Source organism: Capra hircus, chromosome 7 (genome assembly GCF_001704415.2).
Source record: "Capra hircus breed San Clemente chromosome 7, ASM170441v1, whole genome shotgun sequence".
Classification (NCBI taxonomy): Eukaryota; Metazoa; Chordata; class Mammalia; order Artiodactyla; family Bovidae; genus Capra; species Capra hircus.
Genome location: NC_030814.1, coordinates 48,914,654 through 48,985,780, shown reverse-complemented (window position 1 = coordinate 48,985,780; position 71,127 = coordinate 48,914,654). Strand labels below are relative to the sequence as shown.

General features: G+C 50.6%; 1 protein-coding gene across 2 annotated transcripts; it reads right to left on the bottom strand.

Moving 5' to 3' along the window:
• PDGFRB (platelet derived growth factor receptor beta) lies at positions 33,056 to 70,781 on the bottom strand. Of its 2 annotated transcripts, none has more exons than XM_018050163.1 (23): positions 70,346 to 70,781; positions 54,581 to 54,626; positions 53,157 to 53,480; positions 52,365 to 52,631; positions 51,527 to 51,654; positions 51,240 to 51,411; positions 50,252 to 50,444; positions 49,446 to 49,561; positions 47,980 to 48,103; positions 47,334 to 47,545; positions 44,970 to 45,064; positions 43,924 to 44,056; positions 43,293 to 43,397; positions 42,845 to 42,955; positions 41,678 to 41,837; positions 40,501 to 40,661; positions 39,850 to 39,968; positions 39,491 to 39,613; positions 38,660 to 38,771; positions 38,154 to 38,253; positions 37,495 to 37,600; positions 36,396 to 36,628; positions 33,056 to 35,095 (listed from the first exon to the last, which is right to left on the bottom strand). In XM_018050163.1, exons 2-23 carry the CDS (start codon positions 54,618 to 54,620, stop codon positions 34,918 to 34,920), a joined length of 3,312 nt encoding a protein of 1,103 aa, XP_017905652.1. In that variant the 5' UTR covers positions 54,621 to 54,626; positions 70,346 to 70,781; the 3' UTR covers positions 33,056 to 34,917. The 2 variants fall into 2 exon arrangements, with proteins under 2 accessions (XP_017905652.1, XP_017905651.1); XM_018050162.1 differs by lacking the exon at positions 70,346 to 70,781 and adding an exon at positions 65,201 to 65,225.

Genomic DNA, 71,127 nt, shown 5'->3' with positions numbered 1-71,127 from the left:
TGGGACACTGTCGGAAACCAGATTTTACTTATGAAGGATTCTAACTTTGTAAAGCACGCTGGTGGCAACATTTCCATTCTTTGAGTTTCACAGACTAAATACTCTTGGTTCTGGGGTTACCCTGAAGGCATGGGTTCCCATTTTGCACACGTGCAGGGCTGTGTTGTCTCCGTAAAATAAAGGTTTGATTCATCAACAACATATTTAAGGAGGCAAAACCAGCTTAACAAGGTGCTATTTTAATTTTCCCCTTTTTCTCTAAGCATGCCAAAGAGAGTTAAAATTTTCAGTAAGGAAAAACTAAAATGTGTCCAGTTGTATAAACTTCCTTTAGGCCAGAACCAGAGTATGTCCTTCTAGGGTAGAGAGTTTTCCTGCTTTATGCATCCTCTCTCCTTTACCTGCTTGTCCCAACAAGGTGATCCCGGTTGGTATACCTGTATTTGTATGTGTGTGTGTGTTTGAATATATAACTCAGTCATAAAAAAGAACAACCTGGCAGCAACCTGGATGGACCTAGTGATTATCATAGTAAGTCTAGTCAGACAGAGACAAATACCACATGGTATCACTTATATGTGAAAGCCGCAAAAATTAAGTAAATGAACTTATTTACAAAAGATAAACAGAATCATAGGGTTACCAAAGGGGGAAGGGGGGCATAAATTATGAGTTTGGGATTAATAAACACACTACCCAAAATATATGAACAAAAAGGATCTACTTTATAGCACAGGAATTACATTTAATATCTTATATAACCTATCATGGAAAAGAGTATGAAAAAATATATATACACACACACATACATATGCATATATCTGAATCACTTTGCTGTACACCTGAAATTAACACATTTTAAATCAACTACACATCAGTAATAATTTAAAAAAGAAAGCCACTTTAAATATAAAGACATAGGTAGGATAAAAGTGTTAGGAGAAGGCTGAACTCACAGCCAACACCTAAAACTTCCATTTTGGGGCTTCACTCATAGCTCAGTCGGTAAAGAATCTGCCTGCAAAGCAGGAGACCGAGGTTCAGTTCCTGGGTCAGGAAGATCCGTTGGAGAAGGAAATGGCAATCCACTCCAGCATTCTTGCCTGGAGAATCCCGTGGACAGAGGAGCCTGGCAGGCTACATTCCATGGGGTCACAAAAGTCAGACACGACTTAATGACTATACCACCACCAGGATAAAAGTTAAAAAAATGGAAAAACGTATTTCATGTAAACAGTAATAAAAAAAAAGCTAGAGTACTGAATTAATATAAGAAAAAGTAGACATCAGAACAAAGTATTTCTGGGGATACTAAAGGATATCATATAATGACAAAAAAGTCAATTATCCAAGCAGATAATAAGTCTAAATGTATACATACTTTAGAACATTCAAAATACATGAAACAAAAATGATAGATCTGAAAGAAGAGACAAAAAAATCTGTGCTGACAATTCTCTCCCAGTAACAGGCAGTACAAGTACAAAGTCAGTAAGAATACAGAAAACCAGACTCAAACTATACAACTACCTGACCTAGCTGATGTTAATAGAATTCTCCACTTAACAGCAGAATACACATTTTAGAGACACGTGGAACATTCACATAGATGTACCATACCTTATCTACATGAAAAACCATTAAAAAAAATTTTTAAGCATACGAAGTCTAAATATCTAAACAATACAAAATATTTATTGCACAATAACAGAATTAAACTTGGAATTATTAACAGGAAGACAACTGGAAAATTGAAATATGTGGAAACTGAACAACACACTTATAAGCAACCCATGAGTTAAAGAAGAAATCACCACATGGGAAATTAGAAATTATTTGTAATGAAAAGAAAAAATAATCATGCTCTGAGCTTCTAGTTTAAGAAACTAGAAACTAGAGAAAGAACACATTAAATTCATAGTAACTATAAGGAATGAAAGAGGATAACAACAGAAATAAATGAAATTCAGAAAATGTTAAAGAAAGATCAGTAAAGTCAAAGCTGTTTCATTCAGACAAATTGATAAAGTATCCAAGAAAAATTAAAAAAACAAAGATACAAATGACAAACGTCAAGAATCAAAGAGTGGTCATTACCATCAACCCTACAAACACTAAATAAATAATAAAGGAATACTGTAATGCACTCTAGGCATGTAATTTCAACAAGATAGAGAAAATGGACAAATCTCTGGCAAGACAAGACGATGCTTCTAGCATCACTGAGCTGACTGGTTGCTCCTTAGGGGAGGAATAAAACATGTAAAGCAGGGCTGTACCACCTAAGGTCTCTCTGCCAAGCCCAGCCTGGAGCAGAACCTCCAGTTGTCCTGTAGATCCATGAGTGATGCCTACTAAGATCACAGGATCAGCTGCGCAAGGTGTAGCTGAGAGAGAAATAACTGTCTCATTATTATTACGGATTTGTGGGGTATTGTTTGTTTGAATGCTATGCAAGAAAAGCTGGAGAGGTTTGGGTTTTGCCAGGCAGAGGCAGGGAAGAAAAAAGGGCATTTAGAAAGAAACGAACAACAAAGGCAATTAGCAGACCTGCTAGTCAACCACCAGCAGTTACAGGAGCAGGCAGAGGGCAGCAGAGCCAGGAATCGCTTCCCACCACTGTGCTATAGTCCTCTTTGCTCCCACAGCGCTCACTGTAACATAGTCTCACAGAAAGAGGGATCTACTCTCCCCAGAATGGAAGCACCCCCACACCCTTCTCCCAACCAAGCCTCTTTCCCAGCAACAGCCACTGGTTTGAATCGCGCACAAGGTACCCCCTTCCTGATGTTGGTCTGTGCAGATGCAGGCTCATCCATGTGTCCATTCATCCGTACATTCATCCAGAGTTTGTGATTTTAAAAAAATAGTCTCATATGCTATTTATTAGGCTGGGGCTTAGGTTTTACCACTTGTTCACACATCTCAGAAGTCTTTGCATGTCAGTACATAGAGATCTATACTTCCTTATTTTTAAAATTGCTGTATTGTACTCACGGGATGAATATTTTGTAGTTTTTTTTTTTTTTCACCATTCCTCTACTGGACACTTTAGCTACCTGATTTTTCTCCAGACAGTGCTGCAGTGAATATCAGAGTACCTGAATCACCGTGCATGTGTGACATCATCTGAGCGGGATCCATTCCTAGAGGCAGGATTGCTGGGTCCCAGCGTAAAGTACAGTAAAGTGTGGAGGTGGTGTTCAGCTGCCCTCCAAAAAAGGCGGTGTGAATGTGCATTCCCGCCAACAGTGTGTGGGGAAACCCAGCTTCACTACTTTCTTGCTGACATTGGCCATTACTGATCTTTAAAAAATGTTCCCAGTCTGATAGAAAAATGTTATTTCATTAATATTTTAATGTGCATTTCTGAGGTTGATGGTGAAATGAAGAAAAAAAATTTTTTTGAAATGTACATTGGCTATATGGATTTCTTCTATATTGGTCCATTTTCCCATCGGCTGCCTGTCTTTTACTGATTTGTTGGTATTATTTATATTCTGAATTATGTCTATGAACCCTATCAGACATGAACTGAAAAAGATACACATACCCCAATGTTCACTGCAGCACTATTTACAATAGCAAAGGCATGGAAGCAACCTGGATGTCTGTCGGCAGATGAATGGATAAAGAAGCTGTGGTACATGTATACAATGCAGTACTCAGTTCAGTTCAGTCGCTCAGTCGTGTCTGACTCTTTGTGACCCCATGAGTCGCAGCACGCCAGGCCTCCCTGTCCATCACCAACTCCCGGAGTTCACTCAGACTCACGTCCATCGAGTCAGTGATGCCATCCAGCCATCTCATCCTCTGTCATCCCCTTCTCCTCCTGCCCCCAATCCCTCCCAGCATCAGAGTCTTTTCCAATGAGTCAGCTCTTTGCATGAGGTGGCCAAAGTACTGGAGTTTCAGCCTCAGCATCAGTCCTTCCAATGAACACCCAGGACTGATCTCCTTCAGGATGGACTGGTTGGATCTCCCCGCAGTCCAAGGGACTCTCAAGAGTCTTCAACACCACAGTTCAAAAGCATCAATTCTTCAGTGCTCAGCTTTCTTCATAGTCCAACTCTCACATCCATACATGACCACAGGAAAAACCATAGCCTTGACTAGACAGACCTTTATTGGCAAAGTAATGTCTCTGCTTTTGAATATGCTATCTAGGTTGTTCATAACTTTCCTTCCAAGGAGTAAGCATCTTTTAATTTCATGGCTGCAGTCACCATCTGCAGTGATTTTGGAGCCCCAAAAAATAAAGTCTGACACTGTTTCCACTGTTTCCCCATCTATTTGCCATGAAGTGATGGGACCAGATGCCATGATCTTAGTTGCAATGGAATACTACTCAGTCATAAAAAATAACACATTTGAGTCAGTTCTAATGAGGTCGATGAACCTAGAGCCCATTCCACAGAGTGAAGTCAGAAAAAGAAAAACAAATATCGTATATTAACACATATATATAAGTCTAAAGGAATGGTACTGCTGAACCTGTTCATAGAGCAGCAGTGGAGATGCAGACAGAGAACAGACTTACGGACAAGGATGGGGGAGAAGAGGGAGAGGGTGAGATGAACGGAGAGAGCATCATGGATGCAGATACATTAACATACATAAATATATAGCCAGTGGGAATTTACTCTATGACTCAGGGAACTCGAACTGGGGTTCTGTGATAACCTAGAGGGGTGGGAATGGGCTAGAGGTGGGAGGGAGATTCTAGAGGGAGGGGATATATGTACACTTATGGTTAACTCATGTTGATGTATGACAGAAATCAAACCAATATTGTAAAGCAATCATCAATCAATTAAAAATAAATATAAAAAAAAGAAAAAATTATTGACCAACCTATACGACATCTCATTGAACTTTCTTTTTTGCTATCTCTATTTACACAAAAGTTTTACTTTACATGTCGTCAAATCAGTTGATCCTTTCATTTCTGGTTTCTGGGTTTTATATCTTGCTGAGAAGGACTGAGCCACTATTGTTTACAGGGCACTTTCATTTCTGTTTTCTCATGCAGGCCTGGGCCACAGGGACTCAGGGAAGTGCATAGGATCTCCACCAGAGACAAGAGAAAGGGTCAGAGAGGGTAAGTGACTTATCTCAGGTCACACAGCAACTTTGGGAAGATTGAAACCAGAATTGGGGTTCTCAGGGGTCTGGCCCAGATTATCTCTACCAGCTGCCCAGGTCAATTGCCAATATCACTCCCTACACACTCAGTTTTCCTAGCAGCTCACCTGCGTGCCTTTTGTTAGAAAGCTGTAGCCCATGCTTCACCACCAGGGAACAGATTTGCCTCCCTGGGGCACGCAGCAGTCACTGCACTCAGGACCCCAGGCACCTCTGTTCCCTGTCCCCTGACAGGCCTCCAGTGCTGTGGAATAGCCTTTTAGCAGTCCTCCTGGGACCTGGTCTCCCAGCACATCTGGTCATCCTCAATATCATCAGATCCTCAACAACATGCAGGGTCAACAATGTGACACTAACCACTCCTCAAGTCCACCCAGTTGGAGGGACCCTTCATGTGGTGGCAGGGGCTCAATCAGATGCCTCCCAGGGTGAAGAGTCAGAGTTCTCCGTGGCTAGCCAGAGGAAAGGGGCAGAGGCAGAGGGAGGAACAGGCAACATCCAACTGCAAAAGGGTTCTGACCACATGGCTGGAAGCTAATGCTTTATACTACCAGTCAGAGTTCCTCGTGGAGCTGGCAGAGGCAGGGACCTCCAAGTACAATCCAGGAGCCCCAGCCTCTGAGTCACGGGGCACCTGTTGAAATACAGATCAGGGCCATCCCAGGCCCAAAGTGGGAGCCTGCACAAGAAACAGGCTCTCTAGGGGATTTTAATGCTTACTTGTGTCTAAGGCCACTGCCCTCCAAGGCTTTCAGACAGTCTTGAGGAAACCTGAGAATCTCTTAAGATGTAGGAGAGATTTGTATCTGGTCTCAGGACAGAGTGCTCAGCTCCATGTAATTCAAAGTCCCTGACCTGGATTGGCAGGGACTCCTCCCTGGTGAAGGGTGTTGAGGTGGAGAGGGATATGGCTGGTCACAGTGGTCCCATGGGGTAGCCTCGGCCACCTCAGCAGAACTTGTCCCTGTCCCAGAGATCAGAGGAAGCTGTTTGCCCTAATATTTTCTATCTGGACATTCTTTCCATCTCCTTAGATATACAAATTTTATAACCCTAAACTTTATGTTTCAGCAAAGTGTTCTGAACATTTCATAATCATGAATACCAACAAAAATTGATCAAGAATTAAAAACTCTGACCAGAACCATAATTAACAAAGAGATAAAATCAATCATAAAGAAATTCCCAACAAAGAAAAGCCCAGGAACAGTTTCACTGGTGAGTTCCATCAAACATTTAAGGAATTAACCCAGAGCCATCTCGAATTCATTCAAAAAACAGATGAGGGGATATTTCTCAACTCATTCTCAGAGGCCAGCATTATCTTAATACCAACATCAAATAAGGACATCACAAGAAAAGGAAACAAGAGAGATGCAAACATACTCAACAAAACACTAACAAACCAAATCTGAGAGCACATTGAAATGATTGTACACCATGACCAAGGGAGCTTTATCTCAGAAATGCAAAGATGGTTCAACCCATGAACATCAACTGACCACACCACATCAATAGAACAATAGAATCTCACATGATTAACTCAAATGATGCCAAAAAAGCCCTTAACAAATCTAGCATCCTTTCGTAATAAAACATCCAGAAGGCTAGGAATTAAAATGAACATCCTCCACATAAGTAAAGGCATATATAAAAAACTCACAGCTAACTCAATGAAAACACCTTCCCTTACTAACACCCTTACATCAGGAACAAGGCAACGATGCTTGCTCTCACAGCTTCTACAATATTGTACTGGAGGTTCTAGTCATGAAGAAAAAGGAATAAAAAGAACCCAAATTTCAAGGAAGAAGTAAAACTGTCTCTATTCACAAATGACATAATCCAATATACAAAAAACTCCGAAAAGACCATAACCCCCCAAAATATATTAGAGCTAATAAATATATTTAGCAAAGTCACAATACAAGTTCATCATACAAAAGTCAAGTGTATTTTTATACACGAGCAGTGAACAACCTAAAAAGAAAGTTGTTAAAATAATTTTGTATTTACCATAGCATTAAAATGAATAAAATATTTCGGAACCAATTTAAAGAAGGCGATTCTGATGTAAACACTGAAAACCACAACACACTGCTGAAAGTATTTAAGACTAAATACATTTAAAGACATTGTGTTCACAGATTGGAAAATTTAATATTAAGATGATAATACCCCAAGGTGAACAATAAATTCAGTCTCTGTTAAAACCGCAATGGCCTTTATGATAGAAAAGATGACTCTCAAATTCATATGGAATTTCAAGAGATGCTGAATAGCCAAATCAATCTTGAAAAAAAAGCTAAACAGAAAAAGGAAACTGGAGTCACACTTCTCAATTTCACAACTTACTACAGAGCTAAAGAAACGAAAACAGCGTGGTACTGGCCTAATAGACTCAGAGGTCAACAGAATTAACTTGAGAGTTCACAAAGAAACCTTCACTTCTACAGTCAAGTGATTTCCAACAAAATGCCAAGACTTAGAAAAAGAAAAAAGGCCTTTTCATCAAATGCTGTTAAGACAACTAAATATCCACATCCAAAAGAATGAAGTCAGACCCATACTTCATAACATGAACAAAAGTTGACTCAAACTGATCAAAGACCTAAATATAAAGGGGAAAATTATAAAACTCCTGGAAGAAAGCATATGACCTGGACTTGTAAATGCTTTCATAGCTCTGTCATCAAAAACACAAGCAACCAAAAAATGAATTGGATTTCATCAAAATTAAACACTTTGATATGAAGAATCCCATCAAGAAACTAAAAACATGGCAGTAAACATGTGCAAGCCACATACACAAGGGCTAAGTACTTAGAGTATATCTGTATCTCTCTCCATTAATTATAGAAGAACAGAACTATAAACCAACAGAAGTCTCCAGGTATAAGCAAAGTGTAAGGATTTGGCAGGACCAGATGCATATCCTCTATGATTGTGTTAATGACTCTCAAATACTGTACAAAACAATAATTTCTGGCTCCAGATTTCTGTATCAGTAGAACTGGAGTGTTCTACGGGGATTCACAGGGTCATATTAACAGGCAATTAAGAGAGGCGGTTATTAGAGGCTTTGTATCTTCCTTCCCACGACTTTTCAAACGGTATGGCTTTCCATTTGGAGCCTTGGCAGCTGCAGAGTTTAACTTCTCCTGGGTCAGCCCTCTTGGCCCTTCCTGGCCTCCCGTCAGCCCATACAGCCACTACCTTTTGTAGAATCTGTTCATGGACTTCTGGTTGAGGCTTGTCTCCTGTTTCTAATAGCACAGTATTCAGGGCATAGCATGGGTCTGGGTGTTCTTCAATGCCTACTCTCTCCCGTTAGAAAATCATATAATTCTCTTAGTGGAGCTCTTCCTCAAAAGGGAATATTCAGGCCTATACAGGCATATAGAGAGCGCTGCCCTTTAAGTGTGGATTTTTTCCTCTCAATTATGTAGATCAGAGGTAGAAACTGGGAAGGGCACACAAACACCCTGGGTGGATCTTGATGTTGCCTTGCCTGAGGCACAGTAGGCCCTGGGGCAAATTGGGTATAGGATATAGTTTTACATTGCTTCTTCAAGTTGATTTTGCAAAATAACTTGGAAAAACCAGTCAAACATTGTACCTATCTATTCTGTTTACTGGGGCTTCCCTGGTGGCTCAGAGGTTAAAGCGTCTGCCTGCAGTGCGGGAGACCTGGGTTTGATCCCTGGGTCGGGAAGATCCCCTGGAGAAGGCAATGGCAGCCCACTCCAGTACTCTTGCCTGGAGAATTCCATGAACGGAGGATCCTGGTAGGCTACAGTCCAAGTGGTCGCAAAGAGTCCGACACGACTGGTTTAATCCACATCAAATGTAGGTTATGAAGGGAAAGGGCAAGTACCTTTGTGTAGAACACACAGACACAGCATCACACCATGGGGCCCACAAGCAGGGCGGGGGAGACCATGCTTTTGCCTGGGAGCAGCAGCTAGAAACCCAGGAAGGTCACCACAGAAGGCTGGGGAGCCAGGCGCACCCTCACCCAGCCCAGTTTCAGCCCCTGCTTCAGCTCAGTTCCCATTTCCTGTGCCTCCCCCTCCCCCAGCTCCTTATGAAGAGCTCCAGGAGCTAAGACTAAGGACAGGATCCTGTCCCTCGGGGCATGTGCCCCGCATCTGGGAGAAGAAATATACACCACTGAACAGCGGGCACATGGGAAGGGGAAGGGACGCCAGGGAGAGGCACGCACCCCAAGAAGTGGATGGGCTGAGCCCCCAGCCAGGCCTCAAGCAGGCACTGCTTTAACAAAAGAAGAGAATCATACAGCCAAAGGGAGGCTAAGGGGTAGAGGGCGAAGTCATCCCCTGTGTATGCAGGAGCCTTCCCTCTGCCCTTCATCTTGCCTCCTCCATTTCTTTTTCCCAGTCTGAGTATCCAGTTTCCTCCCTTCCACCTACTCCCCTGCTCTGACATTCCCTCCAAACTCTTGGCACATCCACTGGGAGCTGCTCTAGAGGGACCCTGGGGTCCTACCTGGTGCTGCCTCAGCGTAGCCCTCTGGTGCTCTGGCTGCCAGCCAGGGCTGTGGTGGGCTGATTCCCTCCCCCAAGCTCGCCTCCTCTCACTCCCCAACCCCCACCCCACCCTCTGGGTGGCAGCGCTTCAGCTCCAAGGATAGGCCTGCACCGACCTACTCTTGAGCTGATAAAGGAAGGACAGAAGTTTATCCACAGAAGAAAATTGAGTCCTTAGAGAGGCTGGGCTCTGCAGCTGGCTGACCGGGTTTCTTCCGCTGTAGTGCTCAAAAGAGTTTACTCCTCAGCCAGCAAAACCCTAGAAGAGCCTGAACAACTACCTTCAACAAATGCCTGATTGGACCTTATCTCAACCAGCAGTGTTCTCAGAGACTGCAGGCAGGTCCGCAAGACTCTGCAAAGTTGGCTGCACCTGGGAAACCTGTGCGTTCACGGGAGGGAAAGGGAAGCCCCAGGGCTTGACACATCTGTGGCTCTGAGCACTCTGTTCCTTTATGGGCAGCACCTGGGCAAGCTGGCCACTTGCCCCTCAACTGCTCTTCACCTTAGTGCTGCTCCTGAGGGGTTAGCTGGCCCCTGAGAATGCATGTTTACAGAGCATGATAAGAACAAGCAACCCCTAAGTCAAAGGCTTAGTCAATATCCCAGGTTTCAAATCTGAGAGCTGAGAACAGTCTGTGGGTTTCAAGTCTCTAGGCTTGAAATGGCCTTCCCTCACTCTCCCATAAAAGCAGAGGGAACTCAGACAGCCTCAAGAAGTGTGAGAGAGAAAACAAGAACTTGAGGATTTTAGATCCAGTTCCATCTCCTAGCATGCTTTCTGGAAAGCAGCAAGCAAATGTAGTAGTGAAAAGAAAGTGAAGACGCTCAGTCGGGTCCGGCTCTTTGTGACCCCATGGACTGTAGTCTACCAGGCTTCTGGTAGAATCCTGGTAATATCCATGGGATTTTCCAGGCAACAATACTGGAGTGGGTTGCCATTTCCTTCTCCTTCCTGACCCAGGGATTCAAGCTGGGTCTCCTGCACTTGTAGGCAGACGCTTTACCCTCTGAGCCACCAGGAAAGTCCAACTTGGCTGTAAGAATTCCCTGAAGAAGCCACAGAGGAGAATGGGCAGTCTCAAAGATGACCAGATTGCATTTGAAGGTTCTTTTAAGGAGGAGGGCTGTCAGAACTGTAGCTTCAAATCATGGGTGCTGCCTGGCCACCAGTGAATCTGTCCTGGCAGTTCTGAGACTGTAGCCAGTGTGGTCAGAGGCTCCTAAGAGTTTCCCTGAGTGCTGAGGGCAGGCTTCCCATTGCAGGGGAGCCTAGGAGAGTCCAGACTATCTCACTACCTGGAAAACTTTCCCCATGACGAGGCAGGTGATGGAGGTGGCTGTATCGCCTTGAAGAAACCAAAGTGAGGAAGGAGCTGTCTGAGATTCAGTCAGGGCTGACTTTGAGAGGGGAATTCAGGAGCATACAGTTTGAAATACCCAAGCCCTCCCTCTCTTTCTGAGCATGTAAGGGCTTAATCTTCCTGGTGACAAGTGACATTGCTCAGTCATGCCCGACTCTTTGTGACCCCGTGGGCTGTAGTTTACAAGGTTCCTTTGTCCATGGAATTTTCCAGGCAAGAGTACTGGAGTGGGTTGCCATTTCCTTCTCCAGGGGATCTTCCTCACCCAGGGATCAAACCCAGGTCTCCCGCTATAGTCCTCTTTGCTCCCGCAGCGCTCACTGTAACATAGTCTCACAGAAAGAGGGATCTACTCTCCCCAGAATGGAAGCACCCCCACACCCTTCTCCCAACCAAGCCTCTTTCCCAGCAACAGCCACTGGTTTGAATCGCGCACACAGTACCCGCTACCTGATGTTGGTCTGTGCAGATGCAGGCTCATCCATGTGTCCATTCATCCGTCCATTCATCCAGAGTTTGTGATTTTAAAAAAATAGTCTCATGTGTTATTTATTAGGCTAGGGGCTAGGTTTTATCACTTAACCATATATCTCAGAAGTCTTTCCATGTCAGTACCTAGAGACCTACCTCCTTGTGTTTTAAATTGCCTTATCATATTCATGATGTGAATATTCCTTTTTTTTCACCATTCCTCTACTGGACGGACACTTTAGTTAACTGATTTTTCTCCAAACAATGCTGCAGTGAACATCAGAGTGCCTGAATCACTTTGCATGTGTGACATCATCTGAGCAGGATCAACTCCTAGAGGTGGGATTGCTGGGTCCCAGGGTTAAGTACAGTAAATGTGGAGGTGGTGTTCAACTGCCCTCCAAAAAAGGCGGTGTATATGTGCATTCCCGCCAACAGTGTGTGGGGAAACCCAGCTTCACTACTTTCTTGCTGATGTTGGCTATTACTGATCTTTAAAAATGTTCCCTGTCTGATAGAAAAATGTTATTTCATTGAGATTTTAATGTGTGTTTCTTGGTTGATGGAGAAACGAGAAAAAAATTTTTTGACATGTATATTGGTTGTTCGGATTTCTTCTGTAGATATTCTTGGCCAATATTCCCATTTGTTACTTGTCTTTTATTGATTTGTCGACACTATTTATATTCTGTATTATGTCTATTAACCCTATCATCATATATGTTGAATATTCTCTACCAGTCTACCCTCTTTCAACTTTCTTTTTTGCTATGTCTATTTACACCAATGTTTTACTTTTTATGTTGTCAAGTGTGTTGGTGTTTTCATTTCTGGTTTCTGGGTTTTGCATCTTGCTGAGGAAGGTTGAGCCACTAACTGTCTACAGGGCACTTTCATTTCTATTTTCTCATGCAGCCCTGGGCCACAGGGACTCAGCGTGGTACTTAGCATCTCCACCAGAGATAAGAAAAAGAAGGGTCAGAGACGGCAAGTGACTTATCTCAGGTCACACAGCGACTTTGGGGAAAACTTAGAGCTGGAATTAGGATTCTCAGAGTCTCAGGGCCAGGCTACCACTCCTGACAGCTGGGGTCAATGGGTAATGCCACTCCCCACACACTCCCAGCATTCCTGGTAGGTCACCTGCATATCTATCGTTGGAAAGTTATAGTATGCGCTTCCCTCAGGGCACCCATCAGTCGTGACAAGCATCTGTCATGACCCCCAGATGCCTCTGTTCCTTGTGCTCTGACAGGCCTCCAGGGATGTGACAGGCCTCCAGGGATGTGGCACCGCCCCTGGGCCCCCAGAGGCACTGTGTCTCCAGGTCAACCTCTTCGGTCCCTTAGCAGTCCTCCTGGGACCTGGTCTCCCAGCACAGCTGGTCAGCCTCACCCTCATCAGATCTTCAACAATACACAGGGTCACCAATGTGACGTTAATATTTTCACGTCCCACCGAGTTGGAGAGAGCCCCGTCATGCGATGACAGGGGCAGAGTCAGATGTCATGAGGGGACAGGACGGAGTCTTTGAGGGCTTCAGGAGCAGTGGCTTTGGAGCTGGTCCTTGGAGGAGTCATTCAGGCAGAAAGGAAATCCAGAAGACTGACTGGAATGAGGACGGAGGGGACAAAAAGTCCGAGTTCCTCATGGCAGGCCAGAGGAGGGCTGCAGAAGTAGAGGTAGGAAGGGGTGACGTCCAAGAGCAAAGAGTCCCTGAGCAGGTGGCCGGGAGTTTAGGCTTTATGCTACAGGCCACAGTTCCTGAGAGCCACAGACAGGGGACCTCTAACTACATACAGTCCAGGAGCCCCAGCCTCTGAGTCACAGGGCAACTTGTTGAAATGCAAATCAGGGCCATTCCAGACCCAAAGTACGAACCTGCACAGGAAATAGGCTTTCCAGGAGATTCTGATGCTTACTTATGTCTGAGGCCACTGCCCTCCAAGGCTTACAGACGGTCTTGAGGAAACCCGAGAATCTCTAAGATGTAGGAGCAGTTTGTGTCTGGTCTCAGGACAGGGTGCTCAGCTCCATGTAATTCAAAGTCCCTGACTTGGACCTCAACACCCTAGTGGAGGGTATTGAGGTAGAGAAGGGATGTGGCTGGTCAGGGAGTTGGAGGTCACAGTGGCCCTGAGGGGTGGCCTAGGCTACTTCAGCTGACTGTGTCCCTGTCCCAGAGATCAGAGGAAGCTGTTTGCCCTGTTATTTCTGTCTATCCAGACGTTCTTTCCATCCACCTAGATATACAGATTTTATAACCTGGCTGCAATGCAGGAGACCTGTGTTCAATCCCTGGGTCAGGAAGATCCCCTGAAGAAGGAAATGGCAATCCAGTATTCTTCCCTGGAGAATTCCATGGACAAAGGAGCCTGGCAGGCGACAGTCTATGGGGTTGCAAAGAGTTGGACATGACTAAGTGACTGTCACTCACTCACCCAATCTTATGTTTTAGCAAAGTGCTTTGTGCCTTTTGCAATCATGGATACCAACTGAAACTGATTAAGAACTAGAAATTCTGACCAGAACCATACTAGCAAAGAGATTGAATCAATTATCAAATACCTACCAACAAGGACAAGTCCAGGACCAGATGGTTTCACTGGTGAGTTCCTTCAAACATTTAAGGAATTAACCTGGATCCTTCTTGAACTCATTAAAAAAAATATATAGAAGATGAGGGAACACTTCTCAACTCATTCGAGGAGGCCAGCATTATCTTGATACCAACATTAGACAAGAACATCACAAGAAAACTACAGACCAGTATACCTTAGAAAAAGAGATGCAAACATACTCAACAAAACACTAGCAAACCAAATTCGACAGCATATTAAAATGATGACAGTATATTAAAATAAAGAGCCACACTATGACCAAGTGGGCTTCATCTCAGAAATTCGTTCAACACATGAAAATCAATTGATCACACCACATCAACAGAACAACAGAATCTCACATGATTAACTCAACTGATGCAGAAAAAAAGCCCTTAACAAATCTAGCATGCTTTCATAATAAAACATCCAAAAGTCTAGGAATTAAAATGAACATCCTCCACATAACTAGGGAATATATATATTTAAAAAACACAGCTAATTCAATGATAAAAGACTGAAAACTCCCTCTCCCACCACACCCTTACATCAGGAACAAGGCAAGGACACCCGCTCATACCTCTTCTATTCAACATTGTATTAGGGGTCCTAGTCGAGCGATCATGAAAAAAAAAATAAAAGGTGCCCAAATTAAAAGGAAGAAGTAAAACTTTCTCTATTCACAGATGACATAATCTTATATATAGAAAAACCCTAAAGGATCTACTATCCCACAGAGCTAATAAATATATTCACCAAAGTCACAGGATACAAGATCAACACAAAAAACTCAAGTGTATTTCTACACACAAGCAGTGAACAACCTGAAAAAAAATTTAAGAATAATTGTTTTTCAATAGCATCAAAATGAGTAACATATTTGGGAACCAATTTAACCAAAGAGATGCAAGACATAAACACCGAAAACCACATAACACGGCTGAAAGAAATTAAGAACACTAAATGAATTTAAAGACATCTGGGTTCACATAAGGGAAGATTTAATACTGTTAAGACGACAATACCTCCAAGTGATCCATTAAATTCAGTATCAAAACCCCAGTGTCCTTTATTACAGAAGTGGAAAAGATGATTCTCAAATTCATATGGAATCTCAAGGGATGCTGAATAGCCAAATCAATCTTGAAAAAATGAAATTGGAGTCACAATTTTAAATTTTACAACTTACCTCAAAGCTAATGAAATGAAAACAGTGTGGTACTGGCATGAGAACAGATTCAGAGATCAATAGAATAAACTTTATAATTCAGAAAAAAAATCCTTCACATCTACAGCCAGCTGATTATCAACAAGGATGTCAAGACCATTCAATGGGGGAAAACAGTCTTTTCAACAAGTGGTGTTAAGAGACTTGAATATCCACATACAAAAGAATGAAGTCAGATCCTTATGTCATACCATATACAAAAATTAACTCAACATGGATCGAAGGCAAAGCTATAAAACTCTTAGAAGAAAGCATATGACTAAGTGATTTCATAACTATACAATCAAAAACACAAGCAACCAAAAAATGAATTAGACATCATCACAAATTAAATATTTTGGTGCAAAGAACACCATCAAGAGAATGAAAACATAACATGGCAGAAATCATTTGCAAAATATATGTGAGTGTTAAGCATCTAGAATATATCTATCTCCGTAGATATATCTCCTATAATTCAACAAGCACAGAAATATAAGCCAGCAAAAGTTTCCAGATAAAGTTGTAAGTAAGTGTAAGGATTTGACAGAACCAGATACACATCCTCTACAGTTTCAAATCCTGTGCTAAACAATAATTTCTGGCTCCAGGTTTTTGTATCAGTAGAATTGGAGTGTTCTATGGGGATTCACAGGGTCATATTAACAGACATTTAAGAAAGGTTATCAGAGGCTTTGTATCTTCCTTCCCACGCCAATTGGTGGCTCAGACAATAAAGCGTCTGCCTACAGTGCGGAAGACCTGGGTTCGATCCCTGAGTCAGGAAGATCCTCTGGAGAAGGAAATGGCAACCCACTCCAGTACTCTTGCCTGGAAAATCCCATGGTCGGAGGAGTGTAGTAGGCTCCATGAGGTCGCAAAGAGCCGGACATGACTGAGTGACTTCACTTCACTTCATTGCTTTCCATTTGGAGCCTTGGCAGCTGCAGAGTTTAACTTCTCCTGGGTCAGCCCTCTTGGCCCTTCCTGGCCTCCCGTCAGCCCATACAGCCACCCTTAACCATTTGTAGAATTTGTTCAGGGACTTCTGGTTGAGGCTTGTCTCCTGATTCTAACAGCACAGAGTACAGCATATAGCATGGACCTGGAAGTTCTTTAATGCCTACTTTCTCCTGAAAAGTAGAAAATCTTTTAATTCTCTTAATAGATCTCTTCCCCAAAAGTGAATATATAGGCATACGGAGAGAGCTGCCCTTTAAGTGTGAGTTTTTTCCTTCAATTATACAGATCAGAGGTAAAAAAGTGGGGAGGGCACACAAACACCCTGGGTGGATCTTGATCTTCTAGCCCTGAGGGAATTTGTCTTAATGGATGCTGCCTTGCCTGAGGCACAGTAGGCCCTGAGACAAACTGGGTGTGTGCTGAGTTGCTTCAATCATTTCAGACTCTTTTGACCCTATGGACTGTAGCCCTCCAGGCTCCTCTGCCAAAGGGATTCTCCAGGCAGGAACACTGGAGTGGGTTGTCATGCCCTTCTCCAGGGGATCTTCCCCACCCGGGGATCAAACCCAAGTCTTCTATAGGCCCTGCATGCAGGAGGCCACTAGGGAGGTCCTTATGCTGGCTTAGTGAACATCAAATGTAGGTTACGAAGGGACAGGGCAAGTACCTTTGTGTAGAACACACAGACACAGCATCACACCATGGGGCCCACAAGCAGGGCAGGGGAGACCATGCTTTTGCCTGGGAGCAGCAGCTAGAACCCGAAGAAGGCTGGGGAGCGAGGCGCACCCTCACCCAGCCCAGTTTCAGCCCTGCTTCAGCTCAGTTCCCATTTCCTGTGCCTCCCGCTCCCCCAGCTCCTTATGAAGAGCTCCAGGAGCTAAGACTAAGGACAGGATCCTGTCCCTTGGGGCATGTGCCCCGCATCTGGGAGAAGAAATATACACCACTGAACAGCGGGCACATGGGAAGGGGAAGGGACGCCAGGGAGAGGCACGCACCCCAAGAAGTGGATGGGCTGAGCCCCCAGCCAGGCCTCAAGCAGGCACTGCTTTCACAAAAGAAGAAAATCATACAGCCAAAGGGAGGCTAAGGGGTAGAGGGCGAAGTCATCCCCTGTGTATGCAGGAGCCTTCCCTCTGCCCTTCATCTTGCCTCCTCCATTTCTTTTTCCCAGTCCAGAGTATTCAGCTGGGTCACACTTGCAAAGTTTCCTCCCTTCTGCCTACCCTCCTGCTCTGCCAGTCACTTGGCACAGCCACTGGGGACTCCGTGACTGCCACTTGGTACTGCCCCAGCCTCTGGTGCTTTCTGACCACCAGCTAGGGCTGCAAGGTGGGCTTATCTCCCTCCTCTGAACCACCGCACCCCCACCCACAGAACCCCACTTCCCGCCGCATCAGCACCTCAGCTCCAAGCAGAGGCCCATACCTACCTACTCTTGGGCTGATAGAGAACAGCCAGGCTTTTATCCACTGAAGAAAACCAAGCCCTTAGAGAGACTGGGCTCTGCAGTTGGGTGACCAGGTTTCCTCCACTGCGGTGCTCAAGATAATTTACTTCTTGGCCAGCAAAACCCCAGAAGAGCCTGTAACAACTATCTTCACCAAATGCCTGCTGCTTCTCCCCACTGTTTACGGATTGGGCCCACTGTGATGCTGCAAGACCCTGCAAAGTTGGCTGCACCTAGGAAACCCCTGCGTTCATGGGAGGGGAAGGGAAGCCCCAGGACTTGCCAACTGAGGCTCTGTGCATACTTGCTTCTTTATAGGCAGCACCTGGGCCCACTTACCTACAGGTCATGGGTGCTGCCCAGCTGCCCAGGAATCCGTCCTGGCAGTTCTGAGACTGTAGCCAGTGTGGTCAGAGGCTCCTAAGAATTTCCCTGAGTGCTGAGGGCAGGCTTCCCATTGCAGGGGAGCCTAGGAGAGTCCAGACTCTGTCTCACTACCTGGAAAAACTCCCCCATGACTAGGCAGGTGAAGGAGGTGGCTGTATCCCCTTGAAGAAACCAAAGTGAGGAGGGGATTGTCTAAGACTCAGTCAGGGCTGACTTTGAGAGGGGAATTCAGGAGCATACAGTTTGAAATACTCAAGCCCTCCTTCCCTTTCTGAGCATGGAGGGGCTTAATCTTCCTGGTAGATGACCACAACATTTTACCTCCCCAGCAGACGTCAAAAACAAGCTCATCTTGGCATCTGGGAAATTTCCAAGTGAAAACATTCAGTCTAGACCTCACATGGCACGTGGCCTTAGCACCACCACAATCTTTGTTCCTCATGGCAAACTTTCCTTCATAGACACAGACATACTTAAAAGCCATTCGATGCTAATGCCCTGCTGGTTTGGCTAACGCAAAAGAGGGTTAAAATTCTCGGTGAGGAAGAATCAAAATGTGTCCAGCTGTATGAACTTCCTATAGGCCAGATGCAGGGATGCTCTGGGGTGAATTTTCCTGTTTTCTGCTCCCTTGTCTCTCCTTTACCCATCCATTCCAAAAGGTGATCAGGACTGGTTTCGTTAAGAATACACACCTATCTATCTATCTATCTATCTATATGTGTATATGTAACTCAGCCATAAAAAGGAATGAAATAATGTCATCGGCAGCAACATGGATGGCCCTAGGGATTATCATTCTATGTGAAGTCAGAAAGAGAAAGACAAATACCACATGACATCACTTACATATAAAATCTGCCAAAGTTACATAAATGAACTTAATTATAAAAGGAAACAGATTCATAGACATAGAAAGCAAATTTATGGTTACCAAAGGGGAAAGGGGGGGATAAATTAGGAATTTTGCATTAACATAAACCCACTACTATATACAAAATATTCAAATAAAAAGGACCTACTGTTTAGCACAGGGAACTACAATTAATATCTTATAATAACCTATAGTGAAAAGGATCTGAAAAAGAATACATATATGTATACATACATACATATATCTGAATCACTTTGCTGAACACCCGAAACTAAGACAACACTGTAAATCAACTATACATCAATAATATTTAAAAAAAGAAAACCACTTTAAATAAAAAGACGAGGGTAGGATAAAAGTAAAAGAATGCAAAAAGATATTCCATGTAAGCAGTAGTCAAAAAAAAAAAAAAAGCTGGAGTGCTGTATTAACATCAGACAAATAGACATCAGAACAAGGTATATTTCTAGGAATACTGAAGAATACCACAAATGAAAAGTCAATTATTAAAGCAGACAATAATTCTAAATGTATATGCACCTTAGAATAGACATTCAAAATACGTGAAACAAAACTGATAGAACTGGAAGAGACAGAAAATCTGTGGTGACATTTCTCTCTCACTAACAGACCGTACAAGTATTAACAGAAGTCAGTAAGAATACAGAAAGCCTGACCCAAACGATGCTCCAACTTGACCTAATTGATATTAATAGAATTCTCCACTTAACAGCAGAATACACATTGTTACAGACACATGGAACATTCACCTAGATGTACCATACCTCATCTATATGGAAAACCATTAAAAATTGAAAAAGCATACAAATTTAAGTATCTAAATCATACAGATATTGCACAGTAACTTGCACAATTCTTGAGCAAGGTTAATAATTTGAACTTGAAATCATTAACAGGAAGATAACTGGAAAATTGAAATATGTGGAAATTAAACAACACACTTACAAGCTAGCCTTGAGTCAAAGAAGAAATCACATGGGAAATTAGAAAATTATTTTAATGGAATGAAACATAATCAGTGATCTGAGTTTCTACGTAAGAAACTAGAGAAAGAATACTTAAATTCATAGTAACTATAAGGAAGGAAAGATAACAACAGAAATGAATGAAACCCAGAAAATGTTAGAGAAAATTCAGTAAAGCCAAAAGCTATCTCATTGCAAAAAAAAAAAAAAAGGATAAAATATCCAAGAAAAAGAAGACACAAATTACAAATGTCAAGAATGAAAGCGTGGACATCTCCACCAATCCTACAGACACTTGAAGCATTACAAAGCTGGAGCAGCAAGCGGTGCCTGCGTGGCACTGGAGTGTCTGAGAGGAGATAGCCCATGTCCAAGGTCAGAGAAACCACAGTAAGACGGTAGGTGCTGGGAGAGGGCGTCGGAGGACAGGCAGACGGAAACCACAATCACACAAAAGTAATCAATCTACCACATGGACCACAGCCTTGTCTAACTCAATGAAACTACGAGTCGTGCCATGTAGGGCCACCCGAGACAGACTGGTCATGGTGGAGAGTTCTGACAAAATGAGGTCCACTGGAGAAGGGAATGGCAAACCACTTCAGTTTTCTTGCCTTGAGAAGCCCATGAACAGTATGAAAAGGCAAAAAGATAGGACACCGAAAGATGAACTCCCCAGGTCGTTAGGTGCCCAATATGCTACTGGAGATCAGTGGAGAAATAATTCCAGAAAGAATGAAGGGATGGAACCAAAGCAAAAACAACATTCATTTGTGGGTGTGACCGGTGATGGAAGCAAGGTCCAATGCTGTAAAGAGCAATAATGCTTAGGAACTTGGAGTGTTAGGTCCATGAATCAAAGTAAATTGGAAGTGGTCAAACAGGAGATGGCAAGAGTGAACATCTACATTTTAGGAATCAGCGAACTAAAATGGACTGGAATGGGTGAATTTAACTCTGATGACCATTATATCTACTACTATGGGCAAGAATCCCTTAGAAGAAATGGAGTAGCTGTCATAGTCAACAAAAGAGTCTAAAATGCAGTACTTAGATACCATCTCAATAATGACAGAATGATCTCTGTTGTTTCCAAGGCAAACCATTCAATATCACAGTAATCTAAGGTTATGCCCCTACCAGTAATGTTGAAGAAGCTGAAGTTGAACGGTTCTATGAAGACCTACAAGACCTTTTAGAACTAACACCCAAAAAAGATGTCTTTCTCATTATAGGGGACTGGAATGCAAAAGTAGGAAGTCAAGAAACACCTGGAGTAACAGGCAAATTTGGCCTTAGAGTACAGAATGAAGCAGGATAAATGCTAAGAGTTTTGCCAAGAGAACGCACTGGTCACAGCAAACACTCTCTTCCAACAACACAAGAGAAGACTCTACACATGGACATCACCAGATGGTCAACACCGAAATCAGATTGATTATATTCTATGCAGCCAAAGATGGAGAAGCTCTATACAGTCAGCAAAAACAAGACCGGGAGCTGACTGTGGCTTAGGTCATGAACTCCTTATTGCCAAATTCAGATTTAAACTGAAGAAAGTAGGGAGAACCACTAGACCATTCAAGTATGACCTAAATCAAATCCCTTATGATTATACAGTGGAAGTGAGAAATAGATTTAAGGGCCTAGATCTAATGACAGAGTGCCTGATGAACTATGGATAGAGGTTCATGACGCTGTACAGGAGAGAGTGTTCAAGACCATCCCCAAGAAATAGAAATGTAAAAAAGCAAAATGGCTGTCTGAGGAGGCCTTACAAATAGCTGAAAAAAGAAGAGAGGCTAAAGGCAAAGGAGAAAAGGAAAGATATACCCATTTGAATGCAGAGTTCCAAAGAATAGCAAAGAGAGATAAGAAAGCCTTCCTCAGTGATCAATGCAAAGAAATAGAGGAAAACAATAGAATGGGAAAGACTAGAGATCTCTTGAAGAAAATTAGAGCTACCAAGGGAACATTTCATGCAAAGACGGGCTCAATAAAGGACAGAAATGGTATGAACTTAACAGAAGCAGAAGATATTAAGAGAAGGTAGCAAGAATACACAGAACTGTACAAAAAAGATCTTCACGACCCACATAATCACAATAGTGTGGTCACTCACCTAGAGGCAGACATCCTTGGAATGTGAAGTCAAACAGGCCTTAGGAAGCATCATTGTGAACAAAGCTAATGGAGGATGGAAAAGCTAGGTGATGGAATTCCATCACCGTTGAGCTATTTCAAATCCTAAAAGATGCTGCTGTGAAAGTGCTGCACTCAATATGTCAGCAAATTTGGAAAACTCAGCAGTGGCCACAGGACTGGGAAAGGTCAATTTTCATTCCAATCCCAAAGAGGGGCAATGCCAAAGAATGTTCAAACTACCACACAATTGCACTCATCTCACACGGTAGTAAAGTAATGCTCAAAATTCTCCAAGCCAGGCTTCAATAATACGTGAACCGTGAACTTCCAGGTGTTCAAGCTGGTTTTAGAAAAGGCAGAGGAACCAGAGATCAAATTGCCAACATTTGCTGGATCATCGAAAAAGCAAGAAAATTTCTGAAAAACATCTATTTCTGCTTTATTGGTGGCTCAGACAGAAAAGCGTCTGTCTACAATGCGGGAGACCTGGGTTCAATCCCTGGGTCAGGAAGATCAGCTGGAAAAGGAAATGGCAATCCACTCCAGTACTATTGCCTGGAAAATCCCATGGACAGAGGAGCCTGGTAGGCTACAGTCCGTGGGGCCGCAAAGAGTCGGACACGGCTGAGCGACGTTCCTTCCTTCCTTCCTTCCTGCTTTATTGACCATGCCAAAGCCTTTGACTGTGTGGATCACAACAAACTGTGGAAAATCCTTCAAGAGATGGGAATACCAGACCACCTGACCTGCCTTCTGAGAAATCTGTATGCAGGTCAAGAAGCAACAGTGAGAAACAGACATGGAACAATGGACTGGTTCCAAATAGGAAAAGGAGTACGTCAAGGCTGTATATTGTCACCCTGCTTATTTAACTTATATGCAGGGTACATAGACACCTACCTCCTTGGTTTTTAAATTGCTTCTTGTATTCATGATGTGAATATCCCATAATTTTTTTACCATTCCTTTACTGAATGGACACTTTACTTACTTGATTTTTCTCCATCGAAGTGATCATCTGAGCACGTGAATCATTGTACATGTGTGACATCACTTTAGCGGAATCCATTCCTAGAGGATGGATTGCTGGGTCTGAAAGTAGGTACAGTTAAATGTGCAGGTACTGTTCAATTGCCCTCCAAAAGAGGCTGTATAAATGTGCATTCCCACCAAAAGTGTGCGGGGAAATCCAGCTTCACTACATTCTTGCTGACATTGGCTATTACTGATCTTTAAAAATGTTCCCAACATGATAGGAAAAGTAAAATGTTATTTCACTGAGATTTTAATATACATTTTCATGGGTGATTGTGAAATGAACTTTTTTGACATGTATTTTGGCTTTTTTCTTCTGCACATATCCATGATCCATGTCCTGTTTCTTATTATTTATTGATTTGTTGACACTATTTACATTCTGTATTATGTCTATTAACCCTATTATCAGATATGTTGAAAATATTCTCTACCAGTCCACCACATCTCTCAGCTTTCTATTTTGCTCTCTATTTACACAGAAGTTTACACAGAAGCTTTGTATGTTGTCAAATTTGTTGGTGTTTTCATTTCTGGTTTCTGGGTTTTGTACCTTGCAGAGGAAGGCTTGGAAGAAAAGTTATGACCAACCTAGATAGCATATTCAAAAACAGAGACATTACTTTGCCAACTAAGGTCCGTCTTAGTCAAGGCTATGGTTTTTCCTGTGGTCATGTATGGATGTGAGAGTTGGACTGTGAAGAGGGCTGAGCGCCAAAGAATTGATGTTTTTGAACTGTGGTGTTGGAGAAGACTCTTGAGAGTCCCTTGGACTGCAAGGAGATCCAACCAGTCCATTCTGAAGGAGATCAACCCTGGGATTTCTTTGGAAGGAATGATGCTAAAGCTGAAACTCCAGTACTTTGGCCACCTCATGAGAAGAGTTGACTCATTGGAAAAGACTCTGATGCTGGGAGGGATTAGGGGCAGGAGGAGAAGGGGACGACCGAGGATGAGATGGCTGGATGGCATCACTGACTCGATGGACGTGAGTCTGAGTGAACTCTGAGAGTTGGTGATGGACAGGGAGGCCTGGCGTGCTGCAATTCATGGGGTCGCAAAGAGCTAGACACGACTGAGCGACTGAACTGAACTGAGGAAGGCTGAGCCACTCTTTGTCTACAAGGCACTTTCATTTCCGTTTTCTCATACACGCCTGGGCCACAGGGACTCACTGTGTTGCATAGTATCTCCACCAAATGAGAAAAAGAAGGGTCAGAGAGGGTAAGTGACTTATCTCAGGACACACAGACTTTGGGAAACAGATGGTCTTCCCTGGTGGCTCAGACAGTAAAGCGTCTGTCTACAATGCGGGAGACCTGGGTTCGATCCCTGGGTCGGAAAGATCCGCTGGAGAAGGAAATGGCAATCCACTCCAGTGCTATTGCCTGGAAAAATCCCATGGACAGAGGAGCCTGATAGGTTACAGTCCATGGGGTCGCAAAGAGTCGGACATGACTGAGCGACTTCACTTTCACTTTCACTTTGGAGAGAGAATTGGGATTCTCAGAGTCTCAGGCCCAGACTCCTGCTCCCTGCTATCAAGTTAATCCACTCATACCACTCCCCTGGTGGCTCAGACGGTAAAGCGTCTGCTCGCAGTGTGGGAGACCCAGGTTCGATCCCTGGGTTGGGAAGGTCCCCTGGAGAAGGAAATGGCAACCCACTCCAGTACTCTTGCCTAGAAAATTCCATGGATGGAAGAGCCTGATCGGCTACAGTCCATGGGGTCACAAAGAGTCAGACATGACTGAGTGACTTTACTACTTATTACTTACCACTCCCCATACAATCATAGCATTCCTGGCAGGTCACCTGCACGCCTCTAGTCCTTAGAAAACTGCAGTATGTCCTTCCTATCAGGGAACAGAACTGTCTCCTTGGGGCACCCACTGCCCCAAGGTTCTGCACTCAGGACCCCCAAGTACCTCTGTTCCCTGTCCCCTGACAGGCCTCCAGGAACATGGGACCTCCCCTGGGCCCCTGGACGCACCATGTCTCTAAGTCAAGCACTTTGGTCCCTTAGCTGTCCTCCTGGGACCTGGTCTCCCAGCACATCTGGTCAGCCTCACCCTCGTCAGATCTTCAACAATATGCAGGGTCGCCAATGTGATTAACTTTTTCACGTCCCACCCAGTTGGAGGGAGCCCCTTTGTGTGGTGACAGGAGCACAGTCAGATGTCATGGGGGACAGGATGGAGAGTCTTTGAGGGCTTCAAGACCAGTGGCTTTGGAGGCGGTCCTTGGAGGAGTCATTCAGGCCAAAAGGAAATTCAGGAGACTGACTGGCATGAGGACAGAGGGGACAAAAAGTCCAAGTTCCCCAGGGCAGGCCAGAGGAGGGGTGCAGAGGTAGAGGTAGGAAGGGGTGACGTCCAAATGCAGAGTCCCTGACCACATGGCCAGGAGCTTAGGCTTTATCCCAAAGGCCACGGTTCTTCCTGGGAGCAGGCAGACAGAGTACCTCCAGCTACAGTCCAGGAACCCTAGCCTCAGAATCACAAGGGGACCTGTTAAAAAGCAGATTCCAGGGCCATCCCAAGCCTGCAGAATTAGAAATGGAGGCACCTGTACAGGAAACAGACTCTCTAGGGAATTCTGATGCTTACTAACGTCTGAGGCCACCGCCCTTGAAAGCTCACGAATGGCATTGTGGAAACCTGAGAATCTCTAAGATGTAGGAGAAGTTTGTCTCTGGTCTTGGAGTAGGATGCTCGGCTTTCATGCAGTTCTCACAGTCCCTGACTCGGGTTGGCAGAGGCCCGTCCCTGGTGGAGGGTGTAGAGGTGGAGAAGAGATGGGTCTAGCCCAGGTGGGTAGTGGAAGTCAACAGTGGACCTGAGGGGTGGCCTCAGCAGAGCGTGTCCCTGTCCCAGAGATCAGAGGAAGCTTCTCAGCTGCGTGTCCTATTACTTCTGTCCACCCGGAAAATCCGACAGCTTGGACTAACTCGAAGGGGCCTCCCTGCCCTTCCTATGCATCGCAAGCCTTCTGGACTCATCCCCGTTTCAGTTCTTTCCTCACTTGCAGGCCATACTTACAGGTAGGTGTGGCTTTTACCCCAAGACTCAGTGTAGTTAAGTCACTTTCTTGAGATCACACAGGTGGTTAGGGTATTTCTGCCTCCTGAGCCTGTGGTATACCTGAACATTCTGATCCACTGAGTTTAGATGTTTGAGGGATGTATGAATCTGTGAATGAAGGCCGTGTTCCAAAGCTTGACGAGTAGGAAGGCACTCTGCCCTCCTAGAAATATGGCATTTGGAGGCCTAACATTGTTCACGTGTTGTTTACATGCCAGGTACCACACTGGGCTCTTGGCATATTTATCTCATTTAATCCTCTCAACCAGGAGGCTGGTTCTATTAATTATCCCTATTTTGCAGATGAGGAGGGCAAAGCTCAGAAAGGTTGGCACTTGCCCCAGGTCTCAGAGCCAGCAGGTGACCGGATGGCTGCAGAGACTTTGCTAATGACCACCACAAAACACAATGTGACCCTGGGTCTTTCCCTACGGTGAGGGTGCTGACCACCCATGAATGTGGGTGCAAGTGCCCTGGGCTCACTGTAGGGCACAGTGGGGGTGTTGTAGGGGAGACCCCTGGCTGGGGAAGCCTCAGTGATGCTGCTAGGAGGATGATGAACAGGGATTCCAGACCGACATCATTGCTTCCTGGTGGCAGAGGAACTTTGCAAAGGATTTGCATGTCAGCCCAAATGTTAGGAAATCCTGAAGCAACTGTGTGGGCCTGTCACACTCCTGCACATGCTAAGGGTCTCTCCCTGGCTCTGGGGTCCTGGCACCTCTAGGCTCCATGGCAGGGAGAGCTCAGCCTCCACATTCCTGACTACTCAACCCCAGCCCCAGTCCATGCAGGCAGTTTCCCCACCAGGGAGAGGGGGGCCCAAGCCAGGACACAGGGACCATCATCAGGACACTTGACTCCCGTCAGGACTGAGGATGGGAAGAGTTCTAGCGTCTGCCTTAGGCTACCAAGGGTATTTGTTCCCATCTACTGTTCCAGCCCAGAGGTGCAGGTCAGGCCCATGCTCTAGCAGGGCTTACAGTGGCCTTTGCTACCTGCCCACAGCTGGCCTTAGTGCCTCTGCCCTCTCTACCCGCTCTCTCTGCAGGATTGAAGCCCGAGTTCCCAGCTCCCGAACTCACCCTGCTCTCTTACTGCTCGATGTGGTCCTTCCTGTCTGGTCTGTACTCACCCCTCCTCCCTTTGTCTGCCTTACACTGGCCCCCTGAGGTCACAGCACTTCTCAGTGAAGGGCTGTTCTCAGTGGGGGACATTATTGATGTAACGTCCTGCTGACTGACCCCCTCCACCCCCAGCACAGCCCTGGTTCCTCCTCACCCTCTGCTCTTGGCCCATGCCTGGCAGGTGGCGGCAGCTCAGTCAGTGCTGGACGCACAAATAAGTGATTGAACATGCGGACAGTGAACGAACAGAGAGTGAAAGGAGTCCTCCGCTCTCAGAAACCAGCAGTGACTTGTTCTGGGCCTATACAGTCCATGGAATTCTCCAGGCCAGAATACTGGGGTGGGTAGCCTTTCCATTCTCCAAGGGATCTTCCCAACCCAGGAGTTGAACCAGGGTCTCCTGCATTGCAGGCAGTGAAGTGAAAGTTACTAAGTCATGTCCGACTCTTTGTGACCCCATGGACTATAACAGTCTGCAGAATTCTCCAGGCCAGAATACTGGAGTGGGTAGCCTTTCCCTTCTCCAGGGGATCTTCCCAACCTAGGGATCGAACCCAGGTCTCCCAAATTGCAAGCAGATTCTTTACCAGCTGAGGAAGCTATCAGGGAAGCCCGTAAATGAATGAGAAGAGAGTGAACGGAGTCCTCCACTCTCAGAAACCAGCCATGCCCTGTTCTGGGCCCAGGAAGGAAAGGCTCAGGGCTGCTTCCTACCTGCAGGTCCCTCCCTGTCCCCAGTAGTGGTACTATAATGCAGGTGCTCACTCTGACATCAATCTTTGTTGCTCGATTTGTTATCCAAACATGAACCTTTGAGACCAAAAGGGGTGCCATTAACAATTACAGTAAAGCAGTTACGCAAAGAGGGGCTATCTTGAGTCCTCTGTTCATTAGACCCTTCCTTTGTGAGAATCTCCAGACTAGACTCTCTGTACAAGTCATCTCATCTGATCCTCATAATCATCTAAGGGGATAGGTTTAATTCTTCCATGTTATAGATGAGGAAAAACAGGCTCAGAGATGTTAAGTGTTCTGCTCAGGGTCACACAGCTGACATGTGGCAGAGCTGGATTTGAACTGAGGAACTCAGCCCCAGAGCCCATGTGTTTAACTACCTGCTTCAGCAACGGCTGGGGCTCTCAGAAAGGTCAAGGGTAGAGGGGGACTGGCCTGGTTTTCGGAGCCAGACAGACTGGGAATCACATTCCCCACTCATAGCTGTGTGACCACAGCCAGGTCCTGGCCTCTAAGGTTGTTTTTTTGTTTGTTTGTTTGTTTTTCTTCTGTAAAACAAGGGAAGTGTTACTAATTCAGATTCAGTGAGACAGTAATGGCAGGTGAAGTGCATCCAACAAATATTTATCAAGCACCGACTCTCTGCTTGGCCCTGGGAACGGTGCTAAGTGTGGCAGGCATAGTTCCTCCCCTTTGGAGCTCACGGCCGAGTGGTGAAGATGAACCAGGACAGCAGTGGAGTTTAAGACATCCTGGGAGCACTGCAGAAGGGACAAGAAAGAGTCTGCCTAAACTGAGAAGGAGCTGGGGAGAGATGCAGAGAGGAGTGGGAGTTTTCCAGGGAGGAGAGACAGCATGATAAAGGCCTGGAGATGAGAGCGCATAGGACATTAGTGGACTGCTGAGGGCCCATCGGAGGCACAAGCAAAGGACTGGGCAAAGAAACCACTTCTAGCTGGGTGTTGGGAAGGCTTCTTGGAGGAGGTGGCTTTGCACTGGGCTGAAAGTTAGAGCAAGGCTTTTCCTTTCAGTCATAGAGAGCTGGGTGTCCTAGGTGGTGAGGGCAGCACCCAGAGAGATGCAGAGGCAGGACTTCTGCACAGCACAAGAAACAGGCAACAGGATGAATAGGCAACCTGTGAAGTGGGAGAAAATCTTTGCAAATTATATGTATTGGCTAAGGAGTTAATATCCAAACGTAAGGAACTCATTCAACTCAACAGCAAAATAATCCAATTAAAACACGGACAGAGGAATGGACATTTTTGCAAATTACCAACAGGCCTATGAAAAGATGTACAACATCACTAATCATCAGGGAAATCAAATCAAAACCACAGTGAGAAATCACCTCGCAGCTGTTAGAATGGCTACTGTCAGAAAGACAAGCAATAGCAAGTGTTGGCGAGGATATGGAGAGAAGGGAGCTCTTGTGCACTGTTGGAAGGTTGGACAGCTTGGGGCCCACACAGGGACAGACAGGCCTTGGAGCACAGACATGGGAGAGGCGAGAGACGCTGAAGCCAGGTCAGGAGGGAACTTCACGACCACATGAGGATGTCTGGACTTTGCTGGGCCATGGGGAGCCAGCGAAGGTGTCTGAGCAAATAGAGACAAGATCATAGTATGCTTCAAGAAGATCAGTAATGGAGAAGAAAAATTTTCAGACATGGAAGTTGCCATCTTGTGCCTTCAGAAGGGGAACAACAACTCTTGAGAATTCTGTGATTTTCCAGAAGCTTTGTTACTTCCCTGTGTTTGTGACTTTCTAGTTCCTCGCAGTGATTACCCACAAAACCCTAAACCAGAAAGAGACTGGAACTGCCCCAACCCTGTCAGGTGGAAAGAAGCCATTGGAAAGAGCAGACACACAGGCCATAATGTGCCCAGAGAGAAGGGCAGAGGCTGAGCCAGTTGGAGGGGACCACAGGGAGATAGTCTGGTTTCTGTGATGTCCCCAAGTCCCTGCTGGATCCTGAGAAGGCCCAACTCCCTGCCCCAGGCCTAGGCCCCTTCATCAGGCTCCAAAGCAGTCATGGCTAATGGTATTCTGAGCTGTGGGAACCAATCACAGCCCAGAAAAAGCCCCAGAAGCTCCCTTTAAAGAGGAGCCTACTCAGGGAATTCCAAGACCCTCACCCTGAATGGGCGGCTGGCAACCTGATCCAATGGCTTCTCAGCCTGCTATCCTCTCTGCATCCAGAAACTGGACTCCAAATCTCCCTGAGGAAGGCAGTAGCAAAGACACCAGACTGGCAGGAATGAGCCTCCCAATGTGACCTTGGACCAGCACTTCATGGCTCTGAGCCTTAGCTTTTTCATCTGGGTCTTCCCTTGGCTTGTTGCCTAGCTTTATTGTGAACATCACATTGGCTTACAGAGAGGAACCCACTCTAAATGATGAGGGACCGAGACAGCCAGGGTCTCATGGGTCTCTTTCTGTCATACATCTGCTAATGGATACTTGTTAATGCAGGCATATATTATATAATTGTGTCTATGAAAGCAATTTTAAATGTTTATGAAGCTGAATGAGAAATTGAAATAGAAGAGAGCTTGTGGAGACAGGGCTCTAATTCAAAGAGGGAGCATTAATGGGTGCTGTGGGGCCCCTTGTCAGCTGAGGGTCAGGGCCCTGGAAGCAAAAGCTTTCAGTCTTTCTCTCTTTTTCCAGGAACAAGGACCCTGGCTGTGAATAGGGTGGTGGAAGAATTGTACAGTCAAGTGGCTCATCGTCTGGGAGGAAAATTCCAGCTCACCAGTTCCCATGGGCCCGTCTGAGTGGTGGGGATGGGAGAGCCACAGGAGCTACAGTTTCCCCCATCCTCCCACTCCCACATCCCCTCTGCACAGGGGTGTGTGGGCTCCCAGCCCATCAGATGCTTGTTTATTATATCCACCTAGCCCTCAGAGTCTCTTAGCTCCTTTCTTCCCCCCAGCACTTTCTCTTGGGGACCCACAGCCCCAGAGGTCTGGAGTCAGGAGACAGGGGCTGGGACCCAGGCCTCCCTTTGCCCCCCTGAGAGCTGACCCGGGGTTCGGCCAGGCCCAGGCGCCCATCACCTCCCTGCTGTACCAACCTGACAACCGTGGGCAAGTCACCACAACCTCTCCTGAACTGGTATCCCCTTTGTAATATGGGGACAGAAGCAGCCCTAGGTTCACAGGGTGGATGTGAAGGCAAACGGGAAGATGTGTGCAGCAACAGGATATCCCTGGCACAGAGGAACGCTTCAGTAAGCGGCACCAGCACTGTCTTCCTCCCTTCTCTCTGTGGTGTCTTAGCTGCATCTACTTCTGGTCTAACCCACCCAAGACCCCATAAGGAGCAGGCCTGAGGTGAAGGGATCAAGGTCCCCTGACCAGATGGAGGCTTTCCCAAAGACAAGGATAATCCTCATCTGGAATGTGGCTGATTATTCTCTTTACAGGGCAGATCCTGGTGTGGCTTATTCATCTCCTACCACAGCCAGGGAAGATGGGGTCATGGGCTCCGAGGCCAGGACCCCCAGGCCCTGCAGCAGGGGAGGTGAGGCAGGGGGGTTTCCCTGGGGGTAGCTCAGCTGCCCCTGAGTTGGCGGCTGGGCTGGTGAGTCAGAGCTGCCTCATGTCTCTGTTCCTCTCCCCACTGGCAGCCACGGCCCCAGACTTCTGGAGGCAGTCCAGGCCTCCCTGGAGGCCTGCACCCCTCTCCCAGCCTGGCAGACTCTGCTCTCGGAGCCACAGCTAGGCCCCGGCTTCCCTCCCCTGGCCGTGCTATGGCCACACTCACCCACATCTTCCTTGCTTCTTCTTCTCCTCTTTCCTTCCTCCTCTCTGCCCTCTCGGGCACACTGTCTGTCTCCCTGCCCGTACCTGAGACCTGACCACCAGTCACCAGGGCCTGGGATCTGGGCTGTAGCGAATGCTTCTTATGAGCCACACCAGCTTGTATCTGGGTCACAGGTTGCAGGGAGGCCTGTGGTTCCAAAAGAATGTGCTAGTCCCCAGAAGCAAACTGAGATGCCCCATCCCCAGCTCAGAGAGAGCAAGGAATGGCCAAGGCCACACAGTGAGGTGTGACAGGTCTCAGGCAGAACCCTGCTGCCCCTCAGGTGACCCGTCCCAAAGGACCCAGGCAGGAGGGCCAGGATCTGTGTGCTCTGCCCTCTGCCCTGGCAGCTCTATTGCCCTGTCCCCATTCTGCTGCCACGTCTCCCAGACAGGGCTGGACCTGGGCTCTGCTTAGAGCCTACAGCCAGTACTGAGCTGGCCAGTGGACACCAAGACGCCTGGCTCACGACAGCCCCACACACCACTAAGCTGCCACAGCCATGAGGGGTGAGTCTGCACCCCTCTCCCAGCCTGGCAGACTCTGCTCTCGGAGCCACAGCTAGGCCCCTGCTTCCCTCCCCTGGCCGTGCTGTGGCCACACTCACCCACATCTTCCTTGCTGATTCTTCTCCTCCTTCCTTCCTCCTCTCTGCCCTCTCGGGCACACTGTCTGTCTCCCTGCCCGTACCTGAGACCTGACCACCAGTCACCAGGGCCTGGGATCTGGGCTGTAGCGAATGCTTCTTATGAGCCACACCAGCTTGGATCTGGGCCACAGGTTGCAGGGAGGGTGGCTGGCTTAATGGCCAAAGCCAAAGCACATGGCGGGGTAGGGTGGGGGTGGCAGTGGGGCTCAGGGCCCCCACCCAGAACCAAGCACTACGGCACCAGAAAGCCTTCTTCTTCCACAACTTGGAAAACCAAAGCCTGAGGTCCAGGTCCCCCAGCTACCAGGGAGGGGTGGGTGGGAGTGTGAAAAACCCCATCTCACAAATGGGAGTGGGCTTGAGCTGAGGGGTCATGTGGGGATCCTACGGCTGGGTGAGCCCAGCTGCCCCACCCCACTCCTGCCTCCTCCTGGGCCCAGGGACCCACACCTGTGGGATACCACAAAGTCTGTGAGTGAGAAGCACCAGGTTTAATATTAAAATCTTTCTCTTAAAAAAGTACACAGGGAGGAAAATTTGATGGCGTACAAAATAGCACTTCTGTCATATAAATGTGTGTTAATGTGAGTCCTAAAAATACTTGTAAACCTAGGTGATTACATCTTTGGTACCGTAGTGAGAACCCATACCCTCTCCTTGACCAGGCTTTGGGGGTCCCAGGGCAGGGAGGTGCCAACCGACACAGGGGGCTGGTTCCCAGAGTCACTGACCTTCCCTCACCCACCCACCCCCACCCCATCCAGCCCTTCCCCTGCCAGTGGTCCTGGCCACAGCCCTCACTGCCCAGGCCCCACCACTGCCCACTGGGCTGACAGAGGCATGAGGTGAGCACCCCTGGGCAGACAAAGCCATCTTCACGGTTCCTTCCTCAGGCTGGGGCAGCTGGAAGGCGGGAAGGCAACCCCCAAGTACCTACCCCTTGCACCCCCTCCTCGGGTCCCCCCTCCAAGGTGTCTTGTCCTCTCACTGCCCGTCAGGTCTGCGGCACAGCCCTGGACAGCAGGTGCTGGAGTGGCGGGCTGCGCCAGGCGCTCTGATTTGCTGCCTGCTTCCTTGGCCCAGGACAGCTCCAGCCAGAGGCCATGTGGGTCACGAAAGGGATCCCATGGTCTCCCCCCCGTCCCTTCTGGGCAGCTTCTGGGGGCTTTCCAGGACCATGGCTATCACTCAGAGCCAAGGCCTGGGCAGCTGGCCTCTGGGACCTGCCGGGGGACTGGGGAAGGGGCCCAGTTCCTGAATGCCCGGAAGTGTGCGATGTGTGATTGGAGCCTCTCCAGGTCCCAGCTGATCCCAGGATAGAGGTGTGGAGTGTTTATCTTTGCTTCATCTGGGCAAGTGTACAACCCCTGGAATACTCTAGAATGTTAGTGCTGGCAGGGTACCAGAAGTCAGTGAGTCCAACTGCTCATTTTTCAACAGGGAAAACAGCCCCAGAGAGGGTGAAGGAATACTCCAAGGTCTCTTAGCAGGTCCAGTGCCATACTGGTCCACACGTGCAGGCACCTGTTGCAAGCATGTCAACACATGCATCAGAGATGTGGGGCTCATCTGGCCCTGGAGACTCTGGTGAGTGGAGTAAGACTGGCAGTGATAAGAAAGGAGATCCCTGGACCCATGGGGCCAGGAAGACATGGACATGGCATGTTATGGGGAGGTGCACCCTAAGTGCCTGGGCCTGGGGCTACAGGCCAGGGTATCCTGTACTTGGCTCAGCCCCCAGCATTAATTAAGCACAGAAGGCCCCAGACCAGCTTGGGCCCGGGAAAGCAAAGACTGGCACTGAGGGCAGGTGGCTTCTGGATGAGGCAACTTTGTCCAAGGCCAGGCCCTAGCTTGGCCAGGAGCCGGAGATGCTAGGGTCCCTTCCCCAGCTCTTGGACAAAAAAGTGCAAGGAGAGAGCTGCAGCTCCTTGAGGGGCAGCTGGCTGAACAGAAAAGAGTTAATCCACCACTTCGCGAAACTTGAGAGTTCCATCCACCACATCTGTCAGGCAGGGTGAGAATCCCAGACTATGGGTTGCCAAGCCCATCATTCCCATCTTACAGATGGGGAAACAGAGTCCCCTGGGAGAACCCCGGCTCAGAGTCACATGGGTGCTCCAGAGGCAGAGGACTGGTCACGGCTCCTCCAGTTCTCTTGCCTCCTAAGCCAGCCCCAGGGATTGGGTATGATGTGCCAGGGGCAGAAGCCTTCTGGAAAGGGACAGCTGACGGGAGCAGCCTGGCTGACGGGAGGCCAGGCCCGGCCAGGCGGTGCAGGGTGCTGGGAGGTAGAGGGGAGCTTCGGGTAGGGCAGGGTGGGGGCCAGCCCCTACAGGAAGCTGTCCTCCGCCTCGGCCCGAGGCCCGGGGCAGCTGGAATCCGGTGGCCACTTGGGCTCTGGCTCCACGTGGGAGGTGGGCTGCAGCTGTGGCTCTGGTTCCTCTTGGGGTTCCAGAGGGCTGTCACAGGAGATGGTAGAGGAGGTGTTGACTTCATTCAGGGTGGAGCTAGAGGCGGGGAGGGCGAGTGAGTGAGAGGCTGGAGGGAACCTCAGAGAAAGAACAGCATTAACATAGAGGCTTCTATCTACCTGAGCTGGCTGCATGTGCCTTACACACTTTAGCTCACTAAAATTCTTGTAGAGATTACGTGAGGCAGGCGTCGTGAAGAAAGTGCAGCTCAGAGAGGTTATGTCATTGCCCTGCATCACACAGTGGCTAAGTATAGGAGTGGGGACTTAGAGCAGATCTAGCTGACTCCAAAGTCCATTGCTCACTCATCAGCTCCATCTCCCACATGCCTGAACGCATAATGACCTCATTCAGTCCCCATAACAACCTCCAAATTGAAGTATTCCTACTGTTTTCATTTTGCAGACGAGGCATTTGAGGTTCAGAGAGGAGAAGCAGCTGGTCTGAAGGCTCACAGCAGCCCCAGCATTTACACTCCAAGCTGTCTGAACTCAGCTGAACTCCTCTGTACACTGGCTGCTTGGAGCCTTGGAATATTAGCTTCTCAAACAGGGTGGGGAGGGCCTTCTAAGTCCTGTGTGTGCTCCTAGTACATGTAGAGAGATGGGCTCACAGCAAAGGTACCTGGCCGGGTCTCATTGCAGCGAGTGGCAGAGATACAGCTGGAACCCAGTTTGCAGCCCCAGCCATTTCGCCACAGGGTGGATCTTGTTTTGGGTGTAGGTCTGGCCACATGCGGAACATCTAGTCCAGGCGATAGCTGGCCTTCCTCCAAAACCCTCCCCTCATGCTGTAACTTCACATCGCAAGGCAAAAGAAAAGCATGAACCTTCTCCCCAGTGTGAATTTTGGCCTGAACTTCTGTAGACACCTCTGCCTCCCTGTTCCATGCTCCCTGGGGTCCTCAGGGCATGGTGCTGAAGGCCAGATCACAGGGTTGGGGATCACCACAGAATAATACATGTGGTATTAGGGATGCCAATTAGATTTTCCTTTTCTCTCCTTAGGGCTAAGTCACAGCTGAGAGAGGGGACAGTGTAGATGGCTGTGGAGGTTCCTTTAAATGAAACAGATACTTTGCAAATGTGTCCCAGGTCATTCTTTCTCTTACCAGCCTGCCATTTCTACCTAAGGTCATCAAAGGTCAAATGAGTTCCATTCTTTTTGCTGTTCAATTGGCAGGAATAAGTACTCAGCTGAGGTAACTCACTGCTAAGCCAAGTCTGATGGCATGAAGATACAGACTGACACACACACACATACAAAGACACACACACACGTGTGCACACACACAGTATGTACACTACTGCTTTGGGCTGCAAGTAGGAATAGCTACCTGGCAAGGCTGGGGGAACCCTCCAGTGGGCCCTCATCAGCAACCTCGGGTTTGGGGTCAGGCAGGGGGATGATGTAGTCATTGTCCCCCTCGTTGGGCTGCACAGCAGTATAGAGGACGGAGCTGGTGTCCAGAGGAGATCGGAGGCCACTGAAGCCAGGCAAGCGGGCTTGGGACCGAAGGATGGCTGGGTGGTCGCTCCTCAGAAACTCCTCATCCACCTGCTGGTACTTCTGCTCAGCGGGCAGGAAGAATCCGAGACAGAGGGAGGGTCAGACCAGAAATGACTTCAGGGATCATCTAACAGGTAGATTCTGAGCCAGCCCCTCCAGCATTATGTAAATAAGGTCCCTGGTGCTCAGAAAGGAAGGAGAGTTGCCCAAAGCCACTAATTTACCCTCCTCCCTGGCCTCTCACCAGACAAGGTGAGCTGAGGGTCACCTGGGGAGGGGTCAGTACTCAGACCAGCACCCGTGACCCTAACTCTCCCCTGCTTCAGGGGACAGGCGTGGGCTCTCTGCCTGCCACGGCCTCCTTTGCTGGGGCCTATTTCCCTCACCTCTGGTCCTGGACACATAACCAGATGTGGCTCGGAGTGGGCTGAGGAATGGACTGAGAGAAAGGGCTGTGTCTGGACAAAGGGTACATGCATCCCCCTCGCACTAGCTTTGCAGTGGGGCAGGGGAGGGTTTTAAGGCCCCGCTGGCAACAGCTGCCGTGTACAAGCCTGCCACGGGGTCTAGGCAGTCAGGCCCTTAGTAGCCATTGCACCTGGGGTTGTTCAGACTTGGGACGGAGGCCCAGGGTTTGGTCTGGGTGCAAAGGCAAGTGGAAGGATGCAGGATGAGGGGGCTATAGGCTCCCTGCCTCCAGTTTAAATTAATCAGCTTCCAAGTAGGATTTCACTTTAAGAAATTCTGTACTGCTAAAATAAACTACACTCACATCCCTTATTGGCACCAACAGGGAAACAGGCCCAGAGAGGGGAAAGGATTGTCCCCAAACACCAGTGCGTCACAGTGAGCCTTGTACCCTGTCTATTTCTGGACTGGTGCTCTCCAGTCCCCACCCCACCCCCACCCCCCCAGTCTCAGCATACCTTTTTGTAGCCCTCACCCAGCAGTCTCTCGAGAAGCAGCACCAGCTGGGAGAAGGGGGGCCGGATCTCGAACTTCTCTTCCCAGCACTTCTGCATGATCTCGTAGCTGGGGAAAGGGGCAGAGGGGTCAGGGCCTCTGGCTCAGGGCCTGCCACCTCCCAGGACAAAGTGAGGAATAAATAAAAAGAGGTGGGAGGGGAGGAGGGAAGGGGTCTCCCCTTTACTGCTCCAGCATGTTCCCTTGAGAAGCCCCTCCTTCACCTTCAGTTCAGTGCTTCCATGGGGTTGGCCGCACCTTGGTGAGCACATGACTGGGTCTGGCCAGTAGGGGTTCATCCCCTCAGCTCAGTGGCTGGTTCTAGATGGGCCTGTGACCCCAGCAGAGCCCTTGACAGCCACTGCTGGGCCTTCTGCTGCAACTATGGTGAAAGCAGCCAGGCCGAAACCATTTGGATGGTGCCAGCCTGAAAGTAAGGCCAACATGAAGGAGAACAGAGCCCCAGGGCAGAACAAGAGACGTGGATGATGTCTGTGAACAACTGGATCCAGCTAAACCTAATTTTTCTACATCTCTGAGCTAATCTATTTTTGTCTTAAGCTGGTAAAGCTGGATATGTATTGTCTGCACCCCCAAATATCTTCCCAGATGCTCCACTCACATTTCGTCAGAGGCGTGGGCAGGCTGGGCCATGCGGTAGCCCCTCTTGATGGCATTGTAGAACTGCTCATTCATGGGCAGCTCTGGGTACGGGGTGCCACCTGTTAGGGAGCAGAGACAAGAGACACAGGCTCAAGGTGCTGGAAAGTGGCAGAAACCCTCTCCTACGGGACAGGGAGAGGCACACCAGCCCAGGCATCGGTGAGGGCATCGTGGCGCTGGGAAATGTGGGCTCCCTCACAGGCCCTGGACACAGACCGAATCCCTCCCTGGAATCAGAACAGAGAGCACCAGAGCCAGGCTTACTGACGTCACTGTCCAAGTCCATCTATACTGAGATGCAGAGGTAAGGAGATCCAGCTGGCAAGACACTTGCCGAGGTTACACAGTAACAAGAAAAGAGCAGAGCTTCTGAGTCCTGTCCCACTGCCCCCCTAGGATGGAGGTGTGGGCGCTCAGAGTGGACGCTGTGCTGTGTACGGGTGAGCACTGGAGGATGAAGCATACCCAGCGTGAAGATCTCCCAGAGCAGGATGCCGAAGGACCATACGTCGCTCAGGGTAGTGTAGAGGCTGTTGAAGATGCTCTCAGGGGCCATCCACTTCAGAGGCAGGAAGGTCTGTGGGAGGGCAGAGGCTGCTGAGTGCAAGGAGGGGCTGAGCCCCACTCTGCACCTGGGAGGCAGGAGGAGGCCCAGCAGTCCCCACCTCAGCTCTCACTTCCTGGTCCCCCAGGGCCCATCACTGCTGATACACGGTTCCCACACCCATCCCAAAGCTGGTTAGTCAGAGGATCAGGAGGCTGAGTTTCTCTTCTCACAAGCTGGGGACACAGCAACCCCTATCCCTTTCCTGATCACAGCAGAGGCCCCTGCGGGGGGAGGCAGGGATGTGCCCAGGTGTCCCCCAGCTCTCATCCTAGCTGCCTTACATCTCTGGAGCCTAGTGTCCCTCCAGTTCTGTCCCTGTGTGGAAAGTGGGGACATGAGTGCGAGGCAGGACGGTTACCTTTTATCCGAGTACCACCTGCCACTCACTCATCTGGGCGTCTTCCTCTGCCTGCCATCACTGCTGAGAAGCACATTTGGCCTGCTCCCTATCCATTCCCCCAGAACCTTTATAGCTGGCCCCCTTGGCCTCTGCCATGCCCAGAAAATCTGAGCCCTTGGCCCACCCTACAGGCCTGGGCATGTCACCCACACCCCCTGCCCATGCAAAGCTGGTGGCTCCCCTTCCTGTCCCTACACACAGGGCCAGGCAGGCAGAGCCCACGAGGACCCTGCCCTGACTTCCCGTGAGCCAAAGCCACGTGAACCAGGATGGCGGTGGAGGCACTCACGCTGCCCTTGGAGATGTAGTTCGAGTCCCGCATGATGTCACGAGCCAGGCCAAAGTCGCAGATCTTGACCAGCTTGCCCTCACAGATGAGCACGTTCCTGGCTGCCAGGTCTCGGTGGACGCACTGGGGTCAGAGGGAATGGGAGCTGAGACTGTGGGGCAATTGTGGGGAAAGGCTTCCAGGTCAAGGCTTTATGAAAAATACATGGCTGGTCAGGTATGAGGGGCCACCAGGTGTGGGGCATTGGCCATCTTCAGCCACCAGAGGGACGCTGTACGGGTCACGTACCTGGAGGACTCTGGCTGGTCGGGGGACCCCCCTCCCCAGGACCCCACTCTGCTCACTGTGACTACACATACATTCTTGGAGGCCAGAAACTCCATGCCATTGGCCACCTGGTAGCTGAAGCCCACAAGATCCGTGTAGCTAAGCACTGGGGACTCGTTGATCAAAGTCACCCGGCAAGTCCTCTCAGGAGCTAGAGAAGAGCAGAAGGACATCTTGAGTCTCCCCAGGGCCGCAGAACCCTGGCCTCTGGCTCGTAGAGGCTGGATGGCCCAGAGAGGAGACTCCTGATCCTCTAAGGCTTCCCCAAAAGGAAAACAATTTCCAAATATCTTAAATTCTCCAACTTCCAGAAAAAACTTTTGGCATTAGCCCTGGGCCACTTTTGCTCAGCCTGGCCTGCCTGCTCCTCAGGGCACTAGTCAGCCTGGGGCCTGCTCTGAGCAGACCACTCTTTCCTGAGGCCCCAGCAGGTCAGGCTTCCCCTCCAATCCAAGCTCCTCTCCTCCCTGAAGGCTGTGTGCACATTTCTTGACCCAAAAACAGGGGTTGATATTGGGGTTCCACCACACAGCAGCTTTGGGCAGGTGGCAGGCCTCAGTTTCTGCATCTATGAAATGGGCACAAGGCCACCTTCTTGGCAGGGTTGTTGCCAGACTGGGTGGAGGAAAGGGTTTGGAAAGAATGTATGACAACACAGGTGTGAGGACCCTGTGTGCACCCACCAGAGGGGACGTAGTTATCATAAGGAGCCATGTAGTTGGAGGACTCGATGTCTGCGTATTTGACATCTCCTTTCATGTCCAGCATGGGCACATAGTCCACCGACTCGTCCTTGCTCATGTCCATGTAGCCACCATCGCTCTCCCCAGGCAGTGACACGTGGCTGGGGGCAGAGGAGCATCACAGAGACAGTAGCACAGGCTCTCCCCGTTCATCCCCCTCCTGCCCCTTTGCTCAACACTGGGGGCCAGAAAGGCCCCATCACTTATGCATTTCTTCTCTCCCTCACTCAAGCATCCTCCACTCACAATCTGTCACAATACGAACGACCATGTAGTGAGCCCTTCCAGCCAACCTCAGACCCATCCTGAGCTGGGCACTGGGGCTGCCAAGATGACAATAAGATCTAGGTTGTGTCCTCAGAGAACTCATGCCCAGGGCGATTCCAGTACCCAAAGACAAGGGTCACAGGAAGGACACTGTCCAGCCATGAGGCCCTGCAAGTGGGCAGTGAATCACCTTAATGCCTCTGCCTACAGCATCAGCTCCCCAGAGAGCTGTGGGACGAAGTACACATGTATCTCTAGGGGGAGAAAAAACACTGGAAGGAAACCAATCAAAATGTTGAAGAGAACATGGATGAATTTTAACATCTTTTAATGCTATTCTTAACTGACTCTTGCCTCTGAAATAGACTAGTATTGCTTTTGCAATGAGCAAGAAAGAAAAGAAATGTCATTTTTGGACAAGCAGAGGAAAGAGTATAGCTACCCTGGAGGCACTGGAGAGACTGCTGTGTGGAGGAGGGGGAAGGCTGCAGCAAGGGAGGAGCAGAGTGGAGCTACAGTGAGGGTCAACCGGGAGCAGGAGGGCCCCAGGTGCTTCCCGTTGATGGAGAGACCATGATGCGTGTTTGGTGAGAGGTCGAAGGGGATCACATCTGCAGAGTGCTCAGTACAGGGCCTGGCACACCTCCTACAACCAGCAGGTGGCAGCTACCATCATCACCACTGTTATTATCATGCCCACCTCTAGGGTGGCTGAGGGGGCCAGGCTGCAGGCTGGCTCTAGGAGCGGCTCTGCCCACCCTGGCCTCAACTTCCTGTCCTGGACAAGGAGGGGTAAGCAGGTGTTCCTCAGGGCTCCCCACCAACTCAGGCCCCAGCCTCCCTGCGGTACCTAGGCAAAGGGAGCCCGACAGGCAGGGCGTTGCTGTAGAGCTCGGCGCTGGGCGGGCGGCGCTTGTCCGAGCAGCGCTGCAGGAAGGTGTGCTTGTTGCGGTGCAGGTAGTCCACCAGGTCGCCATAACGGCAGTACTCGGTGATGATGTAGATGGGCCCTGCAGAAGGACAGGCTCAGGAAGAGTCTCAGGGCAGGGGGTGGGGCTGGGGTCAGGCTTCTGGTCAGAGCCATGAGGCTAACGACAGGCTGCATGTGGAACAGCAAACAGGCTCAGGCCCCAGGCAAACCTGGATTTTCCTGGCTGTGAGCAAGGCAGTCTCCCTGAGCCTTACTATCCTCATCTGTCAAATGGGGCTAGTAATACCCACCCCAAAGTACCTCATGAGTATTCATGAAATAATGCCTTTGGTTAGCTCAGCTCAGTGCTTGGCAAACTGCAAGCATAGGGCTAGCTGTTGTTGATGAAGCTGAAATTTGAGCCCAGGATATAAAGCAAAGGCAACTGATTATTACCAGGTTACTGTTTAAATTCAAGCACAATGCATTGACTTGGCAGTTTGAAGATACTGGTGGAATCAAACATTTTGAAATGTGTGACCACTGCAGGCAAAAATTGGTCTACGCACATAGTGTACTTCTGTATTTTGTTTTGGTTGCACAATACTGAGGAAAATCCCAAATCTCACAATAAGCAGCTGAAAGTAGTGATAACTTTTTTTTTGTGGCCTAATGTGTAATCAGAGTTTCAAATAAACACACTCAGCTGGAGAGACCTTACTTATTCTACTATCCGAGTGAAAGCAGCTCTCAGTGAGCAAGCCGGTTGGTGGTCTCCAGAGGAAGGGCTCATTTCAGTGTCTCATGAGCTGTTACTTATTACCCTTTTTAAAATCGACTGTGACAAGTTTTGAACATCAGAGGGCTCCTTGATTTGGAAACTGCTAGGAATGGTGACCTGGAGAGTGCTTTGGTCTTGGAGGTGATGTGGTTTTGTGACTTGTTAATCCGACACACGTCTGGCTCTGTGAAGTGAGGGCACTGGACTGGGAAGGCATGGACCCTCCAGTGAGAGTGTCCTGTTGTCCTTGGACTGAGGAGGGGGCAGGGAGGGGCCAGGCCTTGGCCACTGGCACTTTCCCAGAATCCTCTGGGAGGGGGTTGTACCTCCTTTAGTGCAGGCCCCCAGCAGGTTCACCACGTTCAGGTGGGGCCCAAGGTGACTCATGATCTTCAGCTCCGACATGAGGGCTTGCTTCTCACTGCTGCGGGCTGTGGCTGAGGGAGAGAGAGGACCTCAGGCCTGGCCCAGTCACGGAGGCCTCACTGGAGCCTATTCTGGCTCCTCTGCCCCAGTCTGTGCTATTAGACCCAGGTGGTCAAGGGTGGTGAGGACCCACGGGCAGGAGAAAGGAAAAAGGGTGGGCGGGGAGGCTCTTGGAGGAGGGGGCAGGGTGAGGAAGCCTCTTTCCCAAAGGAGAATCGGGAGTGCTGCTGGCTGTGGTATGCCTGTACTTCTGTGCCCTGAGAATCAGCACAAGGCCTGCTCTGGGAGTGCCTGAATGAGCGGGGAGGTGGGGGTGAGGGGAGGGAGGGGCGGGCTCCCAGGACTCACATTTCAGCATCTTCACGGCCACTTTCATGGTAGCCTGAGAATGGCTCAGGCCGTGAGCTGTGGCCTCCACCACCTGCCCGAAGGCCCCGGAGCCCAGCGTGCGTCCTGGGAAAGAGATGATCTCTTAGCTGCTGACTCACGAAGAATCTCAACATGCATGCTCTCTGAGGTCAGGTTAGACATCCCTCAAGCCACCCTGGACGTAGGTGTTTCTCCCATGAAGGCTCCTAAAATCACAGTGCTTTGTGGTCCTTCCTGGTCTCACCTAAGTCCTGCCTGCTTTCTGGTCCCTCTTTAGTCCCTGGAAAACCTCTCCTCGAGAGGGGAGCACAAGTTCTCCGTACCCTCTCAGCCTCTCCAGCTGCACTAAGCACAGGCCTGGCACTTCCTCTTTCTCCACAAAGGGGTTTCATCTCACAGCATCTCTGGATCATAGAACATAAAGGCTAGAGGGTCTCAAGGGGGATCATCTTACCCTCATTGTACAGAGGCTAGGGCCTGAGGGCCACAGAAGGCAAGACATCAGCCCTAGGTCTCAAGCCAATCATGGCAAGGCTGGGCCCAGATGTCAGACAGTGTTCCCACCCGCCTCAAGGCCCCAGACTGCCACTTGAGGCCTCCTTGGACTGACCGAGCACAAGCTGGTCCCGTGGCAGCTCCCAGGTGGAGTCGTAGGGCAGCTGCATAGGGTCCACATAGATGTACTCATGGCCATCAGAGCTCACAGATTCAATCACTTTCCATCGGATTTCATAGCGTGGCTTCTGCAGGATCAAGATCAGGGATGGATCATCAGAGGCGGACCACTAGGTCCAGCTCCTTATGAAACAGATGAGGCAAGAAAAACTGAAGCCCAGAAAAGATTATCTGAAGTCATACAGTAGATCTGAAGTCATACAGCAAGTTATCAATAGAGCCAAGGCCTCTATGGGCTCCATGGGAACAGATGTAAGGAGGAGGTGGCAGAGAAGCAGCTGACAGCTGAGCCACAGGCTTATCAGGACCTCCTCACCAGCTTCTCCCAGAACCTCAGTTGCTCCTCCAATGGGAATAGAGGAGCACGTAGCCTTGGAAAGTGACATGAGGCAGGGAGACTCCACTGGATGTGGATGGCCCCTCCCCATGCCGGGTCAGTCACAGTGGGAATCTCAGAAAGATTTAACCTTAGAATGTTGAAATCATAGGCTGCTGGAATCACAGGATTGGCATCTTAGAATGACAGAATCGAGTGCAGCAATCCTGCGGTAGAATCATGGAATGGTGAAATGGCAGTACAGACCACTGAAATGACAGATTAGCAGCATTAGAATGCCTTTCACTAGAATCCTAGTGTGGGTGAGAGTTGGAAGAATGCTGGAACCCAGGCAGTCCACCTTGAAGGTCTCGTGCCCTGTGGCTAGGATGGACAGACATGATGCCCGAGCAGGATGCTGGGTGGGGAGTAGGGTGCGCTGCAGATTTGGAGCACTCCAGATGGTCTGGACCAAGCCCATGTTGGTCCAGGCTGCTGCGGTTGGAGGAAGCTCAGACACCCTGCATTACTTTACATCATTTTATCCCCTGAGCTCCACGCTGGGCCCCAGACATGGCCAGATCCTGCAGCACTAGAGGATGGCAGAGGTCCATGTGAAAAAATGGTGTGCCACTCTGAACCCATTAGGCAAAGGTGGGGCTTACCTTCTGCCAGAGCATGATGAGGATAATGAGGGAGATGATCGTGAGGACCACCAAGGCCAGGATGGCTGAGATCACCACCACCTTGAAGGGCAGGGCTGGACGCAGAGATGAGAGATGCTTATGAACAAACAGGACATTTGGCAGCTCCCCTCCCTGCAATCTACCTCTGGTACCACAAAACCTCTCTGCCCATCCTGCCCAGAATGGAACCAGCTCCATCCCCGCTTTGGCCTATGATGTCAGACCTCCAGCCTTTCCCTTCTGGGCCACACCTCCAGCCTCACCCTAAATACTCCCTGCCCTACAGTAACTCCCCCTGGATCACCACTGGCCTCCATATCCCCTCAGCCCTTTCCAAGGTCAGTCTGGCCTGTCTGCCGCAGGTCCAGATTGAAGACAAGCTCCTGAGAGCAGGGCTGTGGTTTACCTTTCCTCTGAATCTAGGCCCTCATGGGGGCTTGGCACAGCTAGGACAGAGGCCGATGGATACAATAACTGAACTCCCATAGCCTGAGGCATACAGACTCCACAAAAGAGCCTGTTTCCCCTCCCCTACCCCCACCCGCCATGATGGCAATCATAAAGCAGAATGAGGAAGGGGCCAGGCAACAGGGATAACCATACAGGGCCAACTCTGGGCCCCCCAAGCCCTGAGTCTCCTCTACCCTCAAAGCCTCAGCCTCTTTGCTGCACATACCCACTTCTTCCCACTCCCTCCTCATTCAGCCAGACCCTCATCACCCCTGTCCTGCCCCTCTGGCCACCCATGACTTTCCTTGGAAACTCCCTCCCTCCTCCCCTGTCCCCCACAGGCCCTTTTCTGCTCCCTAGAGAGCTCTAGGGAGCTTACATCTTCTGAGCAAAAAGAGGGGACTTCACCCAGCCATGACAGTTCCCTGCAGGGTGGTACATGGCTTCCCCCAACTTGCTCAGAGTTGGTCGGTAGGTGCCCACTTGCTCAGGAATATGAAGGTATGTATAGGAGTGTAGATGAGATAAGGCATTAAAACCACCACCCACCCCACCACAGGGCAGGGGAAGGCAGGCCTGTGTGAAGAAGCATCTGCTTATACAAGCCCAAATACCTACCTAAGTGCCGGCATAAGTGTGTCCAAAACACCTTGTACAACCTGCACAGCTCTGCTCACACTGGCTTCTGGCTTCTCCTGTAGTCCCTTTCCCTTTCCCTCCTCCCCCACCCCCTAAATACATACAAACTCTGTTCTCCAACCACTTTGATTTCTTTAATTGCTCTGAATTCACTTTGCCTCTGGGCTTTTAAACAGGCTGTTCCCTCTGACTGGAGCACCATTCCTCACTAGGCTAATTCCTAGTTCTCTTTCAGATATTGGCCTAAAGCTTCATTTCACCAGGATACTTTTCTGAATCCTATAGTTGGGGATGGAGCTCCTTCTCCCTCTAGGCTTTCCCCCCAGAAGCCGACCCTCACAGTGAGGTTGCCTAGTTCCTCGTCTGTGTCCTTTCTGGACCATGGGCACTAGGAGGACAGGCAGGGCTGGGCTTTCTCCAGAGAGAAGCTGAGACCCTGTGACTATTTGCTGGATGAGGAAACAGGTGCATAAATGAAGTTTATGCATACAGGTCCATGTACGCACTGGGACTGGCGGGTAGCAAAAGCATCTGGGCACCGTAGTGACTGTTCACATGGGTGAGAATTATGCATGGATGTGTACCTACTACCAGACATGCACGGCACAGCAAGCATATACGTGGGGGATTGGGTTGCACACTTTTACCGAAAGGTGTGCTGCATCTCCATGCATAATGCCAGTTTGCACGCTGCACAGGGGTTGTACATGCACTGTTTGCACACTTATATGGGGATTGTGTACCACATATACACACCTACAGACATACACTTGTGGGTTTACATATCTGCCCAGGGATTGGGATGCTCATGTATGTGGTTTACAAACATATACTTACTGGGTTTACACCCACAAATATGCTTGTGTACATGCTTACAGACACATGCTCAAGCTTTATGCATGTATATGAGGATGAGACATTCTTCACTACCTGCTTTACAAATCTACACTTGGAGGGTTTACGCCAATGTCCAAGGATCAGGCATGCTCAAGTATACATATATACAATGTACATACATAAGGAGATAGAGTTGTTCATAGTCATGGTTTACACACATACACTCGTGGATGTACACACGTGTGCCAATATTGTGCTGTTGTGTAAGCGCATAGGAACATACACTCGCAGCGCTCCTGAGTGCCCTGGCCCCGCCAACTCTGGCCTGCCATGGGCATACAGACACAGATCCAAGTACAGCAGGGTGGAGGTGGAGGTGAGGGGTCGTCAAGGGGCCACAGAGGATGGAGGACTCACAGTGTGGCACCACGGTGACCTCCTGCACGTCGTAGCCCAGCAGGTTGTGCAGCGTGCAGCGCACGGACAGCGGCTGATCCACATGGCGCAGGCGCAGTGTGCTCACCACCTCGAACTCCTGCTCCTCCGCCCAGTATGTCACATTCGTCTCTAGCTGGCTCTCCTCCTCGGAACTGTTCCCCAGCGGCGTGGGCGGCAGCTCCCGCGGACACCTGCCGAGAACCTGCCAGGTTCACTTCCAGTCCCTTCCCACCCTACACGGGTGGGAAAACTGAGGCCATAAGCAGGCAGCGCCACTGTGTGGTGGTGGAAGGAAGCCGGGCCTGTCTAGTTCCTTTTTCCCACTGCCTGCTCCTTAGTGGGTTCCTCATGTGATCTCTCGACTGACCAGCAGGGGCGCTCCTACCCTAGACTTGGGAACCCTGGATTGCAAAATCCGCTCCCTTCGTTTGACCCTTAGGGTCAAGGCAAGGAAAAGCGACAGTTTAGGTCATGCAGAGCATCTCCAACAAGCCACGTCTTCTAGACTATGGCTCTAGCCTGGAACAGTGTTCCCAGAGGAAGGTTCCAGACTAGACGATTTTCACTGAGTCCATCTAGTTAGCTGTGGGTACCCTGGGAAACTGAGGCTTGGGGGTCTGCTCACCTTTTGAGGTCACTGCAGGTAGACCAGGTGAGGTGTGGCTGGGGCATGCCCCGGCCGCGACAACGAACTGTCTGCTCCCCATTGGCAGGGTGGCTCTCGCTCAGCTCCAGCACACGGACAGGCACTGCATGGAGAGGGAGCAGGCAGAGAGGTGGAGAGGTCAGAATAGACAGTCAATGAGCAAGGCCCTCTGACTGGGTCCAGAGTCTCCCTTGGGAGAGGGGGAGAGGGACTGCAGACTGCAGGTGAGCGTTAAATACCAGGACTCACGTGTGAAAACTGACAGATTCCCCTTCTGGGTACTTCAAAGGGAATGCCTGTGGGGTGCTAGTCTGTCTTTAACACCTAAGATTTTCTAATCTTCCCTTTTAACAAAGAGAGGGCAAGCCTCGGATCAGAGTCCTAGACCAGCAAGAACATGGAGCCAAGATTTAATAGCATTTTTTTTTGTTTTGTTTTCTCAGAGTTTATTTTAGTGGTTGCTTTATATTTATGACATGTGATGCTGATTTTCCATCTACAATGGAGAGGTTCAATTTTCAGTCAAAATAAATTTATTTTTAGGAAGTTAGTCCACAGAACATTAAGTCATTATCGTGTCATTTCTCTGCTCAAAACCCTGCAGTGGCTTTTCATTTCAGTCACGGTAAAAGCCAAAGTCCATAGTCTAGCCCATGAGGGCCTAGACTATCAATCCTCCCATGGGCCCCCAACTGCCAACCTCAGCTCTGATCTCATCTCCCACCGTTCAAGGTCATCTCTGACCTCATCTGCACCGTTTATCTTTCACTCTGTTCTGGCCATACAAGCCTTTCAATGTTGCCTTCGTACTGCCTGGTGTGCCCTTTCCCCAAATAGCCACTTGGCTAATGCCCTCACCTTCTCCAAGTCTTCACACAAATGTCATCTCCATGCAGTCAACCCTGATCATGCTATTAAAACTGTAGCTCTCCTCACTCCCCAGTCCATAGGACTCTATCCTCCTTACCTAGCTTTTATTGTTTTCTTTCACAGCACTTGTTTGTACCTGGCTTGCTGGTTTTCTCCCCCACTCCTGAATGTTTTTCTTCCTCCCACTAAGATGCAAGCTCTACCACGGCAGGGCCTCAAGAACCTTGAATGGACTGGCATAGTGTAGCTGCTCAATAAACATCTAATTAGTAGTATAGTGTACGTGGTGCGTGAGAAGGAAAAATCATGGCACTGGGACATGAATGCCTGAGGTTCTGCAAACACCAGTCTAGTGCAATGACTTCCATGCACTGGGTAAAGCTGGGGAAACTGAAGCCCAAAGAGGGGATGTGCATACAGCAGTGGTCAGTGTTGCAGCCTGGTCTAGAATCCAGCCCTCTGAGTCCTGGACTCCGTCTTCTGCTCCTCCTCTGGGTGGATGGCCAGTGTAGGAATGGAGAGAGAATAGAGGTGGGAGGGTCAGGGGAAGGAAAGCAGGGGGGAAGGCTCCTCACCATTGACCTGCAGCTGGAAGGAGAGCTGGGCTTCAGCATCCTCATGGAAGGCCCGCATGGTGTAGTAGCCAGCCTCAGCCACCTTTACCCGCACCAGTGTCAGCTCTGACACATACCTGAGGAGGACAGGCCAGGGGACCAGCTGTCAGAGCTGGGAGAACTCTTGCAAGCCCCCACCTTTCTTGTAAAGATAAGAAAAACAAGGTCCAGGGAGTAGAAGGGGATTGCCAAGGTCACATGGCTGTCGGTAGCAGTGCCAGGACTTCTGGATCCCCACCCATAGGCAGCTCCAGTGAGCCAAGAGGGAGGGTTAGGAGGACTGGGGTGGAGGGCATGGTGGAGGGGAAGCACTGTGTCTGTTCGGCCACATTTCATCCCTTTCAGAAAGGCCTGAACTGCCTTATTCTAACATACAGCACCTCAGGTCAGCCTGCTAATCTCCAGCCTCAGGGCCACATTCTTGGATAGGTGGCAGTGGCCTGCCTGGCCCTCTTCCCTAGTCATCTGTCTTTTTCTCCAGGGCTGCTTCCTGCTGGCTCCACCCATCACAAGGACAACTAAACATCTGGGTGGTCATCTGACCAGCATCTGTTTTCCCCTCTAGAGAGGAAACTCTAGGAAGGATGGAACTGTCTGGTTCTCTTCTAGGCAGTGCCCCCAGTGCCTGGCACAGTGGCCTGGCAGGGTGCCTGTCACGTAGTAGGCTCTCAGGAAAGATGGGCCTCGATAGGTCTTAAGGCTGTGGGCTGCCTAGCAGCTGCAGAGAACAACAACTATTATAATAGAGTGGACAGGTGGCTGCTCACCGAGTCTCAGACACATTGCGTGTGGACAGCACGATCTCGCCGGCGCTAGAGTCACCCAGGGTTCGGTTGTCCTTGAACCACATGACAGTGGGCGGCGGGTAAGCCTCAAACACCACCTGCAGTGTCCGGCTGCGGTGGAGCTCGGCGAATTGCACAGGGTCCAGCTCTCCCAGCAGCCGCACATAGCCGTTCTCTGCAAGGGGCAGCCGTCGGGGGTGGGGCTGTGTCCTGAGCCAATGGGGCAGCACCTCCTGGGGGCGGGGCTCCTGGGGTGGGCCATCAGCTGTACACCCAAGGAGCCCAGCATACTGGAGGCGGGGCTTCAGGCTTTAGGAACTGAACCTGACCTTGGGGGTTCAGGTTGGGACTGGGATGGACTGGAGCAGGAACCAAATTTGAGTCTGATATTGGTTTGGGGGCAGGGTTCAAGATCGGGACTAGAGTTGCAGTGCTCTTTAGGTGTGCGTGCTTGTGGCTGAGATGAGTTATAGCCTGCTTCAGTTTGGGGATGGGGCGGCCTGGGCCTGGAATGGCAGTGAAAGTGAAAGAGAAGTCGCTCAGTCATGCCTGACTCTTTGAGACCCCGTGGACTGCAGCCTACCAGGCTCCTCTGTCCATGGGATGCTCCAGGCAAGAATACTGGAGTGGGTTGCCATTTCCTTCTCCAGGGGATCTTCCCGACCCAGGGATCGAACCCAGATCTCCCGCATCGCAGGCAGACGATTTAACTTCTGAGCCACCAGGGAAGCAGTAGGGAGTTAGAAATCGGGTTGATGCTAAGGTTCTGGCTAGCTGGGAAGTCTAGGTTGGGATTAGGACTGGATTTGGAGCTGATACTGTGCTTTGGTTGGGTTGATCCTGGAAATGGGGCTTTGGTTGGCACTGAGGCTTGAGCTGGATTAGAACATGGCTGACAGTACCCCCAGGGCTGTGACAAGGTCTGGGTCCAGTTCAGAATGAAGGCTGGGGATAAGCTCAAGTCACTCACCGACCACGGTGACATTGATAGCCTTTTCATCACGATGGTCGCTCACACTTTCTGACACATTGCAGATGTAGGTCCCTGAGTCTCCCAGCTCAGCACTGGGGATGTGCAGGATAGAACGTATGTGGGGCATTTCAAAGAGGAAGTCAGTCACTGGCTCCACCAGGCGCCCACTCTGTAGGGACAGTTGGGGCAAGCACCCCGCATCAGAAAAGGTCTAGGAAGTCAGGCTATAAGCTGAAATATCCATCCCTGCCTGACCCTTCCTCTAACTTGTGGCCTGGCATTACCTCCATGCGTGGGTATGTCCACTCGAAGTTGACCACCTCATTCCCGGTCACAATGCACATGATGGTGATATTCTCCCCTTGGCGGACCACAGTCTGCACTGCATTCACTGAGACATTGATGGATGACACTGGTGGAAAGAGAGTGGCTTAGGGCTGAGGAAGTCACAAACATCAGCTTAGGGATGGGGACAGGGTCCACAGAGGGAGGGCATGACTGGTGTGTGGAAGATTCATTCTTTCAACAAATATTTATTAAATACCTACTATATGCCAAGTACTATTCTAGGCACTAGGGCTTTAGCAGGAAATACAACAGACAAAATTCCTGTCCTCATGAAACTGGCATTCTAAAATGTTTTGAAATCAAAGTACTCTCTGGGCACCTAAGTACAAAAGAAACTTACTGAGCACAACCAGGTACTCTCTATCATTTATTTAATCTTCACAATAATCCCCCTAGATAAATGGTCTGTATTATCCCTATTTTACAGAGGAAGAAGCCGACTTTGAGAGATTATTTGCTTGTGTGAAGTCACTCAGATGGGAAGTGGCAGAGCTGAGATTCAAATCCCACTGGTTGAAAGCCTATGCCTTTGCCTACCACAGTATATACAGCCCAGCTCCACCACTAATGCTTCCCATGACCTTCAGCATACTTTATCCTCTTTCTGAGCCTCAGTTTTCTCATCTGTAAAATAGGGTAACATACCTGCCTTCCATAGCTGTAGTGAGAATCCAGTGAAAATGGAATTGCACACTTGATAATCTGAAAAGGTCTTTCCCTCTGTGGAGGGTCAGACTTGCCTTGGCTGAGCACCAGGCCAGAAAGGGGGCTCACCCTGGAGGCTGTAGACATGGTAGGCGTCGGAATCCACCTCCCTGTCCCCGATGGTGGTTTTGCAGATGTAGGTCTTGTCCTCAAAGGTACCAGAGAAGCCACGTTGAGGGTCATAGGCTATGGGCAGAGGGACATCCACCTTCTTCTCATGCAGCATCACCACCAGCCTCGGATCCGTCACTCGGCATGGAATTGTGGTCTCAGTTATTTCCGTGAGAAAGATGAATAGCTCCTCAGGGTCGACAGGGAGGAAGCCCACAGAAGGATCTGCCAGAGGCAGGGCCAAGAATGTGAGTCAGAGGAGCTGGGTTTCTGGCTCTTCCCTGATTTGCTCTGTCACCTTGAACAAGTCTCTTCCCTCTCTGCCCCTCAGTCTACCTTCTACAGAAGAAGCATGCTCTCAGAGGTCCCTTCTAGCCTTAGCATTTGATATGGACAGCATCAGTCTGAGAAAGAAGGTAAGTCACAAGCTGAAGGACAGCTGGTGACCTGGAGCTTGGCAAATGGGGAAGATGGGATGTGGAGGCCAAGGGGGTACACATTGGAACCAGCTGAGAATGCAGCATTCTTGGGAACCAGGAATGGGGTGGGCTGGCAGACAGCAGACAAACATCCAGAACCAGGGGTGGGAGTGGACATACTCCTGGACTGAGCCAGGCTGGATTCCCTGATTCATCTGCGTTTCTGAGATGGCTGTGTTTCACCATCTCAGTAAAGCGCTCTCTCAGCTCCTCCGATGCCTGCAGCTGAGAAGGGCAGTAGAGGAGTAGTGCACTGGCCAGGGGTCCTCACCTGGCACAAAGATGTAGAGCCGTTTTCGCTCACTGGCCTCCAGCCCATGGGAGCCTTTGTAGCCACAGAAGTATTCTCCTGTGTCTAGTCCAGTGACGTTGACCAGTGTCAGCACGCTGGAGAATGTGCCGTCCGGGGTCTCGGTCATTTCCTGTGGGGGTTTCTGGGACATCCGTTCCCACACCACTGGAGCTGGGCCCGAGCAGGTCAGAACAAATGTGCTGGAGAGGTTGAGGACAAGTTCTGGCCCCGGGGGTATGATGACCAGGCCCCCAGAGGCCCGTGGTCCCAGCAGAAACAGCAGGAGCAGCAATAGCACCTGGCCTTTGGGAGAGGAGGCATCAGACGTCAGGGCACAAGAGCAATAGCACCTCTTTCCACAGCTGACCGTGAGGAGCACACCTCCCTAATCCACAGAAAACAGAGACTGGAACCCCTGGCTCCGAGACCTGCCTGCTCAGGGTCTAGTCCCCAGGGACTCCTGGCCTCTTGCTCTCAGTGCCTAGAGACCCCCAGCCATGCAGTCCTTTTGCAGTGCGGCATTCAGGCTGCAGGCATGTTCTCTCAAAGACATCAGGAAATCCTTGGGAAGCAATTCCCAGGCCCGCAGTTCCTGCATTACTTCCCAGGTCACTTTCTGAGCCTCTTCCCTGCAGCTGCCCCAGCTGCCCAGGTTGTACCCAAAGCCCAGAGATGGCCCTGCTTAGGGAGGTGGTGGCCAACATAGTCCAGAGTGGGCCAGGTCAGGTCAGGAAAGAGACTGAGGTCCCTGGAGGCTGAAGGGTGCTGGGGATGTCGAGTGATTGGTTTTCTCTCTGCCTGCTGATGCCCTGGGGAAGGATGCTGTAGGCCTTGCGCCCAGCCTCAGCAGCTGAAAACCCTGGAGGTGAAAATAAGCACCTGTTTAGATGGATGGGTGCTCAGCCAGTGGGTCAGTCATCCTTGGGTGAACCTTTGGTTGGTCACTGATTGCCTGGTCAGCATTGATTGCTTGAAAAAGCCCACCCAGACTTGGGAGCTCACAGCCAATGAGGGGTCCATGAATAGGAGGGGAGTCCCTCACCAGAACCAGACTGGCCAGACTGATATCAGTAAGTGCTGATAAGAGATGGGAGACCAGAGTGACTGTTAGGGAAGAGGGTGGGGACAGTTGGTGAGGGGACATGTGGTATGGAGGCCCAAACCAAGGATTTGAGCTGATGGCTCTGAACAGGCAGAGGTCCACTGAAGTTTCTGAGCTGAGGGGTGGACAGTGGAAGGAGGCCTCCACTGAGACCCACTAGAAAGGCAGGGAACCAAAGCTCAAGAGCAGAGCAGCGTCCCTCGGCTCCCAGGTCCTGGTGCTAGCATAAACCACCCTGCCAGCTTCAGGGTCCTACCTAGAGGTTCCCCAGGGCCCTCTATCCCTGCCCAAGCCTACCTACCTTTGAGGACAGCAGCTCGCAGGGCGCTCGGAAGCCGCATGGTATCCTGCAAAGTTACATAAGAGTCAGGGCTCAGAGTAGCCAGAGGCAGTGCCACAGCCCATCTCTGCCCTGGTCCTGTAGAGTAAGACCCAGCTTGAGCCACCCAGCCCCTGGATCCATCAGGCTAAAGTCAAAGACTACCCATACCCCACACCAAGAGGGCACTCATGCCCAAGGGGCTCCTTCCCCTGAATTGGGCCAAGTCTTGGGGTGCCTGGACCTTGCTTTGACTCTGCCTCTACTTCTCTGATGGCCTTGACTGAACCCCCCACTTCTCCTTGGGTACGTATGGTGGGGGTGGGGTCTCGGCCTGGATAGTGTTCAGGGGCCCACCGGCTCTAACAGCCTGTCCTCCCGGTGACAGTTCCAATACCAGGCTCTTATCTGCCAGGACAAATATTTAGGAAAGTGTGATGAAAGGCCTGAGGGAGAGGGCGGGGGTAAGCCAGAACCCAAAGAACTCCCACAGTTGCACAAGCACAACAGGAAATGGAGGCGGCTATGGGAAGGGAAGCGGGGGAGAGGGGCTGTGGAATGTGGGGGGGCATCCCCCATGCCTGGCCCCCTTAACTCAGCCCCAAGCTGCACAGGGAGGCCCAGGGGGAGGGGCCAAGGGCTGGACCCAGAGGAGGCCTCGCCACACAGCACGGCATCCTTGCAAACTACTGAATCCAAGACCCCTCACCCCTACCTTCAGTGTTCAGATGGGGAAACTGAGGCTTTAAGAGGGGAAGAAGTTTGCCCAGGGTTACATGGCAGAGCTTGTTTTGGAGAGAGACAAAGTGACTGGAACGATAGGGGTAGAAAGACAAAGACTCAGAGATACAGACAGGAATCACCCAGTGATGGAGGCAGAAAGAGAAGCAGGGACACAGAGGGAGACAGATCGGACTACATGGGTCTTCACCCTCTCCCTGCCCTTGGCAGCCCCATCCGAGGATCCAAAATAACCAGCAATACCCAGGTTTGCAAAGTTCTGACCGCAGTATCGACAGGAAGGAGGCCAGGAGTGGGTGGGGGTCCTAGGGCAAGAAATGTGGGAGAGACCAGGTGATAAGGAGACAAGAAGGCCTGGTGCGTTCCCTGAGTGGCTGCCCAGCCTGGCCTGGCTCCTAAGCCCATGCCAGATTGCTCCCACTCCACCCTCATCTCATCCCTTTTAGTTTGCAATCCAGGGCTAGGATCTGACTTTGAGCCCCAGCAGGGTTACCTCCTGCACCATCACATTTCAGTGGCCTCTGTCTTCAGCTCTCAAAAAAAAAAAGGATGATGGCAAGTGGCTCACTTGCAGGGCTGTGTTTACACATTCACCATGGGACACAGGCAAGGGCCTGGACTGGGGACCGCTGGTCTCAGCTCTCTGCTCAGCACCCTAAGAACTCCATGAATAAATCTGCTCTCCTCTTCCTCTTTCTCCCCGTCCCTTCAGACCAGCCTGCCTGAAAGCCCCCTCCCCTCTCACAAATGCTTTAGACTCAAAGCCCAGCCATGCTGAGGCTGCATCCCCAGTGCCCCCCGCCCACCCCTCCTGCTGCAGCCCTCCAGCTGGTTGCCAGACCTCTTCCGGCAGGACGAAGCAGCGCCACAGTGGAGCCAGCAGCCCCCACAGAGGCCTATCTGCCCCTTAGTGGGTGCCTCTCTGGATCCCCCCTTCCTGCTAGAGATCTCAGCCAAAGAAAATCATTAGCAGTGGAGGCTGGGGGAAGGGGTCATTTCAGCCTCCTTGCCCAGCCCCTCCCCACCTCCCTGGCTGGCCACACTGTTTATTATTCTAAAGGAGGAATTTGGTCAGCTTGCCTGGAGATGGGAGGTCATGACAACTAGGACTGGCCTGGCTCTGGAAGGCTGTGTGCTAGGCCCCTGGGTGAGCAGCCCCTGACCCTGGCTCCTCTCTGCTAAACCTGGGGCTCAGGGGTATTAGAGTCCCGGAGGCTCTGAGCTGGGAGGGGCCTTCTTGAACAGACAGTCACGGCCCAGACACATCCAAAAGGCAGAATCAGGCTGCAGAGGAAGGATGGGATGGGCAAAGGAGCTCAGGGAGAGTGGAGACACCTTAGCGAGAGTATAAATAACCAGGGATCTTGAACTGGCTTCTCCCTCCATGAAATGAGCATTTCACATGGGACTTCAGACCTACCATGAGACTGAGTCTCCAGCCCTTTCTGGCAGTCTGTTTCCCCTTCCATACAGGGATAGGTTTGGATGGATCATCTCAGAGAGCCAGCCTTGCTCTAACACTGCCAGAGAGAAGGTTCTAGTCACTATTATTCCTGCCAGGGTGGCCTGGGGACATGGGGTTGTTGATGAGAGGAAAGGCAACATTCCTGAGGCTGGAGCAAAATGAGCATCCATAACCCATTTTCGTTCCATGGATTCAATTCCCTAACCGTCTGGTCCCAGATTTGCTGTGTGTACTTTGACAGAGTCTTTCCCTCTCTGGGCTTCTGTTTTTCAGGTGACTTCCAGACAGATAAACACGTAATATGGGCCCCTGGAGGTGACAGGGGAGGTGTGGCATGGGCAACAAGCTGGTGGATGGGGAAGAACCGGACTGGGGACTGGGACCCAACCTCCTGGGCCATCTTGGATGACTCTTGACACCTCCAGGTGTCTACCCAATGCCTATAGACTTCTGTGCTTCCCAGAGGTTGTATGTCTCCAGCCAACCCCAGAAAGGCCCAAGTGGCTGATACAGGGGAAGAGGGCTTGCCTGTGGCCACTTCTCTTCTTCAGTGGCAGGACTGCTTTCAAGGGAGGAGCCGCCCGGGACAAAGTGGGTGTCATAGGGAGGAGGGACCCCTTCCTACCACACTCTCCTGCCTCAGAAGGCCCTTGGAGCAGAGAGGGAGGGGACTCTCAGGGATCTCCCCTTTGTTTGTGAGGTGAGTGCTGTGTGGGACGCTCTCATGATTCTTCCTATTTTGGCTCAGTTGGGGGTACAGAGATCCACCCAGAGATGGGATAATTGCCCAGCTCCTCACAGTGAGTCAGAGGTACCCCCTCAGTCCAGGGTATGACCTCAAGTCCAGAGGAAAAAGTGTGCTTGAGGATTCCTCCTAAGAGCCTCAGCCTTGCTCATACAAGCCTCCACTCCTTTCCCACCGCCTTAATCTAAATAAATCCAGTCCATCTTGGCCACATCCGCTAGCAGCAGCTTCCCTCCCTCGGGGTCCCAAGGCTCCCACGACACAGGCAGGCTGGGGAGGGGGGCCTGCACGGCTGCCAGTGGGGGAGGCTCACACACGGAGAGCACGTGCACACGGCACAGGCTGCTGCCTCCGCGCTCACTCACACACTGCTCTGAAACACACCCGTGTGCAGCGGGCACTGTGTGTGCCCAGCCCGCACGCCGGCACCAGACATGCGCACACCCACACATGCAGGCATGCGGCTCCACTGCGCCTGCATCACCACCTCGGGGCTCTCCCACGTGCCCATGTGAGGTGCACACATGCAGGCTAAATCACACGTGTACTTAGCACAAGCAAAGCTATACACATACAACACGCATAGAGCATGTGCCCATGGGACCCCAAACTCACCTGAACACACAGGCACGTGTGGGCACAGACAAGCCACAAGTCAACGTGCGCTGTGCACTTACTGCGCCAGGTACTATCCTGAGCACTTGACATAGACTGACTCACTTGCTCCTCAGACAACACTATGAGGTAGACAGATACAAGGATCACTCTGTTTTAGATGGGGAAACTGAGGCAGGGAGTGCTTATTTACTTGCCTAAGAGCACAGAGCAGAGATTGAGCCAAGGCAGAAGGCTCTGCCACCACTACTGTGTTTACTGGGTTTGGCTGTTCCCATGTCTGCAGGGACTGATAGAAACAGACAGGACTGAGACTTATCCAGCCCAGAATGACAGGACGTGGTGACTGGATGCAGAGGGGCTGGAGAAAGAGGTATCCTAAATGAGCCCCACTCCTATTTCTGGCTTGGAGTACTTAGGGGGCAGGAATGTGTCTGTGTTGGAGGCACAATATCTTTTTCTGAGATGAGGATGAGGCAGAACAGAAGGAGAGGGAGCTGGCCCTGAGCTGGTTTTAGGATTTGGAGGGGATGTGGGTACCTGAAGGGACAGGGGGACACTCAGTCTGGAGGCAAGGATCAAGTGAGATGGGGATGGGAGGAAGCCCTGCTTCACAGAGGAGGGGTGCTTGAGGCCTGCAGTCTCGGGCCAGGGATGCTCTGAATAAACAAGATGCCAGAGGGAGGGGGAGGCCTGGCCTTAGGGTCATGGGGTTAGAGTCTTGGAATGTCAGAGCTCTGAGGCCCTCAGGGACCATCTATCTGATCCAACCCTCTTCCTGTGCATCCCTGTGCAGATGGGAAAACTGAGGCTTGGAGAAGGACAGGGACCAGTGTCAGGGTTTTGACCTAGCAGGCCAGGTTCAGTGGGCCAATGGGGCACTGTAGTTCAACTGACTGGGCAGCCCCTGCCTCCAGCCCTGGCTTTGATGTGAGGCTGGTGGTTCAAGGCCCAGGGTTTGAACAACAGTTGCTATCCACTCCCTCCTGACAGGATATTGCCCCCGCCCACCACACACAGACCTTTATATCCCTTTCCCGGCCTTGTCCCAGCCAGACAGGGATTAGAACCAGACTCAGAGGAGGCGACTTGCTAAGTTGCTGTCAGAAGTGGGATGCAGACTCCAGTCTCCTGCCTGGTGGTCTGGTCCTCCCTCCTATACACCACGGCCACTTCACAGCCCCAGACACAAACTTCAGGGGCAGATCCCCAGCTGAGAGGAGGGGATATGGGTCCTAGCCCAGCTCTGTCACCTGCTTGTACAGTCCTGCTCTTCTCTGAGCCTCAGTTTCCCCATCTGTACATGGGGTGGGCAGGGCTGTCCTGAGAACACTGCTGGGGCTGACATGGGTGACTCTCGGGACCCTGCTCTGGAAGTAGCCGTGCTGAGTTGAAATGCTGGGATGGGGGTGGGGTGGTGGGGAGGGGCCCTGGCCAGGATGTCATGACTCAGCTCAAAGAAGGCAGCCAGCTCCAGGCCTGGGAGTGTGTGGGGGCAAGAGGGATCTGGAGCCAAAGCCTGAGTCCTCCCTCCAGCAGTTGGGGGAGTATGGGAGTGATGGCAGAGGGTGTGGCTCTGTGGGCTCACCCCAAGTGGGCTGAGCTGTAGGTGCCATCTGGAAGCATGGGTAGCCAGGAAGGAGAGCAGGGTCCGCTGGGCTGGGAGATAGTCATGGGCAGGGGTCAGAAAGCTAGAACTGAGCAGAGGTTGTGGAGCTTTCACCTGCCCCTCTCAGTCCAACGCCCCTTCTGCTGCTGAAGGTCAGCGTTCCACCCTACACACTGAACCTCCCCACAAACTTCAGGATCATGTGGAGACCAGAGAGGGTGAGCAGCCTGACCTGAGCCACACAGTGATGCCACACAATCACCCAGGCCCAGTTCTCTGCCATGCTGCTTCTAGACCCAGAGGACCTTTCTGTTTTCCAGGTATCTATGAGGTCCTCCAAACAAAGCAGCAGAAATCAGCTAAGTTGGGGCCTAGAATGGGATCCAGCTGTTCTGGAAGTCCACGTGGGGTGAAAGAACAGTGCCAGTTCCATGGAACATCACTCTGATGGCCCTACCCCACCCTCTCCAGCACAAGCTTGGTGACCTCTGGCTACGCCTTGGTACCACATGCTCCCATACCGCCTCTAGTCTAAGCCTTCCTGTCTGTCCTCATCCCCTGACCAGAGGAACCTTCCTGAAATCCCCACCCAACCATGTCCTTCCCTGATGCCTCCACAGCTCTCCATCCCCTCTACATAAAAGCTGGCTTCTTAGCCCAGCCTGTAAGAACCTTCACGCCCTGCCCTGCTGACAGACAGTCCATCACCACAGAAGGGGCAGGATGCTGTCCTTCCAGCTCCCTGGGGGCCCAAGCAAGGCCCCCACGCTCTTGTCACTCACTCTGTTCTTCGCTCCCCAGGAGGCCTCCCCAGGGACACAGTGGAAAGAAATGACCTCTTTTCTGGAAGTTCACAATAAAACGAAACATCTGTCTGGATTGGAGCCAGGCTGATAAAACATGGACTGATCCTTCCCAGTCCGAGCCCCTTCTCCTGCCACACACCCCTCACCCGCCGCAGAGTAGCAGCAGGCGCTTGGAGGTAGGGGGAGCAGCCTTAGTTACTTGGAACAGTTCGTGGGAAAGCGCTCAGTGTGTGCCTTGCGGCCACTGGGGGCCCAGGGGAGGGGGTCTGGGTCCCCACACAGGCTGGGAACTGGTCTGAGAAGGAGGTCAGAGAGGGAGGGAGGCCTGCCACATACCCTTGTCCACCCGCCCGCCAAGCAAACGCTTCCTGCCTCCTCCGGCGCCTCACTGGCCTCCCTGCTCGTCCCCACGGCCACCCCCTGGGCCATTGTGGCCTGGCTCTGCCCAGGCCCAGTGGATCCCTGGACTAGAGTCCTCTGGATCCCAGCTGGGCCTCAATGCCCCCCTCAAAAAGGAACAAGGACTTAGAAGACCTTGAAAATAAGAATAGCTAACTGTGATTTAGTTCTTATCACCCAATGCATGGGCCAGGCCCTTAATGTGAATGGTCTCAGAACAATCCATGACACTGGTGTTGCATCTGCATTTTATAGATAAGGAGAACAAGGAACAGAGAGGGCAAATCGTTGCCCAAGGTCACAGAGTTCACCAGTGGTAGAGCCCGTGCTCGATCTCTGGTGGACTGATCCCAGAGCACACAGGCTCAACACCCGTGGGACAGCCTTTCTAAGGCAGGAGGCAAAGACGTCAAGCTTGTGCCTAACACACAGTATGAGTTCAATAAAGGAGTCATCAGGCTTGTTTGTTCACCCTCTGTTTTCTAACCTCTCCCCTCTTTAGCTGGGTGAAACTGAAGTTGGTGGAACAAAGAGGCAGTCACATCATTTTTCACAGAACTCTATATTCTTAGGTGTGAGATGGGCTATAAGCCCTCCTACCTCACCTCCCCTCCAGCCTCTCTGCAACTGTCGAGCCTCCCAACTGCACACCTCCCATGATAGGGATCTCGCCACCTCACCGTGGCCCATTCCACTCTGAACAGCTCAGGTTCCTCAGGGGTCAGGCTGTTTGGAAACTTATTACGTGTGCTCCGTCTGTCTCTTTATATCCCCTGCCCTTTAGTCCTGCTTCCATTTGCCACCGTCAATGACCCCCTGTCCCCACAAGCAGGGCATCTCTTTTCCCGTTCATTTTTCTGATGCTCCACAATGTGGAAACAAACAAAAGCCCTTACTAATTCAGAGCCAAGCACTCTGCTAAATGACATGACCTGGGAATTTGGTTTCATCCTCACAACAATCCTGTGAGAAGAGTACAATCATTATTCCTATTCATAGAGGAAAAAAACTAAGTCTCAGAGAGGTGTGGCAACTTGCTCAAGGACACACAGCAAATTAATAAAAGCCAATGATAAGCTGAGAGTCAAACTCAGGCCCATCTGACTGACTCCAAACATGTATTCTTAACTGCTACATTGGACTGCCTAGCTTCTACCCAGAAACAGGTTTGTTCCCAGAGAAGCATGACCACATGGGTTCACCCTAACGGGGTCAAACTCTCTCAGGTATTTAGGGTCCTCAGAGGTCAGAGTCCTGAGCAGGGGATCTACTCCAGCTCACCCAGGAATTTGGAAGTTAAGCAAGGCGGGATCTCAGAACCTTTCTGGGACATCACTGCAGAACCTGGGGGTCAGCATCTACACTGAGGAGAGGAGTCTTTGCTGAGGACAGCAGGGCTCTGGTCTACCACAAGCCCTGTCCCAAAGGCCTCAGACAGAGCATCCTGGCAATCGGGCTAGGTGCAATGCTATGCTGCAGTCAGGGTCCAGACTTACCCCTGCTGGGGCCCCAGTACCCCCTTTCCACTGTTCAGAGGGCCCAGGGGCCCCTGCAGCTGCAGAGTTCTAGGCCTCCACCATCCTTCGGCTGTCCTCCCTGCAACCCCACCCCCACCGCCCCCCAGAGCCTCATCTCCGGCCGGTGCCATGGCAACAGAGAGCGCCAGGCCCTGGCAGCCAAAGGAGCCCCCGAGAGGGGTCCCGGGCTCAGACTGGGGAGGGGGGTGCGGCAGGCGCAGACAAGCAAACCTTCTGTTCCCCTGGCTGCTGCCAGCCCGGGATCAGCCCCGGGCTGGGGTGGGGGCCGCACAGAGAATGGGTTCTCAGAGCCAAGTGGGCAGGGGGCAGGCGGGCCTCGGCCGTGTGGACTGACCCACCAGCACGCGGCCTTCCCCCAGCAGCCCAGAGTCTGCACGTCGGGTGGGGCAGCTAGCTAACAAGAATCTGCCATTAACTGATGCCAATTACAGAGCATTGAGATTCCCCTCATAGCCCTCTTGCGCGGCAGAGCCAGAAGGGAGAAAACTCCCACGTCTTAGTCCCCTTATTTTCTCCACATCTGTTCTCTCACCCCTTCCTCCAGGAGCTCACCTTGAGTCTCCCACTCACTGTTACTCAGCCTCCCTGTGCCTCGGGTCTCCTCTCTCAAAGTCTGGGCTCGTCATCAAGTTGTCAAGGCCTTTGAACGAGTTAATACAAGTAAAATGCACAGAGCAGGGCCTGGCGCACAGCCCTCGGCCAAGTCAGTGGCCACGTGACTCTTCTTCATTCACTCACGGAGAATAAGTCACTCACTCATTCACTCACTTGGCCTCGAGACCCAGCTAGGCTAGGCTTGTCAGCAAAGGGGTCCGTGTGGGAAATGGGGTGGTGAGAAAGCCAGGAAGGGTCGCTGCTGTTGTTACTGGGGGTGTCAGCAGGCTCAGCTTGGGCAGGGGTGGGGTCCCCTCCTCCAGGACCAAAACCCAAGGCTAATGACTCCCAGTCCACTGTCTGCCAACCTGCTCTTTGTCTTAGTCCCTTAGTTCAACTTTTCACAAATGAGAAAGCCCACCTAACAATCTGGGGGATATCTTCAAGTTCCTCATATAGGATTAGGCTTACAGTAGGTGCCCAATATGGGTTTCCCAGGTGGCACTAGTGGTAAAGGACCCGCCTGTCAATGCAGGAGACATAAGAGATACGGGTTCGATCCCTGGAGGAGGGCATGGCAACCCACTCTGGCATTCTTGCTGGAGAATCCCATGGACAGAGGAGCCTGGCGGGCTATGGTCCACAGGGTCACAGAGTGGGACACAACTGAAGTGACTTAGCATGCACACAGGTGCACAATTGATGCTTACTCAGCATGAGCTCAGATGGCTGTGGAAGGTTAGCTCTCTGGTCCTCAGCTGCCCTGTAATGACTCGGGACTGCCTGGGCTGGGAAACTGGGATAGCAGGCAATGGTGACCCTTTCTATCTAGGGAGGTGATGGTTCAGGGTGATGAGGGGGCTGAACAGACATATGGGACTCTGATGCCAGGGGGCAGGGCCTGATGCCTCTGAAAGCACCCAGAGGGGCTCAGCCAGGCCAGAAGCAGCAATCCCAGCCACTTAATCCACTGCCTCATAACCATGCGACTTCTCTGAGTTTAACTTCCCTGAGTCCCATTTTCCTGGAAAACAGCAAAAGAGACACCCTTTTCCATTGCTATGAGGGGTAGAGATGATGAAAGGCTCCTGACATATGACAGGTCCTCAGTCAGTGGTAACTGTTATGATTACAGGATGGTCTGAGGGGGAGGAGTAGCTGTGAGTTGGGCTCTCTGGGGGATGACTCCAGGGAAGGCTATTCCACAGAAGCTCTGTATGAGCAGTTAAGGAAGTGGGAGATCGTGAGGCATCGGGTGATGGCAAACAAAGAACTGTGAGGCTGGAAACTGGGGCTTTTCATCAAAGAGGCAGGTGATGGGCAGAGAAGGAAGGCAGGGGTCACTTTGGGAAGACTAGGGTGCTGAGTAAGGACTTGGGCTCTGCCCTGGAGGCACTGGGGAGCCAACTTGTCAGGGTATTGACAGTGAGGGTGGGGGGCTGGCTGCTGCCTAGGGTGACAACAGGGCAACTCTAAGCACTTATGGGGAGGCCTCCACAAGAGGGGGTGACAGGAGGAGCCTGGCATTTTGTGGGAGGGTGTGGATTAGGATGGGGACAGTAGAGGCAGCGAGACCAGCTTTGAGGATGAAGCCGTCTCAAACCCAGCCTGAATTCCCTGGCAAGACCAACCATATAATTTGCTGGGCTGAGGGCAAAATGCAAATGTTGGGACCCTTGTTAAAAAATACTATTAAGCATTTGAAGGCAAGGCCCTTCTAAGCATGAAGTCCTTTGTGCCTGCACATGTTGAAAGCTTATGAAGTCATCCCTGCTTCCTGGACTAAAGGGGAGCCATCTATTCGTCTGTTCGTCCATCCATCCATCCACCAACCTGTTTATCCATCTCTCCGTGTACTTATCACTTTTACTGTGCATTCTTTTTTTTTTTTTTAATTTTAAAATCTTTAATTCTTACATGCGTTCCCAAACATGAACCCCCCTCCCACATCCCTCCCCATTTACTGTGCATTCAACAGAAAGGCCCCAGCCTGATAAGAACATAATAAGATAAGATCATTATGATAAGAACAGAAATATAGGTAAGAGAGGAATAGCCCACAGTCCACTGAGTCACCCCTGAGCTTTTACCTTCATGCCCAAAGCCCTGGGCTAGGAGAAGCCTGGGCTTCCGTGACAGGTTTGTAAACCTGAGCCCTTCCCTCTGGGGCTGATGCTGGAACCGCCTCCCACTATCCACCACTTAGGCTCAGCTTCAGGAGTAGAGAAGCTAAAAGAGGAGGAAAAGGAGGTGTCACAGCCCTTACGGCTCCCCTTCCAAGACAGAAGGCAGCCAAGACAGCAGTGAAATGTGACACAGCCACACAGAGCCTGGCAGGAGCTCTCAGGGGCTAAGGATGGGGCTGGATGCGGCCTTTGGGGTCACTGAACTGTGCCCTTGCCCCCTCGTTTTACACAAAAGGAAATTGTGGCCGGGATGGAGAAGTGATATAATCAAAGGCTCCATGGTCCACAGCACTACCCAGAGGGGCTCGCATCCCTCACTGGGGTGGTGTTGCTCCATTCTAGCCCAAACTCTGCCCTGTGGCCTCAACCTAGTGAGAGCTGGAGCCTGAGCCCTGGGCCACAGAGACGGGCGGAGAAGATCCAACACGTGCGCTGGCACAGAGGAAAGTCCAGGCCAGCAGGCTGGGTCCTGGGCTCAGTGCTATGGCTGAGCACAGTCTGCTCTTCTCTGGACCTCAGTGTCCCCTGCATACAATAAGGAAGTTGAGCACAGTGATCCCCATAGTCCTTTTCATCTCTGACCTTCAGGAACTGTCTGACCCCCTGGCCCTGCTGCCCCCACCTCCCAAGTGACAACCCTTTTCATCACAGGGCAGAGAAGCTGGTACCTCTGGCAGATGAAAGGTTTTGTGCACTTGAGACATTAAAGAGCTCTGATCTGAAGCGAGGAGAAGAGAGGGTGCTAACGCAGCTAAAACGATGCACTTTGATTTTCAACCTCCTGCACTTGGCTGGGGTTAGGAAGAGGGGTCCTGGGGCCATGGCCTGGGGGTTCAGGAAGCTCTTTGGCCTCAGGGTTCTGGGCCTGAAGTCTTCGGAGGGGCTTAGATTTGGCTTCTACACTGGGAGCAACAGTATGTGAATTCCACACTCCTCCCATTAGAGGTGGGTCTCTGCATCCATTCCCTTGCCTCTGGACCCCACCATTTGTCCATCTACCATAGGCCAAAGCCTTGCTTTGAAATCAGAGCACATGAAGTTCAAAAATCAGCAAAGGGTCACAGCATCCACACACACCCCTTCACAGGCAGTCCTCCTGACCCTCCCTCCTCAGTATCCAAGAAAAATGGGCCTGTGGCTGCTGGGGAAACACACACTCAGAGCTCCCCCAAGAAACAGAGTGCATTTCCAGGTGGCTCTGATTGTCAGAAAGTTCTTCCTCTTGATCATAGGGCACCATTTTCCATTAGTGGTCATCGATCCTGACCGCTTTCTGTAACGTGCAGAAAAGGGGTAAGAAAAAACCCTTTCATTGTGAAGTTAAATATGCATGATCCCTGAGTACACAACAGGGCTTGTGTGGCTGCCAATCTGGGCTGGCGCGGCTTGGAATCCTGGAATTGTTTTACGGCTGGAAGGAACTCAGAGATCATCTCGTTCAAAAATCCTTATTTTACTGATGGGAAAACTGAGGCCCAGAGAGGGACTGACTCACCCACAGTCATACAGGATGGGTTCCAGGGTCTGATGACCACCTTTAGAGCTCTGAGGGGCCCCCACAGCTAAAGCCCAGGCCCCACCCAGTCTCTCAGTCATGGACTCTGGAGTCAAAAACACCAGGTTTAAGTCCCAACTCCATCATATCCTAGCTGTGGGACTTAGAGCAACTGACTTAACCTCTTAACCTCTCTGGGCATTTCTTTTTGTATAAAATGGAGAGTTTATGTCCACTCCTTGAGGTAGTTTGCGATGATTAAATTAGTTCCGCAAATATTTATTAAGCAGTCACTGAAGGCCAGGCCTGTTCTAAGTGCTGAGGAATATAACCATGACCGTGATGGTAATGGATGTAAAAAGTACAATGAAGTGCTTAGAGAAGGCGGCTCCCAGTTCTGTCCTCTCTCATACATGGCTTCCCAGTTGAGGTGTTTCAAGCTCTGATGCTGGGAAGACATGGCCAATGGGCAGGTGGGGGCGGAGGAGATGTGGAAAATAGCGGGGAAGATCTCCCCCTTCCAAGGGTCCACTGGCTGTGGCTTCTGAACCATCTGCCAGAAATAGGGCATGGGGGTGTTTCAGCAGCGCCTGGGGCCCTCTCATTCCTTTCTCCCTCTCACCATTCAGTAGCCCAACCTGAGCAAAATGCCCAGAATTCTCTCCTTCAGCCCAGAAGGCAGCTGGTCTCGGAGCCAGGGTGCGCCTGGAGGATGAAAGTGAGCCTTCAGCACAGCCATGGCACCCAGGTCCCTTCCCTTCCATGGCTACAGCCCTTCACGATGTGCAGACCAACGTCACAACCATGTCGTCCTGTACAGGAGGCGGGGAGAGCAGAGGAGCTCTCTTTGCTCTCTTAGGCGTTAGGTCCAGCCGCACGAGATGCAGGAACCATGCTAAGTGCCTTATCTATATTATTATCTTGTAGATCCTCTGTCCCACCCTACTGCTCATAGAGGAGGGGCCTGTTGCCCGGAGAGGCAGAGCATTGGCCCAGGGTCACACAGTTAGCTAGAGCCAAGGGGGCGTCATCAGATGCCGGAAACTGGTGTTGTTTACCCACCATGCCCACTGCCTTCCAGATGCAGACGCAGCAAAAAAGAGGACGTGGGGGCCTGAGGTTGGCCACACAGAGGATTTGAGTGGAGCCAGGACAAGCGCTGGGTCTCCTGACTCTGAATCCACGGTGCTTTCCGCTGCCCCACATCTGTGGGCAATTAGAAGTCTCAGCTCTTCTTCCCACAGAGGAGGGAGGGCTGCCTGATCACCACTGAAGGGAGAGGGCTCACCAGATGGTCTCCCTCCTCACTCAGGACCAAGTCAGGGCCGGGTGGACCCAGGAGCTAAACTTTCTGCTGGAGAAGATGCTAGACCCAGGAGCAGGCTCTGTGGGAAAATGGAGACTCTCTCCTCTGACCAGAGCCTCCCTGGGAGCAAGGAGGTTAAGTCTTTGGTTTCAGGCAGACCTCAGCCTACATACCAACTCTACCAACTGTGTGACCCTGGGAAAGTCACTTAGCTTCTCTGAGCTTTGTTTTCCTTGTCTTCAAAACAGGGGTAATCATAATACTGATTCTAAAGGCCTACAACGGGGATTATAAGGCCTGAGAGGTTCCAGCACAGAGTTAGCACTCCAGGATGGTGACCAACCTAGTCTGCATGTTTCCAAGGGCTGTGGATTCAAGGCCCTGATGCTTGGAGGCAAGGGAAGATACCTGACTTCAGAAGACCTCACTAGAGGCTTCTGTGTACTTTGGGATCACAGAGGCAGGAACACTCCCCCCTTGACATAGAAAAATGTCGGGAGGACCATGTAAGGTTCTGGAAAGGCACCCAGAGGGTGATAAGGAAGAAAGGAAGGAAGATAAGAGGCCTGGGTTCTGGGCTCACCCTTGGGAACACAGGTCTTCAGTAGGTCCCTCCTCCCCTTCACAACCACATTTGCTCAGTCCCACTGTCTTCCCAGGGGACCTGGGGTCAGAACACAGGATGGAGAAGCCTGGGATCCAAACAATCTCTGATATGTAAACAGAACACAAAAAGAGGGTCAAGCAACAAGGCTCCAGGATGACGGGCATGGCAAGCTCTTGGAAGACCGGAGGAACCAAGGAAGGTTGCCTGGAGGAGGTAGAATAGGAGGGTCCTTAAAGGAAAAGGCAAAGTAGGGAGGAAGGGCATGCCTACCGGCAGGAGCATGAAAATTCCTCTGGGAAGACTGGGATCTGACTGGCAGGAACACAAAGCCCAAGTCTGGTGTGATGGGCAGGGAACTTACTATCTCCTGAGCTCTGCCACCTACCAGCTGTGTGGCTGTCTTGACCCTCTGTTTCCTCACCCATAAATATGGTATAAAATCAGTCCTTTCCTTTGGATTTGATGGTGAACGCACATGAAATCAAGCATAGAAAACACTCCGAATGGTCCTGCTGCTGCTGCTGCTAAGTCACTTCAGTCGTGTCTGACTCTGCGACCCCATAGACGGCAGCCCACCAGGATCCCCCGTCCCTGGGATTCTCCAGGCAAGAACACTGGAGTGGGTTGCCATTTCCTTCTCCAATGCATGAAAGTGAAAAGTGAAAGTGAAGTCGCTCAGTCGTGTCCGACCCTCAGCAACCCCATGGACTGCAGCCTTCCAGGCTTCTCCGTCCATGGGATTTTCCAGACAAGAGTGCTGGAGTGGGGTGCCATTGCCTTCTCTGCCAAATGGTCCTAGCATCATGCAATGTGTTGATGAGTGGCAGCCGCTGTTAGGAGTTTGGGCTTTCCATAGGTACCTTCTACTGGGGAGACTGACGGAAGGAACGGTGATCAGATGCATGTTTTAGGATGGCGCGGAGAAAGAGGAAGATGAGAAGGCCTGAGAAGCTGCCTGTGACAGGAGGACAGGGCCCAACAGCCAACCCCCTTCTTCACAGCAGGGCCCCCAGATCTGACTGCTGAATCCCAGACCCCCAGCCCAGCCTGTGTGAGGACAGGCCTGCCTCTGCCCCCTCGCCTTCGCACTTTCCCAGCCGCTGGGGGTTTGGAAGGACATCTTAGGAATCCGGAAAATTTGCAAATCCATTTAAATCCCGAGAGGTTGCCTGGCGGCCGACTGGCGTAAAGCCAGGCAGATTCTTAGGGACAAGGCTTGGGCCCAGGGACAGACGCTGTGCGTCTGAGGTCCCCAGTCCCCTGCTAGGCTCTCTTTCTATGTATCCGGCCGGATACATGGATACATCTCCGGATCCATCTCCCAATTCCCCTCTCATACTCCTTCCAGCTCTCCTCGCGGCCCCCTACAGGCAGCGCTTTGCTTTGGAAGCCCCCCCTCCCCCCTCACTGCCAGAAACCCCTGGGATTTGTTTGATGAGGGCAAGGGGCACCCACCCCAAAAGCAGCCTGAGCAGGAGAGAGCTGGTTCCTCCAGCCCAGATGTCACCCACAGTCTCGTTGCCTCTTCCCATCTGGTTTTGTTAAAAATATTTTCCATTTTTTGACCTACCCAAGAAGGCGCAGTCTGGGACAAGGGGACAGGACAAGAGGCTGGAGTTCCCTCCTCTTCCCAGCGCTTACCTTGCTGCTGATGCCTTCTGAAGTGTGGGCAAAGTCCTGGGCTCTGGGCTGTCACCCCCTCCAGGAAGACCTCCTCACTGCCTACTCTCCCTTGTCATCAGAAGGACTCTGCTGGACCTGAAGTGGGGCAGTGGCAGAGCGGGAGGACAGTGAGGAGCGTTGTAGGCTTGCAGAGCCTCAGGAGAATGGAGGGAGTGAAGGACTACGGGGTGAGGAGTGGCCTCACTCCCAAAGCATCCTTGTGGAGGAGAAGGGCTGCCAGGAGGGGCCGCCCTGGGTCTGGCTGCCCGGGTCGCTCAGCGCAGGCTGCTGCCTGGTGGCGCTGGTCAGAGGGGCCCGGCTCTCTCCTCCCAGTCCCTCCTTCCCTCTGGCTCCAGACAGGGCGGGCAGGGACTGCGGGCTGCTGGCGGCCCCAGGAGCTCACCCCACTGTGGGCTTCCCTGCCCCCACCCCCTCTGCTTTGGGGGAAAGGCTGCAGAGCAGCCTCTGATTGGCCCAGCTGGGGGAAGGGGGGCTGGGGGCGGGGAGGGCGGACGCGTGTGTCTGTTTTCAATTTTAGTTTCCCCCTCCCTCTTTCTTTTCCCCCAAGTTTCTTGTTTTTCTTCCTCGTTTCCCTCTGCTTGCTCCCTCCCGTAGCCTGCTCACTCAGGATGTGAAGGGATGTTTAGAAATTCCACAGCCCACGCCAGCCAGCCGCTGAGTCACTTTTATTAAAGAGTGGCCTGGCCCACTAGCCTGATGCCTGTCTCGGGTAGCCTCCCCTGGCCGTGGCACCTGGGGGT

What these genes read in the sequence shown, in the direction of transcription:
- PDGFRB (XM_018050162.1), bottom strand. An exon ending in GGGGGCCTGCACTAAAGGAG is followed by an intron (nt 41,838 to 42,844) that starts GTACAACCCCCT and finishes GTCCTTCTGCAG; the next exon opens with GGCCCATCTACATCATCACC. An exon ending in TGGGTGAGGGCTACAAAAAG is followed by an intron (nt 36,629 to 37,494) that starts GTATGCTGAGAC and finishes CCCGCTGAGCAG; the next exon opens with AAGTACCAGCAGGTGGATGA.